The following is a 71,589-nucleotide window of genomic DNA, read 5'->3' as shown; positions in this document are numbered from 1 at the left end:
CCTCCCTTCAGCTCCCCTCTCCCTGACCCCCTCCCCTCAGCTCCCCTCTCCGTGACCCCCCTCCCCACAGCTCCCCTCTCCCTGACCCCCCCTCCCCACAGCTCCCCTCTCCCTGACCTGCCGCTCCCTCGCAGCTCCTCTCCCCCTGACCTCCCCCCCCCAGCTCCCCTCTCCCTGACCCCTCCCAGCTCCTCTCTCCCTGACCCCCCTCACTCGCAGCTCCTCTCCCCCTGACCTCCCCCTTCCTCCCACCTCCCCTCGCCTCGACCCCCCTCCCCTCAGCTCCCCTCTCCCTGACCCTTTCCCCTCAGCTCCCTCTCCCTGACCCCCCTCCCCTCAGCTCCCCTCTCCGAGACCCCCTCCCCCAGCTCCTCTCTCCCTGACCCGTTCCCATCAGCTCCCCTCTCCCTGACCCCCCTCCCCTCAGCTCCCCTCTCCGAGACCCCCCTTCCCCAGCCCCTCTCTCACTGACCTCCCTCCCTACCAGCTCTCCTCTCCATGACCCCCTCCCACCCCCAGCTCCCCTCTCCCTGACCCCCCTCTCCCCTCTCCCTCCCAGCTCCTCTCTCCCTGACCCCCCTCCCCCCAGCTTCTCTCTCCCTGACCCCCCCCCTTCCTCCCAGCTCCCCTCTCCCTGACCCCCCCTCATCCCAGCTCTCCTCTCCCTGACCCCCCCTCCCTCCCAGCTCCCCTCCCCCTGAACCCCCTCCCTCCCAGCTCCCCTCTCCCTGACTCCCCCTCATCCCACCTCCCCTCTCACTCATCCCCCCTCCCTCCCAGCTCTCCTCTCCCTGACCCCCCTCCCTCCCAGCTCCCCTCTCCCTGACCCCCTCTCCCTCCCAGCTCCCCTCTCCCTGACCTCCCTCCCAGCTCCCCTCTCCCTGACCCCCCTCCCAGCTCCCCTCTCCCTGACACCCCTCCCTCCCAGCTCTCTTCTCCGAGCCCCCTCCCTCCCAGCTCCCCTCTCCCTGACCCCCCTCCCTCCCAGCTCTCCTCTCCCTGACCCCCTCCCTCCCAGCTCCCCTCTCCCTGACCCCCCTCCCTCCCAGCTCCCCTCTCCCTGACCCCCCCCTCCCTCCCAGCTCTCCTCTCCCTGACCCCCTCCCTCCCAGCTCCCCTCTCCCTGACCCCCCTCCCTCCTAGCTCCCCTCTCCCTGACCTCCCTCCCTCCCAGCTCCCCTCTCCCTGACCCCCCTCCCCCAGCTCTCCTCTCCGACTCCCCTCCCTCCCAGCTCCCCTCTCCCTGACCCCCCTCCCTCCCAGCTTCCCCTCTCCCTGACCCCCCTCCCTCCAGCTCTCCTCTCCCTGACCCCCTCCCTCCCAGCTCCCCTCTCCCTGACCCCCCTCCCTCCTCGCTCCCCTCTCCCAGACCTGCCTCCTTCCCAGCTACTCTCTCCCTGACCCCCCTCCCTCCCAGCTCCCCTCTCCCTGAACCACCCTCCCTCCCAGCTCTCCTCTCCCTGACCCCCCTCCTCTCCCCAGCTCCCCTCTCCCTGCCCCCTCCCTCCCAGCTCCCCTCTCCCTGACACCCCTCCCTCCCAGCTCCCCCTATCCCTGACTCCCCTCCCTCCCAGCTCCCCTCTCCCTGACCACCTCCCTCCCAGCTCTCCCCTCCCTGAACCTCCTCCTTCCCAGCTCCCCTCTCCCTGAACTCCCTCCCTCCCAGCTCCCCTCTCCCTGAACCACCCTCCCTCCCAGCTCTCCTCTCCCTGACCCCCCTCCTCTCCCCAGCTCCCCTCTCCCTGCCCCTCCCTCCCAGCTCCCCTCTCCCTGACCCCCCTCCTCTCCCCAGCTCCCCTCTCCCTGCCCCCCTCCCTCCCAGCTCCCCTCTCCCTGACCCCCCTCCCTCCCAGCTCCCCTCTCCCTGACCCCCCTCCCTCCCAGCTCCCCTCTCCCTGACCCCCCCTCCCAGCTCTCCTCTCCGACCCCCCTCCCTCCCAGCTCCTCTCTCCCTGACCCCACTCCCTCCCAGCTCCCCTCTCCCTGACCCCCCTCCCTCCCAGCTCCCCTCTCCCTGACCCCCCTCCCTCCCAGCTCCCCTCTCACTGACCCCCCCTCCCTCCCAGCTCCCCTCTCCCTGACCCCCCTCCCTCCCAGCTCCCCTCTCCCTGACCCCCCTCCCTCCCAGCTCTCCCTCTCCCTGACCCCCCTCTCTCCCAGCTCCCCTCTCCCTGACCCCCCTCCCCCAGCTCTCCTCTCCGACCCCCCTCCCTCCCAGCTCCCCTCTCCCTGACCCCCCTCCCTCCCAGCTCCCCTCTCCCTGACCCCCCTCCCTCCAGCTCTCCTCTCCCTGACCCCCTCCCTCCCAGCTCCCCTCTCCCTGACCCCCCTCCCTCCTCGCTCCCCTCTCCCAGACCTGCCTCCTTCCCAGCTACTCTCTCCCTGACCCCCCTCCCTCCCAGCTCCCCTCTCCCTGACCCCCCTCCCTCCCAGCTCCCCCTATCCCTGACCCCCCTCCCTCCCAGCTCCCCTCTCCCTGACCACCTCCCTCCCAGCTCTCCCCTCCCTGACCCTCCTCCTTCCCAGCTCCCCTCTCCCTGAACTCCCTCCCTCCCAGCTCTCCTCTCCCTGAACCACCCTCCCTCCAGCTCTCCTCTCCCTGACCCCCCTCCCTCTCCCCAGCTCCCCTCTCCCTGCCCCCTCCCACCCAGCTCCCCTCTCCCTGACCCCCCTCCTCTCCCCAGCTCCCCTCTCCCTGCCCCCCCTCCCTCCCAGCTCCCCTCTCCCTGACCCCCCTCCCTCCCAGCTCCCCTCTCCCTGACCCCCCCTCCCAGCTCTCCTCTCCGACCCCCTCCCTCCCCAGCTCCTCTCCCTGACCCCACTCCCTCCCAGCTCCCCTCTCCCTGACCCCCCTCCCTCCCAGCTCCCCTCTCCCTGACCCCCCTCCTCCCAGCTCCCCTCTCACTGACCCCCCCTCCCTCCTAGCTCCCCTCTCCCTGACCTCCCTCCTCCCAGCTCCCCCCTCCCTGACCCCCCCCCCCTCCCTCCCCCTCTCCCTGACCCCCCTCCCTCCCAGCTCTCCCTCTCCCTGACCCCCCTCTCTCCCAGCTCCCCTCTCCCTGACCCCCCTCCCTCCCAGCTCCCCTCTCCCTGACCCCCCTCCCTCCCAGCTCTCCTCTCCCTGACCCCACCTCCTTCCCAGCTCCCCTCTCCCTGAACTCCCTCCCTCCCAGCTCCTCTCTCCCTTACCCCACTCCCCCCAGCTCTCCTCTCCCTGACCCCCCTCCTCCTCTCCCCAGCTCCCCTCTCCCTGCCCCCTCCCTCCCAGCTCCCCTCTCCCTGACCCCTCCTCCTCTCCCCAGCTCCCCTCTCCCTGCCCCCCTCCCTCCCAGCTCCCCTCTCCCTGAACCCCCTCCCTTCCAGCTCCTCGCTCCCTGACCCCCCTCCCTCCCAGATCCCCTCTCCCTGACCCCCCCCTCCCTCCCAGCTCTCCTCTCCCTGACCCCCCTCCCTCCAGCTCCTCTCTCCCTGACCCCCCCTCACTCCCAGCTCCCCTCTCCCTCACCCCCCCTCCCTCCCAGCTCCCCTCTCCCTCACCCCCCTCCCTCCCAGCTCCCCCTCTGCCTGACCCCCCTCCCCTCCCAGCTCCCCTCTCCCTCACCCCCCCCTCCCTCCCAGCTCCCCTCTCCCTCACCCCCCTCCCTCCCAGCTCCCCTCTCCCTGACCCTCTCCCTCCCAGCTCCCCTCTCCCTCACCCCCCTCCCTCCCAGCTCCCCTCTCCCTCACCCCCCTAGCTAGCTGTGTAATTCCCCCCATTGTACTCCCGTGAGTCAGCTGACACCTGCTGACCCCAACCAGTCCCGCGGCACCATTGACACCCCCCCCCCCCCCACCCCCCCCAGTGTAACACTGCCCCTCCCCTCCCTGCCCACAAGCAGGCTCACCTCCTTCCCTTTCCGGTCCCAGTGCGGGAAAAAGCCCGCGCTTCCAACTCCAGCCCCGCCCCCTTCAACCCTTAGCGCGGGAAAAAGCCGGCGCTTTCCACTCGCCCGGCCCCGCCTCCTCTAGCGCAGCTCCCCTTTCAGGCCCAGTCTCACTAGCCCCACCCCGGGCCACCCCCTCCCCCCCCCCCCCAACCCCCCGTGAGGCTCCATCAACCCCTACCGACCATCAACCCCCCAAGCTATTTGCCTAACCCCCTTCACGAGCCCATCTGGCGGGCCTGAACAATGCCCCATCAACCACCTAAAGAACAACAAAAAAGAACCCCCCCACAGAACATAACACAACAATCCCCAACCATCCCCTAACCCTCAGTCAGAGTCCAGTTTCTCGGCCTGAACAAAAGCCCAGGCCTCCTCCGGGGACTCAAAATAATGATGTTGGTCCTTGTGGGTGACGCACAGATGTGCCGGCTGTAGCCAAACTTCACCCCTCTCCTGTACAGCACCGCCTTCGCCCGGTTGTACCCGGCCCTCTTCTTCACCACCTCCGCACTCCAATCCTGGTAGATCCGGACCTCCGCATTCTCCCACCTGCTGCTCCGCTCCTTCTTGGCCCACCTTAGCACACACTCTCCATCAGGAAACCGGTGGAACCGCACCAGCACCGCCCATGGGCCCCCTCCTGCTCCAAGGGCCCCTGGAAGGACCCCGCTCCCATCAGCTAATTCAACATGGTGACCACGTAGGCCCCCATGTCCAATCCCTCCAGCCCCTCCAGGAGGCCCAGGATCCGCAGATTCTTCCAGCTCGACCAGTTCTCCATCTCCTCGAACCTCGCCTGCCATTTCATGTGGAGCGCCTCGTGCGCCTCCACCTTCACCGCCAGGTCTAGGTTCTCCGAGGCCTTTTGCCGGACCTCCCGGATCGTCGCCCCTTGGGCCGTTTGGGTCTCCAGGAGCTTGTCGAATGAGGCCTTCAGCGGTTCCAGCAGCTCTGCCATGAGCTCCCTAAAGCAGTGCTGGAGCAGCTCCTGCTGCTCCTGCGGCCATTGCGTCCACGCTGCCTGGTCATCGCCTACCGCCATCTTGGTCTTCCTCCCTCGCACCTTTCTCTGCACCAATGCCACTTTTTAAATCGTCCCCGCTCCTGGTCCAATCCATACACCAGCAGGGAAATGTTACTGTTCCCTTTCCACACCGGGAAAAGTTGAACAAGCGCCGTAGCGGGCCCTGAAAAGAACCCAAAAGTCCTGTGCTAGCCGGAGCTGCCGAACGTGCGACTTAGCTCTACATAGCTGCAACCGGAAGTCCTCTATTCACTCCCTCTACAATCGACATACAGTGGGAGCAGTGTGTACCATAAACAAGATGCACTGCAGCAACTCGGCCAGGTTCCTTCAACAGCACCTTCCAAACCCCCAAACTCTGCCACTTGGAAGGAAAAGGGCAGTAAATGCATGGGGGCACCACTGCCTGCAAGTTCCCCTCCAAGCCACACACCATCCTGACTTGGAACTATATCGCAAGACATCCCTCATCACAATGCAGAGAACCTTATTGTCTGATGTTGCATTCCAGGTGTTTTTCACATCCAACAAACTCTTTCTTCCTCAGCAACCATATACTGCTTTGTCCATTACCTCTTGTGGGAGGGTTTTTACAGTCCCAAAATAGGGAACCCTCCTTGACGATCTTTTTATAGAAACACCTCTAATTCATCATCATCAATGAAGGTGCTCTGCATTGTGATGAGGTATGTCTAGTTCTATGCCCGCCAAGAGTTAGGAAATCCCCTTCAATACTAACTACAGTCTTTAAAAGCTGTAACAGTCAATTATTTCCTGTACCAGTGATCTCGACTAACAGTAAGCTGTACATAATTAACATTGGAAGGGATTGGAAGGCCAATGGTGGGCTGCCTCTGCCACCGCAAAACACCCGCGGGGGGAGCAGAAAATCCCACCCACTGTGTCCATAGCTGGAAAATATAGATAGACACTGACCACTCGGTCCGGAGTTACTGACCATGATCCGATCATGGCCTCAGCCACCTCCGCCCAGGCCCGGTTGACATCTGTGGGTGAAAACCTCCTTCCCACCTCGGGGAACAGCGTGCCCCACCTCTCCTCCATGGCATCCAGTAAAAGCTCGAGCTCTGTATCCGTGAATCTCGGGGCCTGCTTTGGAATTGCACTAGTGCCACGTGGTGTGAGTGCTGCCACATTAGCATGTCCTAAATGGCTCCGGCAGTCACGCCCCCATCAGGACAGGGGAACCCCTCCCATTCAGTCCTGGTGTCTACACTTAGCCTCTCAAACAGAGAATTTTGCCCCTTGTTCTTTGCTTCCTGACTTGATTCTCTAAATTGGGGAATTGTGGTCCCTGTGACATCACACTGTCGGGTATGATGCTATTGTGACAGAGTTCCGTGTTGTCATGGTACCCACCATGTTTGTTTACGTCATCCCGCATCACCCGTTTCCATAGTTACCCAGTTTAACTCGCTGTTGACAGAAACTTTACCATTGATTTGGTGTTCTACCTGCCAATTGCTCAGACAGTAAACGATTGCTAAGAGTGAACATTATATCCAGGCGCTCAGAACAATGATCGTGACTACGTGGATTATATATTGTTGGGCAAATGGTAAAATACACGGAGCAGTTCGTTCTGTTTCTGTCGCAAAGATTGATGAAGTGACTACTGGGGAAATTGTCAACGGTCAAAATACCTCAGCTGCTGTTGTGTCTGCAGAGGAGATCGAAGTTGGAACCGAACGAGGAGCTTTCAATACCTGGGGATCCAGGTAGCTAGGAGTTGGGGGGTCCTGCATAAGCTCAATTTGACACGGTTGGTGGAACAGATGGAGGAGGATTTCAAGAGATGGGATTTGTTGCCACTCTCCCTGGCGGGTAGGGTGGAGTCGGTCAAGATGATGGTCCTCCCAAGGTTCCTGTTTGTGTTCCAGTGCCTGCCCATCCTAATCCCCAAGGCTTTTTCTAAATGGGTAAGCAGGAGCATCATGGGATTCGTATGGGCGAATAAGACTCCGAGGGTGAAGACGGCGTTTTTGGAGCCTAGCAGGGACAGAGGGGTGCTTGCACTGCCGAATTTATGTGGCTATTATTGGGTAGCTGATTTGGGGATGATCCGTAAGTGGGTGATGGAGGGGGATAGGGCGGCGTGGAAGAGGCTAGAGGTGGTGTCTTGTGTGGGTACAAGTCTGGGGGCACTGGTGACTGCACCGTTGCCGCTCCAGTTGGCAAGGTACACCACGAATCCGGTGGTGGCGGCATCTCTGAAGATCAGGGAGCAGTGGAGGCAACATAGGGGCAAGGTGAGGGCCTCGGTCTGGTCCCCGATATGAGGGAACCACAGGTTTGTCCCGGGTAGGATGGATGGGGGATTTCTGAGCTGGCATCGGGCAGGGATTTAAAAAGTGGGGGACCTATTCATCGATGGGCCTTTGTGCAGCCTAGGGGCGCTAGAGGAAAAATTTGGGTTATTTCCCGGGAATGCTTTTAGGTACATGCAAGTGAGGGCGTTTGTGAGCCGGCAGGTGAGGGAATTTCTGCTGCTCCCAGCATGAAGGATTCAGGACAGGGTGATTTCGGGCGTATCGGTTGGAGAAGGCAATGTCTCGGCGATCTATAAGGAACTTCAGGAAGTGGAGGAGGCCTCGGTGGAGGAGTTAAAGGGCAAGTGGGAGGAGGAGCTTGGGGAGGAGCTGGATGAGGATCTGTGGGCTGATGCCCTGAGGAGGGTTAATTCCTCCTCCTTTTGTGCCAGGCTCAGCCTAATACAGTTCAAAGTTGTTCATAGGGTGCATATGACGGGGGCGAGGATGAGTATGTTTGTTGGGGTGGAGGACAGGTGTGTGAGGTGCTCGGGGAGCCCAGCAAATCACACCCATACGTTCTGGACGTGCCCGGCGCTGGAGGGGTTCTGGAGGGGCTTTGCGAGGACTATGTCCAAAGTGGTGAACACCCGGGTCAAGCCGAGCTGGGGAATAGCATTATTCAGAGTAACGGATGAGCCGGAAGTGTAGGAGCCGAAAGAGGCCGGTGTTTTGGCCTTTGTGTCCCTTTTTGCCCGGCGGAGGATCCTACTGATGTGGAGGGATGCGAAGCCCCCAAGCTTGGAAGCTTGGATTAATGATATGGCTGGGTTCATCAAGCTGGAAAGGATAAAGTTTGCCTTGCGACGGTCTGTTCAGGGGTTCTTCAGACGGTGGCAACCGTTCCTAGACTTTCTAGCGGAACGTTTGGTGTAGGTCAACAGCAGCTGCATCCGGGGGGGGGGGCGGGGGGTGGGGGGGGGGGGGGCGGGGGGAGGGGCTTTTGTTTAGGTTAGAGTGGAGCGTTTTCCTTACTGGCATGTTTATTTGTTAAATGGGCGTTATTGTGTTTTGTTGGAAATCCCATGTATAATTTTTGCTTGTTTTGTGCTTTACCTCTTTTTCTGTTTGGAGTGTTTGGTTGAAAATCGTTGAAAATTTGAATAAATATATTTGAAAAAAAAACTCTGGGTACGATCTACCAGCTGTGTTGCGCCCGAACAGGAGCACCGTGCAGCCGGTAGATGTAGCTTCCCCCAGGCTTCCAGGCAGGTGATACACCTCATTAGATCTAACCCGGTCTCGCACGGTGTCACGATCAGGATCTCACCCACAATGGGCGGGATTGAGCCTCAAACACTTAACTGGGTTTAAAACCCAGGATCTATCGGCTCCTGGCATCTACCAGCCTCACCAGGGAAACCCCAGCCAGGTGCCGTTCAGTACTGGTCCACACAGACATGGGAAGCCCTGAGAAAGGGGGGGTCATCAGTGACTCCCTAGCCCATGGGGAGTTGTGGGATAATGCCGTGTGTGGGGAGTGAGATTGCTCGTGGGTGGGGGAGCCTCAAGCTGACTTATAGAAATTGGAGCAACCTTTCCAAATGGTGGGCCGATCTGTGAGAAGCCGGTCTGGCTGGCGGGTTCAGCTCCCCAGTGATGAAGATGATTCTCAGTGTGGGCTTGACCAAGGAGAAATTCCCCAGGGCCCAGAAAAGTGACGAAATGTGGTTAAATAGCTGCGGAGAACAGAGTCAGGGAGAAATTCACAACAAACCTGCCACAAATAACACTTTGAAACTTTTCCATTAGATCGCGCCCTCTCCTTCTCTTTCCACAGATGCTGCTGGACATGCTGCATTTTTCCAGTTCTTCCTGTATTTATATTATATCTGTCTGTGGTGGCGGAACACTATTTACTGTCAAGGATAAAATAAATGTCCATCATCAGCTTTTGTGGATCATTTCAGTGGAAATGTGCTCTCCCAGGCTCAAAGAGCAACAGCCCACTGGAGTTGTGAGACCGGCCAGTCCAGCAGAAAGAAACCCTCCGACCCTCCCACTTCACCAAGTGTCAGAATGAACATGGTTCAGTCCTGGATGTGATTAACAGCAGCAACTGTAGCAGAATCCAACTCCTTCAATGACTTGAGAACTCGTTGGTGTCTCAGCAGGCTGGGTTACTGAGTGACTCCCTTTCCACACTGAGAGCAGGTGAATAGCATCTCTCCGGTTCGAACTCGGTTCAGCACACTGGCTAAATCATTGGCTTTTAAAGCAGACCAAGGCAGGCCAGCAGCACAGTTCAATTCCCGTACCAGCCTCCTGAACAGGCAATTAGGGGCTTTTCACAGTAACTTCAGTAAAGTCTACTTGTGACAATAAGTGATTTTCATTTCAGTGTAGATGATGTTCTAAACGTCTGTGTGTAAACCTCTGAATGGCCTCTCCCCAGTGTGAACTCGCCAATATCTCTGCAGTTGGGATGAATGACTGAATCCCTGACCACACAGAGGGCAGGTCAATGGCTTCTCACCTGTATGAACTCACTGATGTCTCAGCAGGATGGATGGCTGAGTGAATCCCCTCCCACACACACTGCAGGTGAACGGCCTCTTCCCAGAGTGAACTCTCTGGTGTGTCAGCAGGTTGGTTAATTGAGAGAATCTCTTCCCACACACAGAGCAGGTGAACAGCCTCTCCCCAGAGTGAACTCGCTGGTGTGTCAGCAGGTTGGTTAATTGAGAGAATCTATTCCCCCACACACTGCAGGTGAACAGCCTCTCCCCGGAGTGAACTCTCTGGTGTGTCAGCAGGTTTGTTAATTGAGAGAATCCCTTCCCACACAGAGCAGGTGAATGGCCTCTCCCCAGAGTGAACTCGCTGGTATGTCAGCAGTTGGGGTGAATGACTGAAACCCTAACCACACTCAGAACAGATGAACGGTCTCTCCCCAGTGTGAACATGTCGATGTGTTTCCAACACCGATGAGAAGCAGAATCCCTTCCCAGTCCCCACATTTCCACGGTTTCTTCATGGTGGCTCTCCGGGTTCGATGATCAGTTGGGTTATCCACACTGAACTTGAGTACGATTTCTCCCCGCTGTGAATGGTGCGATGTGTTTTCAGGCTGTGTAACTGGTTAAAGCTCTTTCCACAGTCAGTGAACTGGAACACTCTCACTCAGGTGCCTGGGTCTTCTATATTTTTCTGGTCAGACTGATGTTTAAAGCCTTTGAAGAAGACAGAACAGTAAAAACATTTTTCCTTCTAGATTGAAAGGCTGATGATAATCATGTCCTGATGAATCAAGTGACTGTCAGATTGGATTGGATCGGATTGGATTTGTTTGTTGTCACGTGTCCCGAGGTACAGTGAAAAGTATTTTTCTGCAAGCAGCTCAACAGATCATTCAGTACATTGGAAGAAAGGGAATTGAACAGAATTCAAGAAAGTACATGAGAATACATAATAGGGCTACACAATATATACAATGTAACTACATAAGCATTGGCATCGGATGAAGCAGACAGGGTGTAGTATTAATGAGGACAGTCCATAAAAGGGTCGTTTAGGAGTCTGGTGAGGGTGGGGAAGAAGCTGTTTTTGAGTCTGTTCGTCCGTGTTCTCAGACTTCTGAATCTCCTGCCCGATGGAAGAAGTTGGAAAAGTGAGTAAGCCGGGTGGGAGGGATCCTTGATTATGCTGCCTGCTTTCCCCCGGCAGCGGGAGGTGTAGATGGAATCGATGGATGGGAGGCAGGTTCGTGTGATGGACTGGGCGGTATTCACGACTCTCTGAAGTTCCTTGCGGTCCTGGGCCGAGCAGTTGCCATACCAGGCTGTGATGCAGCCCGAGAGGATGCTCTCTATAGTGCATCTGTAAAAGTTGGTAAGGGTTAATGTGGACATGCCAAATTTCCTTAGTTTCCTGAGGAAGTAAAGGCGCTGTTGTGCTTTCTTGGTGATAGCGTCGACATGAGTGGACCAGGATAGATTTTTGGTGATGTGCACCCCTAGGAATTTGAAGCTGCTCACCATCTCTACCTCAGCTCCGTTGATGCTGACAGGGGTGTGTACAGTACTATGCTTCCTGAAGTCGATGACCAGCTCTTTAGTTTTGCTGGCATTAAGGGAGAGATTGTTGTCATTGCACCACTCCGCTAGGTTCTCTATCTCCCTCCTGTATTCAGACTCGTCGTTGTTCGAGATCCGGCCCACTATGGTCGTATCGTCAGCAAACTTGTAGATGGAGTTGGAACCAAGTTTTGCCACGCAGTCGTGTGTGTACAGGGAGTAGAGTAGGGGGCTAAATACGCAGCCTTGCGGGGCACCGGTGTTGAGGACTATTGTGGAGGAGGTGTTGGTGTTCATTCTTACTGACTGTGGTCTGTTGGTCAGAAAGTCAAGGATCCAGTTGCAGAGTTGAGAGCCAAGTCCTAAGTTTTGGAGCTTTGATATGAGCTTGGCTGGGATTATGGTGTTGAAGGCGGAGCTGTAGTCAATAAATAGCAGTCTGATGTAGGAGTCCTTGTTTTCGAGATGCTCTAGGGATGAGTGTAAGGCCAGGGAAATGGCATCTGATGTGGACCGGTTGCGACGGTATGCGAATTGAAGTGGGTCAAGGCATTCCGGGAGTATGGAGGTGATGCGCTTCATGATCAGCCTCTCAAAGCACTTCATTACAACTGACGTCAGGGCCACCGGGCGGTAGTCATTGAGGCACGTTGCCTGGTTCTTCTTTGGTACCGGTATGATGGTGGTCTTCTTGAAGCAGGTGGGGACCTCGGAGTGGAGTAGGGATAGGTTAAAGATGTCTGTGAAAACCTCTGCCAGCTGGTCCGCGCAGGTTCTGAGTGCACGACCAGGGATCCCGTCCGGGCCCATCGCCTTCCGTGGGTTCACTTTCAGGAAGGCCGATCTGACTTCGGAAACTGTGATGGTGGGTATGGGTGAATTATGGGTTGCTGGGGCACTCGATAGCGGGTTGTTGGTTACCTGCTCAAACCGAGCATAGAATGCGTTAAGTTCATCGGGGAGGGGTGCACTGCTGCCAGAGATACTGCTCGGCTTCGCTTTGTAGCCCGTTATGTTGCTTAGTCCTTGCCACAACCGCCGAGAGTCTGTCTGTTTAATTTGATTATTTAATTTGAGATTTCTGTCTGCAACCCCTCACTTTCTGATGTCCTGTAAAATGAGTTTACAAAGGTCATCACTGTCAGCACAGGATAGAAATTCAGAACAGACAATTCTAGTTTCTCTGGAACATTCAGTCCTCTTTCATTCCTCAAAAACTGCAAATCTCCATCCCACACACTCTCCCTCCATTCCCACTCTGCTGAAGGATCTCCATCCCACACACTCTCTCTCCATTCTCACTCTGCTGAAGGATCTCCATCCCACACACTCTCCCTCCATCCCACACACTCTCCCTCCATTCTCACTCTGCTGAAGGATCTCCATCCCACACACTCTCTCTCCATTCTCACTCTGCTGAAGGATCTCCATCCCACACACTCTCCCTCCATTCTCACTCTGCTGAAGGATCTCCATCCCACACACTCTCCCTCCATCCCACACACTCTCTCTCCATTCTCACTCTGCTGAAGGATCTCCATCCCACACACTCTCCCTCCATTCTCACTCTGCTGAAGGATCTCCATCCCACACACTCTCTCTCCATTCTCACTCTGCTGAAGGATCTCCATCCCACACACTCTCCCTCCATCCCACACACTCTCTCTCCATTCTCACTCTGCTGAAGGATCTCCATCCCACACACTCTCCCTCCATCCCACACACTCTCCCTCCATTCTCACTCTGCTGAAGGATCTCCATCCCACACACTCTCTCTCCATTCTCACTCTGCTGAAGGATCTCCATCCCACAAACTCTCTCCATTCTCACTCTGCTGAAGGATCTCCATCCCACACACTCTCCCTCCATCCCACACACTCTCCCTCCATTCTCACTCTGCTGAAGGATCTCCATCCCACACACTCTCTCCATTCTCACTCTGCTGAAGGATCTCCATCCCACACACTCTCTCTCCATTCTCACTCTGCTGAAGGATCTCCATCCCACACACTCTCTCTCCAATCTCACTCTGCTGAAGGATCTCCATCCCACACACTCTGCCTCCATTCTCACTCTGCTGAAGGATCTCCATCCCACACACTCTCTCGCCATTCTCACTCTGCTGAAGGATCTCCATCCCACACACTCTCCCCCCATTCTCACTCTGCTGAAGGATCTCCATCCCACACACTCTCTCTCCATTCTCACTCTGCTGAAGGATCTCCATCCCACACACTCTCCCTCCATTCTCACTCTGCTGAAGGATCTCCATCCCACACACTCTCCCTCCATCCCACACACTCTCTCTCCATTCTCACTCTGCTGAAGGATCTCCATCCCACACACTCTCCCTCCAATCTCACTCTGCTGAAGGATCTCCATCCCACACACTCTCTCTCCATCCCACACACTCTCTCTCCATTCTCACTCTGCTGAAGGATCTCCACCCCACACACTCTCCCTCCAATCTCACTCTGCTGAAGGATCTCCATCCCACACACTCTCCCTCCATCCCACACACTCTCCCTCCATCCCACACACTCTCTCTCCATTCTCACTCTGCTGAAGGATCTCCATCCCACACACTCTCTCTCCATTCTCACTCTGCTGAAGGATCTCCATCCCACACACTCTCCCTCCAATCTCACTCTGCTGAAGGATCTCCATCCCACACACTCTGCCTCCATTCTGTCTCTGCTGAAGGATCTCCATCCCACACACTCTCCTTCCATTCTCACTCTGCTGAAGGATCTCCATCCGACACACTCTCTCTCCATTCTCACTCTGCTGAAGGATCTCCATCCCACACACTCTCCCTCCATTCTCACTCTGCTGAAGGGTCTCCATCCCACACACTCTGCCTCCATTCTGTCTCTGCTGAAGGATCTCCATCCCACACACTCTCTCCATTCTCACTCTTCTGAAGGATCTCCATCCCACACACTCTCTCTCCATTCTCACTCTGCTGCAGGATCTCCATCCCACACACTCTCCCTCCATTCTCACTCTGCTGAAGGATCTCCATCCCACACACTCTCCCTCCATCCCACACACTCTCTCTCCATTCTCACTCTGCTGAAGGATCTCCATCCCACACACTCTCCCTCCAATCTCACTCTGCTGAAGGATCTCCATCCCACACACTCTCTCTCCATCCCACACACTCTCTCTCCATTCTCACTCTGCTGAAGGATCTCCACCCCACACACTCTCCCTCCAATCTCACTCTGCTGAAGGATCTCCATCCCACACACTCTCCCTCCATCCCACACACTCTCCCTCCATCCCACACACTCTCTCTCCATTCTGTCTCTGCTGAAGGATCTCCATCCCACACACTCTCCCCCCATTCTCACTCTGCTGAAGGATCTCCATCCGACACACTCTCTCTCCATTCTCACTCTGCTGAAGGATCTCCATCCCACACACTCTCCCTCCATTCTCACTCTGCTGAAGGGTCTCCATCCCACACACTCTGCCTCCATTCTGTCTCTGCTGAAGGATCTCCATCCCACACACTCTCTCCATTCTCACTCTTCTGAAGGATCTCCATCCCACACACTCTCTCTCCATTCTCACTCTGCTGCAGGATCTCCATCCCACACACTCTCCCTCCATCCCACACACTCTCTCTCCATTCTCACTCTGCTGAAGGATGCTGATTCAGGTTGAAAGGCAAATCGATGTTCACTGCCTCCTGTCCTGAAAACAGGGACCTGAAATTATTTCTGCAGCTACGGTAGCATAGTGGTTAGCACAGTTACTTCACAGCTCCAGGGTCCCAGGTTTGATTCTTGGCTTAGGTCACTGTCTGTGTGGAATCTGCAAGTTCTTTCCGTGTCTGCCAGTTTCTTCCAGGTGCTCTGGTTTCCTCCTACAGTCTAAAGAAGTGCAGGTTAGGTGGATTGGCCATGCTAAATTGCCCTTAGTGTTCAAAAAGTTTGGGTGGGGTTACTGGGTTACAAGAAGGGTGAGGTGTAGGCTTGGGTAGGGTGCTCTTTCCAATGGCAGGTGCAGACTCGATGGGCCGAATGGCCTGTTTATGCACTGTAAATTCTATGATTCTATGATATGTCTGTATTACTGGACTAACATTTTGGGTAATGTACAGAATTGTTTTATTTGATTAGACATTTAGAGATGTTTGTGTGGGTGGTGGTGGGGGGAGGGGAGGGGGGGGGGGGTTGAAGACTGCATGGGGTTGCTTCAAGGAAGAACTTTATTTTGGAGGAAGAGCTCTCGAACCTCCTGCCTCTGAAGTTGGTGGTAGCAGAAATGATTAAGAATTTCAAAATGAAATTGAATGGGTATATGAAGGAAATAAACTTCCAGGGGAACAGGGATATCGAGGAGAAATGGGACTGATTGTTTAGCTCTGCAGAGAGTCGGAATGGACAAACTATTAAATTGATTCGTTCTGTGCCGTAATGACTCTATGTCTGGAAATATATAACGTGGCTGTAGTATTATATTACAAGACTAGAAATATTAGTTAATATACCTTATTACAAAACCAAAAATAATACATCTAATCTGTACCAGATAACAACACTGGACATATCTAGCCCATATTAACTTACTGTCCCCTTAAATGTCAGCCATCTCCAGGGGAATCCAGCCCCTTATCTGTGAACATTAGGCTGTGAACATTAGGAAAGAGACCATCCTTTTAGCCAGACAAATAAATGTGGGGTTGGTTTAGTACAGGGCTAAATCACTGGCTTTGAAAGCAGACCAAGGCAGGCCAGCAGCATGGTTCAATTCCTGTACCAGCATCCCTGAACTCATGCTGGAATCTGGCGACTAGGGGCTTTTCACAGTAACTTCATTTGAAGCCTACTTATGAAATGAAAATCGCTTATTGTCACATTCCGAATTGGCCACATTCCGGCGCCTGTTCGGAGAGGCTGTTACAGGAATTGTACCGTGCTGCTGGCTTGCCTTGGTCTGCTTGCAAAGCCAGCGATTTAGCCCTGTGCTAAACAGCCCCTGACAATAAGCGATTTTCATTTCATTTCATGTGTCAAACTGAGGGAGCAAAGGGTGTCAATATTTTTAAGAGAGAGACCTGGGCCAACCGTTCCAGAGTCTGCACCCTCCCCGGATTCACTTCCTTTCCCTTCAGTTCCTGTAAGTCACCAATTGAAGGTGAGAATGAGAAAAGAAATGGAAAGGGGGAGAAAATAAAGTGTTTTACACACAGATGTTGGAGACAGGAGGAAGTTTCCGTCGGTGTGAAGCTCAATTATCACTCACACAAAGCCCGCGCTCTGATTGGCTGGAGAACCAGAGTCCCTCCGGTCCTCAATCTTTTTTCATTGGTCTCAGCAGGCAGATCAGGGGGCGGGCCCTTTCCCTGCATGTGATCAGCTCCCCCTCCCTTGGACATGCGCAGTCCCCGGCCGCCCGCCCGAGCGGCGGATAGAGCGGTTTCCCCACCGCGGGGGAGCCTGGGAGCTACAGACGCCATTACTCATCCGGAGAAATGTCACCAAACTCTTGGACTGGGATGAAATATCGGAAAATCGCGACGGCCGTCGTGAAATAGGCCGACTTTCACGACGGACCCGCTCACGGGCTATTCACGCCCCGGAAATGGGCGAGGAGCGGGACCGCGGGACTCACGCGCTAAATGACGCGAAAAGCCTGCGACGCCCGAATGACGGCAAGAATGACGCCGCTCCGCGTCATAAAAAGGCGCGAGCGGCCAGAAGGACGGAAGAAGAGGCGAGTATGGTTGAGCCATGGAGGGCCGCCCCGAGGTTCGGAGAGCCAGACCGCGAGACCCTCTTAGATGAGTTTCAGCGGAGGAGGAGCATCATCCGCCCTAGAAGAGGGTATCGCCACTCTGCGAGTGTTGTGCGACGGGCCTGGCATGAGGGCGGCACTGCAGTGAGTGCTGTGGGGCAGACCCCTCGGTCTGGGAAGCAATGCCGTAAAAAGTTGCACGACCTCATCAGGGCTGCTAGGGTAAGTGCCTAGAGGGTGCCCCCGGGTCACAACAATTCCCCCCCCCCCCCCCCCATGTACTTAATCACCCACCTTCCCCCCAGCACGAGGGGGAGGGGGGCAGAGTGAGTGGAGGGTGGTTAACCAAGTAGTTACAGACCCACATGAGCGCTGTGACCCCCCTGGAGAGATGCAATGGTTTGTTACAATTCCCCCCCCCCCAATCTTTGCCAATATGTGAATGCCGTGATGATACCTGCCGAATTGATGCTGTATCTATGCCCCGCTCAACAGGACAAGACTGCTCACAATAATCGGGAGCGCAACAGGACTGGAGGGGCTTCACCCATTTTCCACCCCCTGACCACGCTTGAGCAGAGGGCACTTGACCTTGCTAGGGGACCTGGCACCCGGGAGGTCACGCAATGCGAAGTTGGAGGTGCTGAACCAAGTGAGATAACCCCCCCCCCCCATCCTCTGTCCCTTCATACTCTGGACATATTCCCCCCCCCCCCCCCCCCCCCCCCCATCCTCTGTCCCTTCACACTCTGGACCTCCCCCACCCTCTTCCTTCACACTCTGCCCACTGGACACCCCCCTCCCCTGATCCTCTGTCCCTTCACACTCTGCCCACTGGACACCCCCCCCCCCCCCATCCCCTGTGCCTTCACACTCTGCCCACTGGAACCCCACCCCATCCTCTGTCCCTTCACACTCTGGACCCCCCCCCCCCATCCCCTGTCCCTTCACACTCTGGACCCCCCCATCCCCTGTCCCTTCACACTCTGCCCACTGGACACCCACCCCCCCCCATCCTCTGTCCCTTCACACTCTGCCCACTAGACATCCCCCAACCCATCCCCTGTCCCTTCACACTCTGCCCATTGGACCCCCCCCATTCTCTGTCCCTTCACACTCTGCCCACTGGACACCCACCCCCATCCTCTGTCCCTTCACACTCTGCCCACTGGACCCCCCCCTCCCCCAATCCTCTGTCCCTTCACACTGCCCACTGGACCCCCCCCCCTTCCTCTGTCCCTTCACACTCTGCCCACTGGACAACCCCCCCCCCCATTCTCTGTCCCTTCATGCTGCCCACTAGACACCCCCATCCTCTGTCACGTCACACTCTGCCCACAGAACCGTCCTACACCCGGCCAAGCCTCTCTAAATAACCCCGTTACATTCTGTTCCCTAGGACGTGCTGCCGAACAACCATGGCCGTCTGCGTCCAGGGGAAGACGAGCATCTGCCGCCACCACCACGGCACCCAGGGCCGCACGCCAGAGGGTGCCAGGAGGACAGTCAGGAGTGCCATCCTCCCAAACCGAAACTGTGGAGCAGGAGGTGCAGAGGACGGGGAGAGAGGGAGAAATGGGCCGCGAACGCCCTGCGGCCACTCATCAGTGGGCCGATGACCTTGAGGACATTTGTACGGACGAGGACCGTGAGCTTGCGGCACTGCTGTCTCCCACACCATCCACCATCCCAGAGACATTCACCTCGGTTGGGCAATTCAGTGATGAGGCTCCCGGTTCACGGTCTGGTTCGCACAAAACCGCTGAGCAGGTACAGCAGGTGGAGGTCGGAGCAGCTGAAGGCCTGGACTGTCAGAGGGCAGGCCGGGCCCAGCATTCAGCTGGCTCCCAGACGTTTCCTGGGTTCCTGGATTTACTTGACCCACCCGCACAGCCGATGCATCTCGAAACCCAGGGACACAATGACGGGATGAGGGCCGTCTTCCAGCAGCTGCAGACGCAGTTAGAGGTGTCGAACCGCGTCCAGGAGCAGGAAGTGGTGCCGCTCATGGCAGCCATCCAGGCCGACACCGCACGAGTGGCATCCGCGGTCGAGGCAATGGATGAAACGGTTTCGGCCATGGGTCAGGTTCTGCAAGGCGTTGGGCTTCATTTGCATGCGTCATCCTCGGCCCTGGACAGGGCTGCCCTCTCCCAGGCAGCAATGTGCCAGAGCCAACATGACATTGCCGGAGCGCTGCGGGCCTTGGCCGAGTCTCACCAGGCCATGGCTCAGTCGCAGCACGCCATGGCACAGTCCCACCAGTCAGTTGCGGAGAGCATCAACCGCCTGACACACGTGCTGGATGGCGTCGCGCACTCGCAGGTTGAGGTCGCACAGTCCCTGGCGGGAATGTCTCACTCCCTGGACTCCGTCTGTGCTAACCTTCAGACCCTGGTCGATACCGTTGCAGGCCTCCAGGACTGGCAGCGCCAGGTGTCGGTGGGGCGACGGGGCACCTCCCCGCTCGCACCTCCGTCCAAAAGTGAGGCCCGGGGGCCACCGGGCTCCCCGAGGGGGGAGGAGGAGGTTCTGGGGCCCGTCCCATTAGCTCCATCACGGGACGTCCCGGAACGCTCGGCCTCCCCCCGTCCCATCCCTGGTGCATCGGGTGGGCAGCAGGCAGAGCAGGGTGGCACCACGTCATCCGAGACGCAGGCAGAGCAGCCTGGCCAATCAAGGCCGGGTCGCCCCAGGAAACGAGTGCCGACGGGGAGACATGTTGAAGGGGGCGATTCGCAGCAGTCCTCCTCCACTCCTGCTGTATCATCTGGGGAATCACTTAGACGTAGTGGTAGGGCCCGTAAGGCAACGAAGAGGGACACAAAGTAAGTTGGCACGGGTGAAGGGCACAGATTAGTTGTAGGGGCTAGGGCATCTGTAAATTATGTTAACCATTAAACTCACTGTTGCACTTAACTTGTAAGACCGTGTGATTTTTTTTCCATTGCCACAGGGATCGTGATGGTGACTGAGTATCGCTGGGTTGACGAGCGGTCAAACTTCGGTGCCGGGTGTGCAGTCTCATTGAAACAGACATGATTCTTAAGGAGCTTCACAGGGTAAATGCTGAGAGGATGTAACCCCTCATGCGAGAATAAAGTTCTCCTCTGCGTTAAAAGGGCAACTTATTACTTTTAAAGTGACTCCAATTTCTAGATTCTCCCACAAGAGAAAACATCCTTCCCACATCCACCCTGTCAAGGCCCCTCAGGATCTTATACGGTTCAATCAAGTCACCTAAACTCCATCGGACACAAGCCCAGCCTGTCCAATCATTCCTCATAAGACCAGCCTCCAATTCCAGGTATGAGTCCAGTAAACCTTCTCTGAACTGCTTCCAACACATTGACATCATTCCTTAAATGAGAGCAATACTGTACACAGTGCTCCAGATGTGGTCTCACCAAAGTCCTGTATAACTGAAGCATAACCTCCCTACTTTTGTATTCAATTCCCCTCACAATAAACAATAACATTCTATTAGCTTTCCTAATTACTTGCTGTACCTGTATACTCGCCTTTTGTGATTCATGCTGTTGGACACCCAGATCCCTCTGAATCTCTCACCATTTAGATAATGAGCTTTTTTATTCTTCTGACCAACATGGACAATCGCACATTTTCCCACATTCTCCATTTGACAGATCTTATTCAACTCATTTAAAATATACCTTTTTAACCTCCTTATGTCCCCTTCACAATTTACATTCCTACCTATCTTTGTATCATTGGAACATAGGAGCAGGAGTTGGCCATTCAGCCCGTCAAGCCTGCTCCACCATTCAATACGATCATGGCTGATCATCCATTTCAATGCCCCCCCCCCCCCCCCCCACCCCCCACTATCCCCATATCCCTTTGTGTTATTGGGATTTAGAAATCTGTCAGTCTCTGCTTTAAACACGCACAATGTCTGAGCTCCCACAGCCCTCTGGGGTTGAGAATTCCAAAGATTCACAGCTTGTAGATCTCTGCAGATCAAACGATTGCCCTGTCCTAGCCCCGTATCCCTGTCAGTTTATTTTCCTCAAAAGCCCATGCAATTTCCCTTTGGAAACATTCCAACATCTCTGCTTTAACCCCTCTCTTAGGAAGTGGCTTCCAGGTATTTCCCATTTTCTTCAAATGCAAATGAGTCTCAGAGAGCACAGAAAGAGGCCATCCCACCTATCATTCCCATGCTAGCTCTTTGAATGAACTATCTAATTAGTCCCATTGCCCGGCAAGTTTCTTTATCTACAGAATTGGTCCCGTTTCCTTTTGAAAGTTACAGTTGAATTTACTTTCTGCAGCTTTGTCAGACAGTGAATCCCAACAACGTGTTCTGTTTTAAATCTAATAATTTCACAATACGCTGTGTTTGGATTTTCACAGGAGATTTGAAATGGAGAGAAAGACATGGTGTGGTGTTGTGCGAAGCAAATAATGGCATGATGGGAAAACTAGTCAAGTTTCTTGGTACAATAAAATTTAAACTGACTTCACATAACCTAAGGCCTGAATCTGAGCAGAAAAGGTCAACGTGACCTGAAAACAGGCTGACTCTGTAAACCAAGTTAAACTCCGTCGTCATAACCCAGAGCTGTCTCAATACACTAGATAAGTTAGAAATTGTCTCCTTCGATACTTAAACAAGTTTGCTCCGTTTCTTAAACATGCGATCAAAAGACAAGATAATGTTATGAGACCCCAAGTCCTCTAGAGGTCAGCAAAGCGACGCCAGTTTTATGATATTACTTCTGGTCGAATACCTGAATCCATGTAATCATGATCCTATAATGTATAAATACTGTCCTATTTCTTTGTAATAGCGAAAACTTTGGAAAGGAAACAGCAGTCTCACTGACGGCCCTCCGACTCCAAGTTTCAGCCAGTTTTGCATGCAATTATAGTTTGAAAATAAAGCTTGGTTTTGCTTGTCTAACAATTATTGTTGAATCTTTCTATCACAGTCCAGAAGCGGGGGAAAATTAATTACAACAATGGTTGTTGCACAAAATCAAGACTCAGTCTTTATGATTGATCTTCATGAACGGGCAGAGTGTGAAATACCCAGGTTTACGGTGGCAGTGTCAAGGTGCACACGTTCCAGGGGCTGGGCTGAGGGACCACCCTGCCCTAACCACTCGGGGGGCCTCCAATCGTGCGGTAACCCCTCGGGTACCGTGACGCCTGGCCCATGTCTGTGTGGGCCAATACTAATCGGCTTCCATGTGACCGACTGGGGAGTCGCTTCAATCAAGGGAGGCCGATTTCGGACTCTCCTATGATCTAACTGCCGCACTTGGATTCACGCCTTGCGCATCGTGGCCATTAGATTGTGCCCTGATTCTCATTTGCTGTAAAAATGTAAAAGCTTATTTGCTGTGTATGTAAAGAATGTGCAATGAGGATAAATTACTGGCAAGAGAGACCTTCAAGCTCTGATTAGCCTCAACATTTGAAACTGTATGAATAAGGGATTGTATAGAATCAGATAAAGGGATAGTATGAAACAGTTCTATTGTATTCCTGTCTGAGATAATGAGAGAAGGTGGTGTCAGTAATTGGGGATCCAATTAAATTAATCCAGTGACCAAATTGACCAATGGTCATGTTACAACAGACCCAACTCTGACGTGAGGTAATGGTCACTTTGGGAATAAAAGTAGAGGTTCTGAAGGTCTTCCTTGCTGGCCAAGTACTGAAGATTCCCGAGGCCGAGTTCCAAGGAAATTACTGTCAAAGAAGGAGCCAGACTCCCGAGGCTGAATTCCACAAGAATTACTGTCAAAGAAGGAGCCAGAGAGGGTTACGCTGCTACAGACTGGTCACCCACATGAAGTTGGAAAAGTCAATGTATTTTGTTCAGTAAACCTTATTTATTTCATAAACATATTTTAAATTTACTATCCAGAGAATTCAGCCTTTGTCTTAATTGGTTAATTTATTAAATGATAAGTTGGGGGTGGCTGAAATCAATTAAGTTTCAGATAACAGAATCTTCAATTTAAAAACTTGCATTTCTATAGCACCTTTCACAACCATAGGACGTCCCAAAGTGCTTTACAGCCAATTAAATATTTTTGAAGTGTAGTCACTATCATAATGTAGGAAAAGCAGCAGCCAATTTACACACAGCAAGATCCCACACACAGCAATGTGATAATGAGCAGATGATCTGTTTTTAGTGATGTTGACTGAGGGATAAATATTGACCAGGACACCGGGGATAACTCCTCTGCTCTTCTTCAAAATAGTGGCTGTGGGAACTTTTACACCCACCTGAGAGGGGCAGACAGGGGCGGCATGGTAGCACAGTTGCTTCACAGCTCCATTATCCCAGGTTCGATCCCCGGCTTGGGTCACTGTCTAAGCGGAGTCTGCACGTTTTCCCTGTGTCTGCATGGCTTTCCTCCGGTTTCCTCCCACAGTCCAAAGATGTGCAGGTTAGGTGGATTGGCCTAAGTGTCCAAAAAAGGTTGGGTGGGGTTATGTTAGGGTGCTCTTTGCAAGTGCTGGTGCAGACTTGATGGGCCAAATGGCCTCCTTCTGCACTGTAAATTCTATGATGACATGGCCTCAGTTTAACATTTTATTTGAAAGAAGGTTGTTCTGACAGTGCAGCATTCCCTCAGTGCTGGGGCAAGAAGTGTTGCATGTGATTTTTGTCCTTGGATCTCAACTGGGATTTGAACCCACAACCTTGTGACTCAGAGGTGAGAGAGCTTCCCACTGAGCCACGGCTGACACTAGAGACAATGCAAAGTTAGAAAGTGAAAGTTACCCTTTAAAACCCGCACCCTTTGTCTCCAGTGCCTAAATCTAACAATAAAACCCCCCAGTATAAATAACATGGATTTGACTGACAAATGTTGAAGTGTTTGTTTCGAGCCACAAGTTTGAACTTCCCACTTGCTCCTCGGGCACCTTTCTGTCTCTATTGCTCATATCAATGACAGCCAAGAGACCGAGCTGAGGCTGAATTTAGCTGAGAATAACAGGGCCTGGGCCCCAGTTGGGAAACTGCCATGGGCGTCGCACTAATAGAGAGACAGGAAGGTGCTGGAGGACTGACTGGGAAATGGGCGCCAACCAATTGTTATATCGGAGCTGAGGAGAAATCCATCTCTTTCAATACATATACAGGAAAGAGGCTGCAATGACATCTGTCCCTTTTAACCTGCAGAAAAGCTCTGCCCTTTGCCCACACCCCTGCAAATTCTTCTCTTTACAACTCATTGCTTCACAAAATAAAATAAGATCTCATAGATTCAGAGGCCTACAGCACAGAAATGGACCTTCGGTCAATTGCGTCAGCACTGTGTAGCCAATTTGCAGCGGAGACGTCATTAAGGTTGTCCTTTTTAATATTGAGTGATATTGCTTTTCAGAGTCGCCAGGAATCAGATGATACCACCACAAGGTTCAATCGGATATTGATCAAAGACCCAACAACCAGTCAATTAGTTCACATTTAATAATGGTTTATTTACACAAAGGATTAACTCACACATGAAACATAAACACGACGAGCTAAATTACACCTATCACTATGACAACCTGTACTTAACTTCAGGCACCCGGCTTAGGTCAGATGAACAATGGACTTTGTTCGAATCTGGATCTGCTGGGTCTGGAGAAGTAACTGTGGTTCAGCTAGGCTCATCCATCTGGTAGCGAGCGTTGAACTTGCTTCTGGTCAAGGTGCTGCAGTTGGCTTCAGGTATAGGCCGGGCTGAAAAGTGTGGGTGTGCACTGGTCCAAAAGAGACCGAATACATGGCAGTGTCTCTCTTTACTCTTGGAGGTCTTGCGCTCTTTTGGGTGATCCTTTGCTTTGGACCCAATAATTGGCCAGTCCTCGATCACTGCCTTCGATCTGAGCCAATAAAGGGGCAGGTGCCTTGATGGCTGGGCGTGTCCTAAGCGGTCATTGACCTTGGCTGTTTATGCTTCCTGAGTAAAGGGAGTGGCGCCGATGTGTCTGGAATTGTATCGGATACCTGAGTACCAGTTCCTTTGTCCTGGGGAAATGGGTCATTAGAATGTAAATCGATCAGGGGTTTCACTGCTGTTTGGTTCTCTGTTAGCAAATATACATTCAGGCTCTGAGTTTGCCTGAATCCTGTATTGGTCATATTTCCCTTGAGTCTTTGTAAGTATCCATGATTCCTTTTTAAGTGGACATTCCAGGTGGCTAAAATGTATACAACTCTTTATAAATATGAGAAATGCCAATAAAAAGATTTTTTTAGAAAAGAATGTATTCAGACAGGGTTGTTTCCAGGCTTACCTTTTTCCACCCTGCAATGCATCATCTTTTGTGGAATCTGAGTCAAAATGCTGAGGTATTGGCTATTTGAAAAGCACAGAAGAATGAGATGCAAAATATCCACCCTACACATCAGCCCAGAGTGCGATGGAATACTCTCCACTTGCCTGGATGAGTGCTGCTCCAACAACACTCAAAAACCTTGACACCATCTAGGACAAAGTAGTCCACTTGATTGGAACCTCATTCACCACCTTGAATATTCGCTCCCTCTACAATTGACATACAGTGGGAGCAGTGTGTACCAAATACAAGATGCACTGCAGCAACTCGGCCAGGTTTCTTCAACAGCACCTTCCAAACCCCCAACCTCTGCCACTTGGAAGGAAAAGGGCAGTAAATGCATGGGGGCACCACTGCCTGCAAGTTCCCCTCCAAGCCACACACCATCCTGACTTGGAACTATATCGCAAGACATCCCTCATCACAATGCAGAGAATCTTATTGTCTGATGTTGCATTCCAGGTGTTTTTCACATCCAACAAACTCTTTCTTCCTCAGCAACCATATACTGCTTTGTCCATTACCTCTTGTGGGAGGGTTTTTACAGTCCCAAAATAGGGAACCCTCCTTGACGATCTTTTTACAGAAACACCTCTAATTCATCATCAGACAATGAAGGTGCTCTGCATTGTGATGAGGCATGTCTAGTTCTATGCCCACCAAGAGTTAGGAAATCCCCTTAAATACTAACTACAGTCTTTAAAAGCTGGAACAGTCAATTATTTCCTGTACCAGTGATCTCGACCAACAGTAAGCTGGACATAATTAACATTGGAAGGGATTGGAAGGCCAATGGTGGGCTGCCTCTGCCACCGCAAAACACCCGCGGGGGGAGCAGAAGATCCCATCCAGTGTGTCCATAGCTGGAAAGTATAGATAGACACTGACCACTCGGTCCCGAGTTACTGACCATGATCCGATCATGGCCTCTGCCACCTCCGCCCAGGCCCGGTTGACATCTGTGGGTGACAACCTCCTTCCCACCTTGGGGAACAGCATGCCCCACCTCTCCTCCATGGCATCCAGTAAAAGCTCGAGCTCTGTATCCTTGAATCTCGGGGCCTGCTTTGGAATTGCACTAGTGCCACGTGGTGTGAGTGCTGCCACATTAGCATGTCCCCATGTTTGTTTACCCACCATGTTTGTTTACGTCATCCCACATCACCCGTTTCCATAGTTACCCAGTTTAACTCGCTGTTGACAGAATCTTTCCCATTGATTTGGTGTTCTACCGGCCAATTGCTCAGACAGTAAACGATTGCTAAGAATGAACATTATATCCAGGCACTCAGAACAATGATCGTGACTACGTGGATTATAATTGTTGGGCAAATGGTAAAATACACGGAGCAGTTCGTTCTGTTTCTGTCGCAAAGATTGATGAAGTGAATACTGTAGAAATTAAAGAAATTATCCCCAGTGGAGATCAGTCACAACGTGTTAACAGTCAAAATACCTCAGCTGCTGTTGTGTCTGCAGAGGAGATCGAAGTTGGAACCGAACGAGGAGCTTTCGATAGCTGGGGATCCAGGTAGCTAGGAGCTGAGGGGTCCTGCATGAGCTCAATTTGACACGGATGGTGGAACAGATGGAGGAGGATTTCAAGAGATGGGATTTGTTGCCACTCTCCCTGGCGGGTAGGGTGCAGTCGGTCGAGATGACGGTCTTCCCGAGGTTCCTGTTTGTGTTCCAGTGCCTGCCCATCCTAATCCCCAAGGTTTTTTAAAAAATGGGTAAGCAGGAGCATCATGGGATTCGTATGGGCGAATAAGACTCCGAGGATGAAGAGGGCGTTTTTGGAGCGTAGCAGGGACAGAGGGGGGCTGGCGCTGCCGAATCTATGTGGCTATTATTGGGCAGCTAATGTGGCGATGATCCGTAAGTGGGTAATGGAGGGGGAGAGGGCGGTGTGGAAGAGGCTAGAGGTGGCGTCTTGTGTGGGTATGAGTCTGGGGGCGTTGGTGACTGCACCGTTGCCCATCCTGCCGACAAGGTATACCATGAGTCCGGTGATGGCGGCGTCTCTGAATATCTGGGGGCAGTGGAGGAAACATAGGGGTGAGGTGGGGGCCTCGGTCTGGTGCCCGATATGAGAGAACCACAGGTTTGTCCCGGATAGGATGGATGGGGGGTTTCTGAGCTGGCATCGGGCAGGGATTTTAAAAATGGGGGACCTATTCATCGATGGGCCTTTGTGCAGCCTAGGGGCGCTAGAGGAGAAATTTGGGTTACTTCCCGGGAATGCTTTTAGGTACATGCAAGTGAGGGCGTTTGTGAGACGGCAGGTGAGGGAATTTCCGCTGCTCCCAACATGAAGGATTCAGGACAGGGTGATTTTGGGCGTATGGGTTGGAGAAGGCAAGGTCTCAGCGATCTATAAGGAACTTCAGGAAGTGGAGGAGGCCTCGGTGGAGGAGTTAAAGGGCAAGTGGGAGGAGGAGCTCGGGGAGGAGCTGGATGAGGATCTGTGGGCTGATGCCCTGAGGAGGGTTAATTCCTCCTCCTCTTGTGCCAAGCTCAGGCTAATACAGTTCAAAGTTGTTCATAGGGCACATATGACGGGGGTGAGAATGAGTAGGTTTTTTGGGGTGGAGGACAGGTGTGTGAGGTGCTCGGGGAGCCCAGCAAATCACACCCAAATGTTCTGGACGTGCCCGGCGCTGGAGGGGTTCTGGAGGGGCTTTGCGAGGACTATGTCAAAAGTGGTGAACACCCGGGTCAAGCCGAGCTGGGGGATAGCATTATTCAGAGTATCGGATGAGCCGGGAGTGCAGGAGCCGAAAGAGGCCGGTGTTCTGGCCTTTGTGTCCCTGGTAGCCCGGCGGAGGATCCTACTGATGTGGAGGGATGCGAAGCCCCCAAGCTTGGAAGCTTGGATTAATGATATGGCTGGGTTCATCAAGCTGGAAAGGATAAAGTTTGCCTTGCGACGGTCTGTTCAGGGGTTCTTCAGACGGTGGCAACCGTTCCTAGACTTTCTAGCGGAACGTTTGGTGTAGGTCAACAGCAGCTGCATCGGGGGGGGGGGGGGGGGGTTTGTTTAGGTTAGAGTGGAGCGTTTTCCTTGCTGGTGTCTTTATTTGTTAACTGGTGGTTATTGTATTTTGTTGGAAATACCATGTATAATTTTTGCTTGTTTTGTGCTTTACCTCTTTTTCTGTTTGGAGTGTTTGGTTGAAAATCGTTGAAAATTTGAATAAATATATTTGAAAAAAAAAACTCTGGGTACGATCTACCAGCTGTGTTGCGCCCGAACAGGAGCACCGTGCAGCCGGTAGATGTAGCTTCCCCCAGGCTTCCAGGCAGGTGATACACCTCATTAGATCTAACCCGGTCTCGCACGGCGTCACGATCAGGATCTCACCCACAATGGGTGGGATTGAGCCTCGAACACTTAACTGGGTTTAAAACCCAGGATCTATCGGCTCCTGGCATCTACCGGCCTCACCAGGGAAACCCCAGCCAGGCGCCGTTCAGTACTGGTCCACACAGACATGGGAAGCCCTGAGAAAGGGGGGGTCATCAGTGACCCCATAGCCCATGGGGAGTTGTGGGATAACGCCATGTGTGTGGGGAGTGAGATTGCTCGTGGGTGGGGGAGCCTCAAGCTGACTTATAGAAATTGGGGCACCCTTTCCAAACGGTGGGCCGATCTGTGAGAAGCCGGTCTGGCCGGCGACTTCAGCTCCCCAGTGATGAAGATGATTCTCAGTGTGGGCTTGACCGGGGAGAATTCCCCAGGGCCCAGAAAAGTGACAAAATGTGGTTAAATTGCGGCGGAGAACTTGCCGACAGAGTCAGGGAGAAATTCACAACAAACCTGCCACAAATAACACTTTGAAACAGGGGCTGTTTAGCACAGGGCTAAATCGCTGGCTTTGAAAACAGACCAAGCAGGCCAGCAGCACGGTTCGATTCCTGTAACAGCCTCCCCCAACAGGCGCCGGAATGTGGCGACTAGGGGCTTTTCAGAGTAACTTCATTTTGAAGCCTACTCGTGACAATAAGCGATTTTCATTTCATTCATTTCATTTCATGCCCTCTCCTTCTCTTTCTACAGATGCTGCCGGACCTGCTCAATTTTTCCAGTTCTTTCTGTATCTATGTGTAATTTGTCTGTGGTGGCGGAACACTATTTACTGTCAAGGATAAAATAAATGTCCTTCCTCAGCCTTTGTGGATCATTTCAGTGGAAATGTGCTCTCCCAGGCTCAAAGAGCAACAGCCCACTGGAAGCAAAGTCTTGAGACCGGCCAGTCCAGCAGAAAGAAACCCTCCGACCCTCCAACATCACCAAGTGTCAGATTGAACATGGTTCAGTCCTGGATGTGATTAACAGCAGCAACTGTAGCAGAATCCAACTGCTTCAATGACTTGAGAACTCGTTGGTGTCTCAGCAGGCTGGATAACTGAGTGAATCCCTTTCCACACTGAGAGCAGGTGAATGGCATCTCTCCGGTGTGAACTCGGTTCAGCACACTGGCTAAATCACTGGCTTTTAAAGCAGACCAAGGCAGGCCAGCAGCACAGTTCAATTCCCGTACCAGCCTCCTGAACAGGCGCCGGAATATGGTGACTAGGGGCTTTTCACAGTAACTGCAGTGACAATAAGTGATTTTCATTTCAGTGTAGATCATGTTCTAAACCTCTGTGTGCAGAGAGCAGCTGAATGGTCACTCCCCAGTGTGAACTCACTGGTGTCTCAGCAGTTGGGATGAATGACTGAATCCCTTACCACACAGAGGGCAGGTCAATGGCTTCTCACCTGTGTGAACCCACTGATGTCTCAGCAGGATGGATGGCTGAGTGAATCCCCTCCCACACACACTGCAGGTGAACGGCCTCTCCCCAGAGTGAACTCTCTGGTGTGTCAGCAGGTTGGTTAATTGAGAGAATCTCTTCCCTCACAGAGCAGGTGAACGGTCTCTCCCCAGAGTGAACTCGCTGGTGTGTCAGCAGTTGGGGTGAATGACTGAATCCCTAACCACACTCAGAACAGATAGAACATAGAACAGGCCCTTCGGCCATCGATGTTGTGCTGAGCAATGATCACCCTACTCAAACCCATGTATCCACCCTACACCCGTAACCCAACAACCCCCCCCCCCCCCTTAACCTTATTTTTTAGGACACTACGGGCAATTTAGCATGGCCAATCCACCTAACCCGCACATCTTTGGACTGTGGGACGAAACTGGAGCACCCGTAGGAAACCTACGCACACACGGGGAGGACGTGCAGACTCCGCACAGACAGTAACCCAGCCGGGAACTGAATCTGTGACCCTGGAGCTGTGAAGCATTTATGCTAGCCACCATGCTACCGTGCTGCCCAAATGAATGTTCTCTCCCCAGTGTGAACACGTCGATGTGTTTCCAGCACCGATGGGGAGCAGAATCCCTTCCCACAGTCCCCACATTTCCACGGTTTCTTCATGGTGGCTCTCCAGGTTCGATGATCAGCTGAGTTATCCACACTGAACGTGAGTACGGTTTCTCCCTGCTGTGAATGGTGCGATGTGTTTTCAGGCTGTGTAACTGGTTAAAGCTCTTTCCACAGTCAGTGAATTGGAACACTCTCACTCAGATGCCTGGGTCTTGGTAGATTTTTCAGCTCAGACTGATGTTTAAAGCCTTTTGAAGAAGACAGAACAGTAAAATTATTTTTCCTTCTTGATTGAAAGGCCGATGATAATCATGTCCTGATGAATCAAGTGACTGTCAGATCTTCATCTGAGATTTAATTTGAGATTTCTGTCTGCAAATCCTCACTTTCTGATGTCCTGTAAAATGAGTTTACAAAAGTCATCACTGTCAGCACAGTATAGAAATTAAGAACAGACAATTCTAGTTTCTCTGGAATATTCAGTCCTCTTTCATTCCTCAAAAACTGCAAATCTCCATCCCACACACTCACCCTCCATTCTCACACTGCTGTATCTAATATTCACCCTCACAATTCTCCTGAAAGTCTTTCTGCAGCTATGATAGCATAGTGGTTAGCACAGTTGCTTCACAGCTCCAGGGTCCCAGGTTCGATTCCTGGCTTGGGTCACTGTCTATGCGGAGTCTGCACGTTCTTCCCGTGTCTGCGTAGGTTTCCTCCAGGTGCTCCGGTTTCCTACCACAGTCCAAAGAAGTGCAGGTTAGGTGGATTGGCCATGTTAAATTGGCCTTAGTGTTCAAAAAGGTTGGGTGGGGTTACTGGGTTACAGGGAGGGTGGAGGTGCGGGCTTGGGTAGGGTGCTCTTTCCAAGGACTGGTGCAGACTCGATGGGCTGAATGGCCTCCTTCTGCACTGTAAATTCTATGATTCTATGATATGTCTATATTACTGGACTAAAATTTTGGGTCATGTACAGAACTGTATGATTTGATTAGATATTTAGAGATGTTTGTGCGGTGGTGGTGGGGGGGGGGGGGGGGGGGGGGGGGGGGGGGGGGGGGGGGGGGGGGGGGGGGGAGGGGGGGTTTAAGACTGCATGGGGTTGCTTCAAGGAAGAACTTTATTTTGGAGGAAGAGCTCTCGAACCTCCTGCCTCTGAAGTTGGTGGTAGCAGAGATGATTAAGAATTTTAAAATGAAATTAAATGGGTACATGAAGGAAATAAACTTTCAGGGGAACAGGGACTGGTTGTTTAGCTGTACAGAGTCGGAATGGACAAGCTACTAAATTGATTTGTTCTGTGCCATAATGGCTCTATGTCTGGAAATATGTACGTAGCTTTAGTATTATATTACAAGACTAGAAATATTAGTTAATATACCTTATTACAGAACCAAAAATAATACATCTAATCTGTACCATATAACAACACTGGGCATATCTCGCCCATATTAACTTACTGTCCCCTTAAATGTCAGCCATCTCCAGGGGAATCCAGCCCCTTATCTGTGAACATTAGGAAAGAGACCATCCTTTTAGCCAGACAAATAAATGTGGGGCTGATTTAGCACAGGGCTAAATCGCTGGCTTTGAAAGCAGACTGAGGCAGGCCAGCTGCACGGTTCAATTCCTGTACCAGCCTCCCCAACAGGTGCTGGAATGTGGCGACATTACAGTAACTTCATTTGAAGCCTACTTGTGACAATAAGCGATTTCCATTTCATTTTTTCATGTGTCAAGCTGAGGGACCAAAGGATGTCAATGTCTTTAAGAGAGAGAGAGAGACCTGGGCCAAGCTTTCCAGAGTCTGCACCCTCCCTGGATTCACTTCCATTCCCTTCAGTTGAGGTCAGAATGAGACAATAAATGGAAAGGGAAGAAAAGAAAGTGTTTTACTCACAGAGGTTGAAAACAGGAGGAAGGTTTAGTCTGTGTGAAGCTCAATTATCACTCACACAAAGCCCGCGCTCTGATTGGCTGGAGAACCAGAGTACCTCCCGTTCTCAAACTTTTTTTATTGGTCAACATCTCAGCAGGGAGGTCAGGGGGCGGGCTCTTTCCCGCATGTTCTCATCTCCCCCCCCCCCCCCCCCTCAACCCCCACCGATGGACTTGCGCAGTCCCGGGCCGCCCGCCCGCGCGGCGGATAGAGCGGTTTCACCAGCGCGGGGGAGCCTGGGAGCTACGGACGCCATTACTCATCCGGGGACCAGTCACCAAACCATGGGATTGGGATGAAAAGTTGGGTGGGGAGCGCACTCACCCCACCCTGACACAAAGTACATGTCGGCAGTCACTGGATTTGATTGTGACGCCCCCCCCCCCCAGCAAAAATTTTTTTAACTTCAGGTGGAAACATTTAGGCACTGGGTGACATTGGGGAGAGCAATAGGTGAGAGTGAAACTGTACCCCAGAGTCAGCACCTTCAGGGAAGGAGAATTGGGGGAAAAGCAGGAGGAATGCAAGAGGGAGGATAGCGAGTGCGAGTGCACACCAATGCGAAGGCAAATGTACACCGAACGTGAGGGCACACTGAGCACGAAGCCATACCGGGCACGAACGCACATCGAGCGCAAAGCCATACTGAGGGCGAGTACACACTGATTGTGGCAGACCAACATCATGCCGAGTGCGAGGGACACCGAATGTGAGGGCCCTGTTCACTATGTATTTGTTTATTCTGTAATTGGTTTCCTCATGTCACTGTGATGCTCCAGTTATCCATTTGTACAACTACACTGTCGTGTATTGTAGTGTATTGAAGCCTGTAGAATGGCACGGTGCTGTCTCTTGGTGATTTACGGTTATTGTGGTATGCGGACTGTTCATGGACCAGGTTTCGTCTGTTTCTTTGCAATGGTGAAATGACAGTGATTTTGCGGTATTTTACCTATTTACTGTTTTTTGTTGGTGTTTTGTATTTTGTTTTTATGTATACGGAAGAATTATTGAACAGTTCAAGACGTAAAACTTGTCTGCAGGTTGTGTTTCTCTGAGTTTCTGTTGTTTTGGCTGTTGTGGCTGTTTTGGCTGTTGTCCAGACCTGGTGTTTTGTATGGTGACTGCCTTTTTCTAACTTTGCAGCCAGAACTTATCCAAGGTTGTACATTCCTGCTACCGGTTTGATGAAGGGCAGCAGTAGCCTGCTGGAAGGGGTGGATTTTGGTTGGCATGCTGCCGGGCTGAAGGTGGAGGAGAGCTCAATCTTGCAGTCTTTGAACTAGACGGGGTCGGGAGACCAGGTTTTGGTACTGTGGGAGAGGCCAGGCAGGGGCCCAATTGACTGTGTAATTCAGAGGTCTTATCAGGGTATCTCATAACCTACTGGTGACTCCTGTGTTTGTTTGTTTTTAATATATTTTATTACAAACATGGATCAACGCAGGTTACAGCAAATAAACACCCCGGGAAACATACTTCCCAGCAATCAACTATACAATGTGTACAGATTTTCCCCCATTTTCACCCCCCCCCCCCCCCCCCCCCCCACGACAAACAGCCCCTCACTCATGGTCACAAACATCCCCCACCTTTCCTCAAAGCCCGCTGAAGAGCCCCTTAACTCATACTTTATATTTTCTAACCACAGGAAGTCATACGGGTCACACAACCAAGCCGCCATCCCCAATGGCCATGTCGACCACCACTTCAGCAAGATTTGCTGCCGTGCAATCAGAGAGGCGAATGCCACAACATCGACTTTCCACCTCTGCATGAAACCCAAAATATTGCCACCAAAGGGTCCCGGTCCACCTCCTCCTCCACAATCTTGGCTAAGACCGCGAACTCTCCTGCCCAGAATCTTCCCAATTTTTGCAACCCCAAAACATGTACACGTAATTCGCTGGCCCCCACCCACACCTCTCACACTGATCTGCTACCCCCTGGAAGAAGCCACTCATTCTCGCCTGAGTCATATGCACCCTGTGCACCACCTTAAACTGTTCAGGTTCACCCTTGCACAAGAGGGGGTCCCGTTTATCCTACGCAGTGCCTCATTCCATTCTCCCCAATTGATCTCCCCTCCCAACTCTGCTTCCCATTTCTCCTTGATCTTCACCACCCACTCGCCTCTCTGCTCCCCCAGCCACTTGTATATATATCCCAAATTCTTCCCTCCCCTTCCGCATCCTGAAGCAACAGCCACTCCAGCAGGGTGACCTGTGTTTGTGGCTGCTCCTTGTTTGGGGGCAATGCAGGGTGCTGATGTTTTTCTTTTGAACTGATGTTAGTCTCTGTGTAACTGGTGAGGAATTGTATGTTTGCTATCATCTTATTGTTTTTTCCCCAGCAGCTGTGTGCTTACCAAATGTGGCCCCTCATGCTTGTTGCCTGGGGGTGTGGTCAGCTCGCAGTGCTGGGGAGGGGGAGGGGTGTCCCCTCTCACTCCTCAGCCATGCTCCATGGAGCCGTGCAAGAAATAATCTCATTCAAAACTTATAGAAGTGTAAATGTCACAAGGCTGTGAGATGACGTATTGTGCTAATGTTTAACAGCAAATCGGAATGAGGAAGCTTTGCCTCATAGTTACAGATGAGTACGTTTTAATGTTCTGCACAGTATGAAACAGGGGAGTTTGTGTATGTTCAGCAAACGTGATAGTTTCACTTCCGAAACAGATCAACAAAAATTGGAAACTATTGAAATTTTGATCAAAACGTAATTGCGAAAACCAATGTATTTAACAATTGAAATGAGTTATTACTAATTACTGATCAGTGTCCGCCGGATGTTGCGTTGCACGTTTCACAGGAGCCACAACGAGAAGGTTGGTGGGTTTTGTAAATTGCAAGTGACACATGAGCAGCTTGTTGGGCAGTTTCGTCTCACTGTCGATTTCATGTTCCAGGTAACAGCAATCGGTGTTGTGACTGGCTGACGATGTCACTTGTATTCATTCTGAACATGTAATTTTGTATATTTCGAATGAAAACATGGACATGAAAATTAAAGGTGAATGATATACTGTCAGGTGGTTTAACTTTTGCTTGTCAGTTTCCCTGGTGGTCTAGTGGTTAGGATTTGGTGTTTTCACTGCTGCGGCCCAGGTTCGATTCCCGGTCAGGGAACGATGAATTACTGTTTTCCACCAAACTGTTCAACGAAGCTGAATCACAGTTTCACAGAAAAGAGCTCTGCCAGAATCAGTTAAGTGACATTTGTCATTTCACATCAGAGCTGGAATAGTTACAAGTGCAGCAGGTCAACAATAAACACAGAGGGAGGAAGAAATAGACAGTGATTGGCTGCAAAGTGAGAGAGATTATGAAGCAGTGAAAATCTGGCTGGTGTTGGGCCAGCTTTTGTTGCTCACACAAACAAAATTATCTCCCAGATCTGGTTCCAAATCTTGGGTGTGATGACAAGAAAATTTCACACTGAAATTATTCAGTCCATTGAGGTCACGGGAGCTGAATACAACAGAAGAAGCGCAAAGGTAGTGCCACTCACTAAGGGATTGTGGAAATGTTGCTCGGAGGTTAAGTGAGCTGGATATAATCTACCTGCATGTTTCTGAGCCTGTGCTCAGTGTATTGTGAGGTTTGCCCCTGGTTGGAGTGTCCCCGGAATGGGCAGTAACCCGCTGATTGAAGCTGCAGTCTCCGCGTTCTGCTGGCAGCGGGTGAATGGAGAGTTTAGGTAAAATCCTGCTGCTTGCCCCTCTCTCACCCACTGTGGAGCCGGGCAAGAAATAATCTCATTCAAAACTTGTGGAAGTGTAAATGTCACAAGGCTGTGAGATGTCGTATTGTGCTAATGTTTAACGACAAATCGTAACGAGAAAGCTTTGCCTTATATTTAACGATGAGTACGTTTTAATGTTCTGCCCAGTATGAAACAGAGGAGTTTGTGTATGTTCAGCAAACGTGATAGTTTCACTTCGGAAAAAGATCAACAAAAATTGGAAACTATTCAAATTTTGATCAAAACGTAATTGCGAAAAACAATGTTTTTAACAATTGAAATGAGTTATTACTAATTACTGAAGAATGTCCGCCGGATGTTGCGTTGTAAGTTTCACAGCAGCCGCTGTCCTGATTCATAATTGGGTTAGGAAGGGACTGGGGAAAAATGCCTGGATCCACATCCATCATTGTAAGGCCTTGAAGTAAAATGAAAAGTAACCTTTTTTGTTTCCAAGCCCTAGGTTACAGTTCCACCCAGCCTGTAGGATGAAGTACCTACTTATCACCATAGTCCTGCTGGGACTCTTGGAGACAAATGGGGAGGCCAAGCAAAGAACCTGTGAGGCAGCGGAAAATGAGTCCATCACATGTGTCGGGAGGACACTTTACGCTGCATCAACAACGACCCTGAGGGAGGAGGATCCTGGAATGTGACCCCGGTGGACGGATGTTCGGCCCACGTGCGACGACCGCACCAAACCCTGCTCCTTGATGGAAGAACTGAAGGAGGATTGCCCTGCCATCGGATTGGATGTAGTTGGAACTATAATTGCAAAAACAGACATAAAACTTTACCGCCAGGACAAAAGTATAAGGGAGAGATGTGTTAGTGAAGAACAACCCTTATAGGCAGGAAAGTGCATGGGATCAAACATCAACCCTTCAAAGGACAAGGCGTAATGTAAACGAAAGCAGAAAAGGGAATTACATGTAAACACGTATCTGGGCGGATCATGGGGGTCTTACCTGGTGCATGGATTAATGATCCTGGGAATGGTAATACTTATAATAATCATACTTAGCCTCCTAATGAAATGCTTGTGTAAAAGTGTCAGTGCAGCAGTAATTCCCCAACAGTTAATACAGCAACATGAAGTGAGCCTAATGGATGAGAAAGAAGATGCAGAGGAACGTAGGAAAATGGTAGAAGTGCAGATAGAATGGGAAAGACTGAGGCAAGTGGCTATGGATTAGAAGTTATCATGAAATGATAAAAGGGGGGAATGAGAGTTTGACATGTCAAGTTAAAAACAGAGCTTAATGGGAAATGGCATGTCAAGTTAAAATCAGAGCTTGATGGGAAATGGAATGTCAAGTTTGTGTAATATGTGTACGTGCATTGTGAGATGAATTACTTCTGTGTTCGGCCTTATCACGATTGTGGCTCTCTGTCGGAATCTGTGATCAGTGTGTGGAAACCTGTAAACTGTCTGTGGGAACAAAATGCAACTGTGGGATGGGATACTCCTTCCTTGATAAAGAATTGCTATGAGATGCAACTAATGAGCTAACTGTGTCGCTAATGATTGAAAGAAATAATTATATGAAGGAGGGGTTTGAGGGGTTGTACAAGTATATAGTTAACTGTAACTAAAAGAAACCTGCCTTCACTTGCTCTAACTCTGAAGTTATACTTGGGTAGCCCCGCGGTAAATAGAAGATTCGGAACGAGGAAGCTTTGCCTCATAGTTACAGATGAGTACGTTTTAACGTTCTCCCAGTCTGTGTATGTTCAGCAAGCGTGGTAGTTTCACGTCGGAGAAAGATCAACAAAAATTGGGAACTATTCAAATTTTGATCAAAACGTAATTGCGAAAAACAATGTTTTTAACAATTGAAATGAGTTATTACTAATTACTGATAATGTCCGCCGGATGTTGCGTTGTAAGTTTCACAGGAGCCACAGTGAGAAGGTTGGTGGGTTTTGTAAATTGGAAGTGACACATGAGCAGCTTGTTGGGCTGTTTCGTCTCACTGTTGATTCCATGTTCCTGCAAACAGCAATCGATGTTGTGATTGGCTGAAGATGTCACTTGTGTTCATTCTAAACATGTAATTTCGTATATTTCTAATGAAACTCGGACATGAACATAATAGGTGAATGATATAGTGTCAGGCGGTTTAACTTTTGCTCGTCAGTTTCCCTGGTGGTCTAGTGGTTAGGATTTGGCGGTTTCACCGCCACGGCCTGGGTTCGATTCCCAGTCAGGGAATGATGAATTATTGTTGACCACCAAACTGTTCAACGAAGCTATATCGCAGTTTCACAGGAAAGAGCTCTGCTAGAATCAGTTCAGTGACATTTGTAGTTTCACGTGAGAGCTGGAAAAATTACAAGTGCAGCAGGTCAACAATAAACACAGAGGTAGGAACAAATGGACAGTGATTGGCTGCAAAGGAAGAGAGATGGTGAAGCAGCGGAAAACTGGGTGGTGTTGAGTCAGCTTTTATTGCCCACACAGACAAAATTATCTCCCAGATCTGGTTCCAAGTCTTGGGTGTGATGACAAGAAAACTTCTAACTGAAATTATTCATTGAGGTCACAGGAGCTGAATAAAAGAGAGGAAGCTCAAAAGGTAGTGCCACTCATTGAGGAATTGTGGAAATGTTGCTGGGAGGTTTAGTGAGCTGGATATAATCTACCTGCATGTTTCTGAGCCTGTGCTTGGTGTATTGGGAGGTTTGCCCCTGGTTAGAGTGTTCCCGGAATGTGCAGTAACCCGCTGATTGAAGCTGCAGTCTCCGCATTCTGCTGGCAGCGGGTGAATGTAGAGTTTGGGTAAAATCCTGCTGCTTGCCCCTCTCTCACCCACTGTGGAGCCTGGCAAGAAATAATCTCATTCAAACTTGTGGAAGTGTAAATGTCACAAGGCTGTGAGATGACATATTGTGCTAATGTTTAACAACAAATCGGAACGATAAAGCTTTGCCTCATATTTAACGATGAGTATGTTTAATGTTCTGCCCAGTATGAAACAGGGGAGTTTGTGTATGTTCAGCAAACGTGATAGTTTCACTTCGGGAAAAGATCAACAAAAATTGGGAACTATTCAAATTTTGATCAAAACGTAATTGCGAAAAACAATGTATTTAACAATTGAAATGAGTTCTTACTAATTACTGATGAATGTCCGCCGGATGTTGCGTTGTAAGTTTCACAGGAGCCACAGTGAGAAGGTTGGTGGGTTTTGTAAGTTGGAAGTGACACATGAGCAGCTTGTTGGGCTGTTTCGTCTCACTGTCGATTTCATGTTCCTGCAAACAGCAATCGATGTTGTGATTGGCTGAAGATGTCACTTGTGTTCATTCTAAACATGTAATTTTGTATATCTCTAATGAAAAATCGGACATGAAAATAAAAGGTGTATGATATACTGTCAGGCGGTTTAAATATTCTTCATCAGTTTCCCTGGTGGTCTAGTGGTTAGGATTCGGCACTCTCACTGCCGCGGCCTGGGTTCGATTCCCAGTCAGGGAATGATGAATTATTGTTGCCCACCAAACTGTTCAACGAAGCTGTATCGCAGTTTCACAGAAAAGAGCTCTGCCAGAATCAGTTAAGTGACATTTGTAGTTTCACGTGAGAGCTGGAAAAATTACAAGTGCAGCAGGTCAACAATAAACACAGAGGCAGGAAGAAATGGACAGTGATTGGCTGCAAAGGAAGAGAGATTGTGAAGCAGCTGAAATCTGGCTGGTGTTGAGTCAGCTTTTATTGCCCACACAGACAAAATTATCTCCCAGATCTGGTTCCAAATCTTGGGCGTGATGACAAGAAAACTTCTAACTGAAATTATTCAGTCCATTGAGGTCACAGGAGCTGAATAAAACAGAAGAAGCTCAAAGGCAGTGCCACTCACTGAGGAATTGTGGAAATGTTACTGGGAGGTTTAGTGAGCTGGATATAATCTACCTGCATGTTTCTGAGCCTGAGCTCGGTGTATTAGGAGGTTTGACCCTGGTTAGAGTGTCCCCGGAATGTGCAGTAACCCGACGATTGAAGCTGCAGTCTCCGCGTTCTGCTGGCAGCGGGTGAATGGAGAGTTTGGGTAAAATCCTGCTGCTTGCCCCTCTCTCACCCACTGTGGAGCCTGGCAAGAAATAATCTCATTCAAAACTTGTGGAAGTGTAAATGTCACAAGGCTGTGAGATGACGTATTGTGCTAATGTTTAACAACAAATCGGAACGAGAAATCTTTGCCTCATAGTTACAGATGAGTATGTTTTAATGTTCTGCCCCGTATGAAACAGGGGAGTTTGTGTATGTTCAGCAAACGTGATAGTTTCACTTCGGAGAAAAGATCAACAAAAATTGGGAACTATTCAAATTTTGATCAAAACGTAATTGCGAAAAACAATGTTTTTAACAATTGAAATGAGTTCTTACTAATTACTGATAATGTCCGCCGGATGTTGCGTTGTAAGTTTCACAGGAGCCACAGTGAGAAGGTTGGTGGGTTTTGTAAGTTGGAAGTGACACATGAGCAGCTTGTTGGGCTGTTTCGTCTCACTGTTGATTCCATGTTCCTGCAAACAGCAATCGATGTTGTGATTGGCTGAAGATGTCACTCGTGTTCATTCTAAACATGTAATTTCGTATATTTCTAATGAAACTCGGACATGAACATAATAGGTGAATGATATAGTGTCAGGCGGTTTAACTTTTGCTCGTCAGTTTCCCTGGTGGTCTAGTGGTTAGGATTTGGCACTTTCACTGCCACGGCCCTGGGTTCGATTCCCGGTCAGGGAATGATGAATTATTGTTGACCTACCAAACTGTTCAACGAAGCTGTATTGCAGTTTCACAGAAAAGAGCTCTGCTAGAATCAGTTAAGTGACATTTGTAGTTTCACGTGAGAGCTGGAAAAATTACAAGTGCAGCAGGTCAACAATAAACACAGAGGTAGGAACAAATGGACAGTGATTGGCTGCAAAGGAAGAGAGATGGTGAAGCAGCGGAAAACTGGGTGGTGTTGAGTCAGCTTTTATTGCCCACACAGACAAAATTATCTCCCAGATCTGGTTCCAAGTCTTGGGTGTGATGACAAGAAAACTTCTAACTGAAATTATTCAGTCCATTGAGGTCACAGGAGCTGAATAAAACAGAAGAAGCTCAAAAGGTAGTGCCACTCATTGAGGAATTGTGGAAATGTTGCTGGGAGGTTAAGTGAGCTGGATATAATCTACCTGCATGTTTCTGAGCCTGAGCTCAGTGTATTAGGAGGTTTGCCCCTGGTTAGAGTGTCCCCGGGATGGGCAGTAACCCGACGATTGAAGCTGCAGTCTCTGTGTTCTGCTGGAAGCGGGTGAATGGAGAGTTTGGGTAAAATCCTGCTGCTTGCCCCTCTCTCACCACTGTGGAGCCTGGCAAGAAATAATCTCAATCAAAACTTATGGAAGTGTAAATGTCACAAGGCTGTGAGATGACATATTGTGCTAATGTTTAACAACAAATCGGAACGATAAAGCTTTGCCTCATATTTAACGATGAGTATGTTTTAATGTTCTGCCCAGTATGAAACAGGAGAGCTTGTGTATGTTCAGCAAACGTGATAGTTTCACTTCGGGAAAAGATCAACAAAAATTGGGAACTATTCAAATTTTGATCAAAACGTAATTGCGAAAAACAATGTATTTAACAATTGAAATGAGTTCTTACTAATTACTGATGAATGTCCGCCGGATGTTGCGTTGTAAGTTTCACAGGAGCCACAGTGAGAAGGTTGGTGGGTTTTGTAAGTTGGAAGTGACACATGAGCAGCTTGTTGGGCTGTTTCGTCTCACTGTCGATTTCATGTTCCTGCAAACAGCAATCGATGTTGTGATTGGCTGAAGATGTCACTTGTGTTCATTCTAAACATGTAATTTTGTATATCTCTAATGAAAAATCGGACATGAAAATAAAAGGTGAATGATATACTGTCAGGCGGTTTAAATATTCTTCATCAGTTTCCCTGGTGGTCTAGTGGTTAGGATTCGGCACTCTCACTGCCACGGCCTGGGTTCGATTCCCGGTCAGGGAATGATGAATTATTGTTGACCACCAAACTGTTCAACGAAGCTGTATCGCAGTTTCACAGAAAAGAGCTCTGCTAGAATCAGTTAAGTGACATTTGTAGTTTCACGTGAGAGCTGGAAAAATTACAAGTGCAGCAGGTCAACAATAAACACAGAGGTAGGAACAAATGGACAGTGATTGGCTGCAAAGGAAGAGAGATGGTGAAGCAGTGGAAAACTGGGTGGTGTTGAGTCAGCTTTTATTGCCCACACAGACAAAATTATCTCCCAGATCTGGTTCCAAGTCTTGGGCGTGATGACAAGAAAACTTCTAACTGAAATTATTCAGTCCATTGAGGTCACAGGAGCTGAATAAAACAGAAGAAGCTCAAAAGGTAGTGCCACTGGCTGAGGAAATGTGGAAATGTTGCTGGGAGGTTAAGTGAGCTGGATATAATCTACCTGCATGTTTCTGAGCCTGAGCTCGGTGTATTAGGAGGTTTGCCCCTGGTTAGAGTGTCCCCGGAATGTGCAGTAACCCGACGATTGAAGCTGCAGTCTCTGCGTTCTGCTGGAAGCGGGTGAATGGAGAGTTTGGGTAAAATCCTGCTGCTTGCCCCTCTCTCACCACTGTGGAGCCTGGCAAGAAATAATCTCATTCAAAACTTGTGGAAGTGTAAATGTCACAAGGCTGCGAGATGACCTATTGTGCTAATGTTTAACAACAAATCGGAACGAGAAATCTTTGCCTCATAGTTACAGATGAGTACGTTTTAATGTTCTGCCCAGTATGAAACAGGGGAGTTTGTGTATGTTCAGCAAACGTGATAGTTTCACTTCAGAAAAAGATCAACAAAAATTGGGAACTATTCAAATTTTGATCAAAACGTAATTGCGAAAAACAATGTTTTTAACAATTGAAATGAGTTCTTACTAATTACTGATAATGTCCGCCGGATGTTGCGTTGTAAGTTTCACAGGAGCCACAGTGAGAAGGTTGGTGGGTTTTGTAAGTTGGAAGTGACACATGAGCAGCTTGTTGGGCTGTTTCGTCTCACTGTTGATTCCATGTTCCTGCAAACAGCAATCGATGTTGTGATTGGCTGAAGATGTCACTCGTGTTCATTCTAAACATGTAATTTCGTATATTTCTAATGAAACTCGGACATGAACATAATAGGTGAATGATATAGTGTCAGGCGGTTTAACTTTTGCTCGTCAGTTTCCCTGGTGGTCTAGTGGTTAGGATTTGGCACTTTCACTGCCACGGCCTGGGTTCGATTCCCGGTCAGGGAATGATGAATTATTGTTGACCACCAAACTGTTCAACGAAGCTGTATCGCAGTTTCACAGAAAAGAGCTCTGCTAGAATCAGTTAAGTGACATTTGTAGTTTCACGTGAGAGCTGGAAAAATTACAAGTGCAGCAGGTCAACAATAAACACAGAGGTAGGAACAAATGGACAGTGATTGGCTGCAAAGGAAGAGAGATGGTGAAGCAGCGGAAAACTGGGTGGTGTTGAGTCAGCTTTTATTGCCCACACAGACAAAATTATCTCCCAGATCTGGTTCCAAGTCTTGGGTGTGATGACAAGAAAACTTCTAACTGAAATTATTCAGTCCATTGAGGTCACAGGAGCTGAATAAAACAGAAGAAGCTCAAAAGGTAGTGCCACTCACTGAGGAATTGTGGAAATGTTGCTGGGAGGTTAAGTGAGCTGGATATAATCTACCTGCATGTTTCTGAGCCTGAGCTCGGTGTATTAGGATGTTTGCCCCTGGTTAGAGTGTCCCCGGAATGTGCAGTAACCCGACTGATTGAAGCTGCAGTCTCCTGCGTTCTGCTGGAAGCGGGTGAATGGAGAGTTTGGGTAAAATCCTGCTGCTTGCCCCTCTCTCACCCACTGTGGAGCCTGGCAAGAAATAATCTCATTCAAAACTTGTGGAAGTGTAAATGTCACAAGGCTGTGAGATGACATATTGTGCTAATGTTTAACAACAAATCGGAACGAGAAAGCTTTGCCTCATAGTTACAGATGAGTACGTTTTAATGTTCTGCCCTGTATGAAACAGGGGAGTTTGTGTATGTTCAGCAAACGTGATAGTATCACTTCGGAGAAAGATCAACAAAAATTGGGAACTATTCAAATTTTGATCAAAACGTAATTGCGAAAAACAATGTTTTTAACAATTGAAATGAGTTATTACTAATTACTGATAATGTCCGCCGGATGTTGCGTTGTAAGTTTCACAGGAGCCACAGTGAGAAGGTTGGTGGGTTTTGTAAGTTGGAAGTGACACATGAGCAGCTTGTTGGGCTGTTTCGTCTCACTGTTGTTTCCATGTTCCTGCAAACAGCAATCGATGTTGTGATTGGCTGAAGATGTCACTCGTGTTCATTCTAAACATGTAATTTCGTATATTTCTAATGAAACTCGGACATGAACATAATAGGTGAATGATATAGTGTCAGGCGGTTTAACTTTTGCTTGTCAGTTTCCCTGGTGGTCTAGTGGTTAGGATTTGGCACTTTCACTGCCACGGCCCGGGTTCGATTCCCGGTCAGGGAATGATGAATTATTGTTGACCACCAAACTGTTCAACGAAGCTGTATCGCAGTTTCACAGAAAAGAGCTCTGCTAGAATCAGTTAAGTGACATTTGTAGTTTCACGTGAGAGCTGGAAAAATTACAAGTGCAGCAGGTCAACAATAAACACAGAGGTAGGAACAAATGGACAGTGATTGGCTGCAAAGGAAGAGAGATGGTGAAGCAGCGGAAAATCTGGCTGGTGTTGAGTCAGCTTTTATTGCCCACACAGACAAAATTATCTCCCAGATCTGGTTCCAAATCTTGGGTGTGATGACAAGAAAACTTCTAACTGAAATTATTCAGTCCATTGAGGTCACAGGAGCTGAATAAAACAGAAGAAGCTCAAAAGGTAGTGCCACTCATTGAGGAATTGTGGAAATGTTGCTGGGAGGTTAAGTGAGCTGGATATAATCTACCTGCATGTTTCTGAGCCTGAGCTCGGTGTATTAGGAGGTTTGCCCCTGGTTAGAGTGTCCCCGGAATGTGCAGTAACCCGACGATTGAAGCTGCAGTCTCTGTGTTCTGCTGGAAGCGGGTGAATGGAGAGTTTGGGTAAAATCCTGCTGCTTGCCCCTCTCTCACCACTGTGGAGCCTGGCAAGAAATAATCTCATTCAAAACTTATGGAAGTGTAAATGTCACAAGGCTCTGAGATGACATATTGTGCTAATGTTTAACAACAAATCGGAACGATAAAGCTTTGCCTCATAGTTACAGATGAGTATGTTTTAATGTTCTGCCCAGTATGAAACAGGAGAGCTTGTGTATGTTCAGCAAACGTGATAGTTTCACTTCAGGAAAAGATCAACAAAAATTGGGAACTATTCAAATTTTGATCAAAACGTAATTGCGAAAAACAATGTATTTAACAATTGAAATGAGTTCTTACTAATTACTGATAATGTCCGCCGGATGTTGCGTTGTAAGTTTCACAGGAGCCACAGTGAGAAGGTTGGTGGGTTTTGTAAGTTGGAAGTGACACATGAGCAGCTTGTTGGGCTGTTTCGTCTCACTGTCGATTTCATGTTCCTGCAAACAGCAATCGATGTTGTGATTGGCTGAAGATGTCACTTGTGTTCATTCTAAACATGTAATTTTGTATATCTCTAATGAAAAATCGGACATGAAAATAAAAGGTGTATGATATACCGTCAGGCGGTTTAAATATTCGTTATCGGTTTCCCTGGTGGTCTAGTGGTTAGGATTTGGCACTCTCACTGCCGCGGCCTGGGTTCGATTCCCAGTCAGGGAATGATGAATTATTGTTGCCCTCCAAGCCGTTCAACGAAGCTGAATCACAGTTTTACAGAAAAGTGCTCTGCCGGAAAGAGTTAAGTGACATTTGTCATTTCACGTCAGAGCTGGAAACGTTCCAAGTGCAGCAGGTCAACAATAAACACAGAGGCAGGAAGAAATGGACAGTGATTGGCTGCAAACGAAGAGAGATTATGAAGCAGCAGAATACTGGCTGGTGTTGAGTCAGCTTTTATTGCCCACCCAGACAAAATTATCTCCCAGATCTGGTTCCTAATCTTGGGTGTGATGACAAGAAAACTTCTAACTGAAATTATTCAGTCCATTGAGGTCACAGGAGCTGAATAAAACAGAAGAAGCTCAAAGGTAGTGCCACTCACTGAGGAATTGTGGAAATGTTGCTGGGAGGTTAGTGAGCTGGATATAATCTACCTGCATGTTTCTGAGCCTGAGCTCGGTGTATTGGGAGGTTTGCCCCTGGTTAGAGTGTCCCCGGGATGTGCAGTAACCCGCTGATTGAAGCTGCAGTCTCCGCGTTCTGCTGGCAGCGGGTGAATGGAGAGTTTGGGTAAAATCCTGCTGCTTGCCCCTCTCTCACCCACTGTGGAGCCTGGCAAGAAATAATCTCATTCAAAACTTGTGGAAGTGTAAATGTCACAAGGCTGTGAGATGACGTATTGTGCTAATGTTTAACAACAAATCGGAACGAAAAATCTTTGCCTCATAGTTCCAGATGAGTACGTTTTAATGTTCTGCCCAGTATGAAACAGGGGAGCTTGTGTATGTTCAGCAAACGTGATAGTTTCATTTCGGAAAAAGATCAACAAAAATTGGGAACTATTCAAATTTTGATCAAAACGTAATTGCAAAAAACAATGTATTTAACAATTGAAATGAGTTCTTACTAATTACTGATAATGTCCGCCGGATGTTGCGTTGTAAGTTTCACAGGAGCCACAGTGAGAAGGTTGGTGGGTTTTGTAAGTTGGAAGTGACACATGAGCAGCTTGTTGGGCTGTTTCATCTCACTGTCGATTTCATGTTCCTAGCAAACAGCAATCGATGTTGTGATTGCCTGAAAATGTCACTTGTGTTCATTCTAAACATGTAATTTCGTATATTTCTAATGAAACTCGGACATGAACATAATAGGTGAATGATATAGTGTCAGGTGGTTTAACTTTTGCTTGCCAGTTTCCCTGGTGGTCTAGTGGTTAGGATTTGGCGCTTTCACCGCTACGGCATGGGTTCGATTCCTGGTCAGGGAATGATGAATTATTGTTGCCCACCAAACCGTTCAACGAAGCTGAATCACAGTTTTACAGAAAAGTGCTCTGCCGGAAAGAGTTAAGCAACATTTGTCATTTCACGTCAGAGCTGGAAACGTTCCAAGTGCAGCAGGTCAACAATAAACACAGAGGCAGGAAGAAATGGACAGTGATTGGCTGCAAACGAAGAGAGATTATGAAGCAGCAGAATTATGGCTGGTTTTGAGCCAGCTTTTATTGCTCACCCAGACAAAATTATCTCCCAGATCTTGTTCCTAATCTTGCGTGTGATAACAAGAAAACTTCTAACTGAAATTATTCATTGTGGTCACAGGAGCTGAATAAAACAGAAGAAGCTCAAAGGTAGTGCCACTCACTGAGGTTTTGTGGAAATGTTGCTGGGAGGTTTAGTGAGCTGGATATAATCTACCTGCATGTTTCTGAGCCTGAGCTCGGTGTATTAGGAGGTTTGACCCTGGTTAGAGTGTTCCCGGAATGTGCAGTAACCCGATGATTGAAGCTGCAGTCTCTGTGTTCTGCTGGAAGCGGGTGAATGGAGAGTTTGGGTAAAATCCTGCTGCTTGCCCCTCTCTCACCACTGTGGAGCCTGGCAAGAAATAATCTCAATCAAAACTTGTGGAAGTGTAAATGTCACAAGGCTCTGAGATGACATATTGTGCTAATGTTTAACAACAAATCGGAACGATAAAGCTTTGCCTCATATTAAACAATGAGTATGTTTTAATGTTCTGCCCAGTATGAAACAGGGGAGTTTGTGTATGTTCAGCAAACGTGATAGTTTCACTTCGGGAAAAGATCAACAAAAATTGGGAACTATTCAAATTTTGATCAAAACGTAATTGCGAAAAACAATGTATTTAACAATTGAAATGAGTTCTTACTAATTACTGATGAATGTCCGCCGGATGTTGCGTTGTAAGTTTCACAGGAGCCACAGTGAGAAGGTTGGTGGGTTTTGTAAGTTGGAAGTGACACATGAGCAGCTTGTTGGGCTGTTTCGTCTCACTGTCGATTTCATGTTCCTGCAAACAGCAATCGATGTTGTGATTGGCTGAAGATGTCACTTGTGTTCATTCTAAACATGTAATTTTGTATATCTCTAATGAAAAATCGGACATGAAATAAAAGGTGTATGATATACTGTCAGGCGGTTTAAATATTCTTCATCGGTTTCCCTGGTGGTCTAGTGGTTAGGATTTGGCACTCTCACTGCCGCGGCCTGGGTTCGATTCCCAGTCAGGGAATGATGAATTATTGTTGCCCACCAAACCGTTCAACGAAGCTGAATCACAGTTTTACAGAAAAGTGCTCTGCCGGAAAGAGTTAAGTGACATTTGTCATTTCACGTCAGAGCTGGAAACGTTACAAGTGCAGCAGGTCAACAATAAACACAGAGGCAGGAAGAAATGGACAGTGATTGGCTGCAAACGAAGAGAGATTATGAAGCAGCAGAATTATGGCTGGTGTTGAGCCAGCTTTTATTGCTCACCCAGACAAAATTATCTCCCAGATCTGGTTCCTAATCTTGCGTGTGATGACAAGAAAACTTCTAACTGAAATTATTCATTGTGGTCACAGGAGCTGAATAAAACAGAAGAAGCTCAAAGGTAGTGCCACTCACTGAGGAATTTGTGGAAATGTTGCTGGGAGGTTTAGTGAGCTGGATATAATCTACCTGCATGTTTCTGAGCCTGAGCTCGGTGTATTGGGAGGTTTACCCCTGTTTAGAGTGTTCCCCGGAATGTGCAGTAACCAGCTGATTGAAGCTGCAGTCTCCGCGTTCTGCTGGCAGCGAGTGAATGGAGAGTTTAGGTAAAATCCTGCTGCTTGCCCCTCTCTCACCCACTGTGGAGCCTGGCAAGAAATAATCTCATTCAAAACTTGTGGAAGTGTAAATGTCACAAGGCTGTGAGATGACGTATTGTGCTAATGTTTAACAACAAATCGGAACGAAAAATCTTTGCCTCATAGTTCCAGATGAGTATGTTTTAATGTTCTGCCCAGTATGAAACAGGGGAGTTTGTGTATGTTCAGCAAACGTGATAGTTTCATTTCGGAAAAAGATCAACAAAAATTGGGAACTATTCAAATTTTGATCAAAACGTAATTGCGAAAAACAATGTTTTTAACAATTGAAATGAGTTATTACTAATTACTGATAATGTCCGCCGGATGTTGCGTTGTAAGTTTCACAGGAGCCACAGTGAGAAGGTTGGTGGGTTTTGTAAGTTGGAAGTGACACATGAGCAGCTTGTTGGGCTGTTTCGTCTCACTGTCGATTTCATGTTCGAGCAAACGACAATCGGTGTTGTGATTTCCTGAAAATGTCACTTGTGTTCATTCTAAACATGTAATTTCGTATATTTCTAATGAAACTCGGACATGAACATAATAGGTGAATGATATAGTGTCAGGCGGTTTAACTTTTGCTCGTCAGTTTCCCTGGTGGTCTAGTGGTTAGGATTTGGTGCTTTCACCGCCACGGCCTGGGTTCGATTCCCGGTCAGGGAATGATGAATTATTGTTGACCACCAAACTGTTCAGCGAAGCTGTATCGCAGTTTCACAGAAAAGAGCTCTGCCAGAATCAGTTAAGTGACATTTGTAGTTTCACGTGAGAGCTGGAAAAATTACAAGTGCAGCAGGTCAACAATAAACACAGAGGCAGGAAGAAATGGACAGTGATTGGCTGCAAAGGAAGAGAGATTGTGAAGCAGTGAAAATCTGGCTGGTGTTGAGTCAGCTTTTATTGCCCACACAGACAAAATTATCTCCCAGATCTGGTTCCAAATCTTGGGCGTGATGACAAGAAAACTTCTAACTGAAATTATTCAGTCCATTGAGGTCACAGGAGCTGAATAAAAGAGAGGAAGCTCAAAAGGTAGTGCCACTCATTGAGGAATTGTGGAAATGTTGCTGGGAGGTTTAGTGAGCTGGATATAATCTACCTGCATGTTTCTGAGCCTGTGCTTGGTGTATTGGGAGGTTTACCCCTGTTTAGAGTGTTCCCGGAATGTGCAGTAACCCGCTGATTGAAGCTGCAGTCTCCGCATTCTGCTGGCAGCGGGTGAATGGAGAGTTTGGGTAAAATCCTGCTGCTTGCCCCTCTCTCACCCACTGTGGAGCCTGGCAAGAAATAATCTCATTCAAAACTTGTGGAAGTGTAAATGTCACAAGGCTGTGAGATGACGTATTGTGCTAATGTTTAACAACAAATCGGAACAAGAAAGATTTGCCTCATAGTTACAGATGAGGACGTTTAAATGTTCTGCCCTGTATGAAACAGGGGAGCTTGTGTATGTTCAGCAAACGTGATAGTTTCACTTCGGAGAAAGATCAACAAAAATTGGGAACTATTCAAATTTTGATCAAAACGTAATTGCGAAAAACAATGTTTTTAACAATTGAAATGAGTTCTTACTAATTTCTGATGAATGTCCGCCGGATGTTGCGTTGTAAGTTTCACAGGAGCCACAGTGAGAAGGTTGGTGGGTTTTGTAAGTTGGAAGTGACACATGAGCAGCTTGTTGGGCTGTTTCGTCTCACTGTCGATTTCATGTTCCTGCAAACAGCAATCGATGTTGTGATTGGCTGAAGATGTCACTCGTGTTCATTCTAAACATGTAATTTCGTATATTTCTAATGAAACTCGGACATGAACATAATAGGTGAATGATATAGTGTCAGGCGGTTTAAGTTTTGCTCGTCAGTTTCCCTGGTGGTCTAGTGGTTAGGATTTGGTACTTTCACTGCCACGGCCCAGGGTTCGATTCCCGGTCAGGGAATGATGAATTATTGTTGACCACCAAACTGTTCAACGAAGCTGTATCGCAGTTTCACAGAAAAGAGCTCTGCTAGAATCAGTTAAGTGACATTTGTAGTTTCACGTGAGAGCTGGAAAAATTACAAGTGCAGCAGGTCAACAATAAACACAGAGGTAGGAACAAATGGACAGTGATTGGCTGCAAAGGAAGAGAGATGGTGAAGCAGCGGAAAACTGGGTGGTGTTGAGTCAGCTTTTATTGCCCACACAGACAAAATTATCTCCCAGAACTGGTTCCAAGTCTTGGGTGTGATGACAAGAAAACTTCTAACTGAAATTATTCAGTCCATTGAGGTCACAGGAGCTGAATAAAACAGAAGAAGCTCAAAGGCAGTGCCACTCACTGAGGAATTGTGGAAATGTTGCTGGGAGGTTAAGTGAGCTGGATATAATCTATCTGCATGTTTCTGAGCCTGAGCTCGGTGTATTAGGAGGTTTGACCCTGGTTAGAGTGTCCCCGGAATGTGCGGTAACCCGACGATTGAAGCTGCAGTCTCTGCGTTCTGCTGGAAGCGGGTGAATGGAGAGTTTGGGTAAAATCCTGCTGCTTGCCCCTCTCTCACCACTGTGGAGCCTGGCAAGAAATAATCTCATTCAAAACTTGTGGAAGTGTAAATGTCACAAGGCTGCGAGATCACCTATTGTGCTAATGTTTAACAACAAATCGGAACGAGAAATCTTTGCCTCATAGTTCCAGATGAGTATGTTTTAATGTTCTGCCCTGTATGAAACAGGGGAGTTTGTGTTGTTCAGCAAACATGATAGTTTCACTTCGGAAAAAGATCAACAAAAATTGGGAACTATTCAAATTTTGATCAAAACGTAATTGCGAAAAACAATGTTTTTAACAATTGAAATGAGTTATTACTAATTACTGATAATGTCCGCCGGATGTTGGGTTGTAATTTTCACAGGAGGCACTGTGAGAAGGTTGGTGGGTTTTGTAAGTTGGAAGTGACACATGAGCAGCTTGTTGGGCTGTTTCGTCTCACTGTCGATTTCATGTTCGAGCAAACAGCAATCGATGTTGTGATTGGCTGAAGATGTCACTTGTGTTCATTCTAAACATGTAATTTTGTATATTTCTAATGAAAACTCGGACATGAACATAATAGGTGAATGATATAGTGTCAGGCGGTTTAACTTTTGCTTGTCAGTTTCCCTGGTGGTCTAGTGGTTAGGGTTTGGTGGTTTCACTACCATGGCCCGGGTTCGATTCCTGGTCAAGGAATGATGAATTATTGTTGACCACCAAACTTTTCAACGAAGCTGTATCGCAGTTTCACAGAAAAGAGCTCAGCAAGAATCAGTTAAGTGACATTTGTAGTTTCACGTGAGAGCTGGAAAAGTTACAAGTGCAGCAGGTCAACAATAAACACAGAGGTCGGAACAAATGGACAGTGATTGGCTGCAAAGGAAAAGAGATGGTGAAGCAGCGAAAATCTGGCTGGTGTTGAGCCAGCTTTTATTGCCCACACAGACAAAATTATCTCCCAGATCTGGTTCCAAATCTTGGGCGTGATGACAAGAAAACTTCTAACTGAAATTATTCAGTCCATTGAGTTCACAGGAGCTGAATAAAACAGAAGAAGCTCAAAAGGTAGTGCCACTGGCTGAGGAAATGTGGAAATGTTGCTGGGAGGTTAAGTGAGCTGGATATAATCTACCAGCATGTTTCTGAGCCTGAGCTCAGTGTATTAGGAGGTTTGCCCCTGGTTAGAGTGTCCCCGGGATGGGCAGTAACCCGACGATTGAAGCTGCAGTCTCCGCATTCTGCTGGCTGCGGGTGAATGGAGAGTTTGGGTAAAATCCTGCTGCTTGCCCCTCTCTCACCCACTGTGGAGCCGGGCAAGAAATAATCTCAATCAAAACTTGTGGAAGTGTAAATGTCACAAGATGTGAGATGACGTATTGTGCTAATGTTTAACAACAAATCGGAACGAGAAAGATTTGCCTCATAGTTACAGATGAGTACGTTTTAATGTTCTGCCCAGTATGAAACAGGGGAGCTTGTGTGTGTTCAGCAAACGTGATAGTTTCACTTCGGAAAAAGATCAACAAAAATTGGGAACTATTCAAATTTTGATCAAAACGTAATTGCGAAAAACAATGTTTTTAACAATTGAAATGAGTTCTTACTAATTACTGATAATGTCCGCCGGATGTTGCGTTGTAAGTTTCACAGGAGCCACAGTGAGAAGGTCGGTGGGTTTTGTAAGTTGGAAGTGACACATGAGCAGCTTGTTGGGCTGTTTCGTCTCACTGTCGATTTCATGTTCCAGCAAACGGCAATCGGTGTTGTGATTGGCTGAAGATGTCACTTATGTTCATTCTAAACATGGAAGTTTGTATATTTCTAATGAAAACTCGGATATGAAAATAAAAGGTGTATGATATACTGTCAGGCGGTTTAAATATTCTTCATCAGTTTCCTTGGTGGTCTAGTGGTTAGGATTTGGCACTCTCACTGCCGCGGCCTGGGTTCGATTCCCAGTCAGTTAATGATGAATTATTGTTGCCCACCAAACCGTTCAACGAAGCTGATTCACAGGTTTACAGAAAAGTGCTCTGCCGGAAAGAGTTAAGTGACATTTGTCATTTCACGTCAGAGCTGGAAAAGTTACAAGTGCAGCAGGTCAACAATAAACACAGAGGCAGGAAGAAATGGACGGTGATTTGCTGCAAACGAAGAGAGATTGTGAAGCAGCAGAATTATGGGTGGTGTTGAGCCAGCTTTTATTGCTCACCCAGACAAAATTATCTCCCAGATCTGGTTCCTAACCTCTGGTGTGATGACAAGAAAACTTCTAACTGAAATTATTCATTGAGGTCACAGGAGCTGAATAAAACAGAAGAAGCTCAAAGGCAGTGCCAGTCACTGAGGGATTGTGGAAATGTTGCTGGGAGGTTAAGTGAGCTGAATATAAGCTACCTGCATGTTTCTGAGCCTGTGCTCGGTGTATTGGGAGGTTTGCTCCTGGTTAGAGTGTCCCCGGAATGTGCAGTAGCCCGACGATTGAAGCTGCAGTCTCTGCGTTCTGCTGGAAGTGGGTGAATGGAGAGTTTGGGTAAAATCCTGCTGCTTGCCCTTCTCTCACCACTGTGGAGCCGGGCAAGAAATAATCTTTCAAAACTTGCGGAAGTGTAAATGTCACAAGGCTGTGAGATGACGTATTGTGTTAATGTTTAACAACAAATCGGAACGAGAAAGCTTTGCCTCATAGTTACAGATGAGTACGTTTTGATGTTCCTGCCCAGTATGAAACAGGGGAGTTTGTGTATGTTCAGCAAACATGATAGTTTCAATTCAGAAAAAGATCAACAAAAATTGGAAACTATTCAAATTTTGATCAAAGCTTAATTCCGAAAAAGATTAACTATCAATGTTTTTACAAATTGAAGTGTGTCATTTCCAATGACTGATGAATGTGATCCTTGTGTTGTACATTTCACAGGAGGCACAGTGATCAGGTTGGTGGGTTTTGAAAATGTTAAATTACACATGAGCAGCTTTTGGGACTATTTCACCTCACTGTCCATTTCATGTTCCAGCGGACAGCAATCAATGTTGTGATTGGCTGAAGATGTCCCTTGTGTTCCATCTGAACATGTCATCTTGTGCATCGGTAATTAAAGTTCTGAAATGACAATTAAAGAAGAATGATGTACTGTCAGCCGGGATAAAACAATGGCAGTCAGTAAATGTTGTACTTTTGAAACCTCTGATGCTTTCGACCAGTTTACTTACTCAAAAGTTTTACTCAGGTGCCTTTATTTGGGAGATGAACAAAGGACAAAACAGCTTCACAGTTAAACACAATTTTACTCACAATTCTATTGCACAAGAAAATCCGACACAGTCTCAGCTGAGCTTTGGGTTTTACCCGCCCTTTGTAAAGGAGGCTGGCGGGCTTCGCTCACTCACTGTGGATGTCTTCTCTGGGTTCGAAACCCAGGCTGCTCTTTGGTTTCAGATTCCAGCATCCGTAGTAATTTGATTTTTTCCTTTCTTCTTGCGATGGTTGTGCCTGGGGATCTCCCAGGATATCGCTGAAGGGAGCACGGTAGCATTGTGGTTAGCACAGTTGCTCACAGCTCCAGGATCCCAGGTTCGATTCCCGTCTTGGTTCACTGTCTGTGCGGAATCTGCACATTAACCCCGTCTCTGCGTGGGGTTACTCCCACAGTCCAAAGATGTGCAGGCTGGATGGATTGGCCCTGTTAAATTGCCCTACGTGTCCAAAAAGGTTCAGTGGGGTTACTGGGTTGCAGTTATAGGGTGGAGATGTGGGCGTAAGTAGGGTGCTCTTTCCAAGGACCGGTGCAGAATTGATGGGCCGAATGGCATCCTTCTGCACTGTAAATTCTATGATTCTAATATCTGTTTGATGCTGATTTTTTTTACTGAGAAGCATGGATTGAATCATATGTATATGCTGGCCACAAGCCACTCTCCCAGCCAGACCCCAACTTGTTAATGGGAAAGGCAGGATATTCCTGTATATCCACGGTGATTCAATCAAGACCCATTGACAGGGCAGCACGATGGCGCAATGGGTTAGTATTGCAGCCCCGAGGTGCCAGGTTCGATCCCGGCTCTGGGTCACTGTCTGTGTGGAGTTTGGACATTTTCCCCGTGTTTGCGTGAGTTTCGCCCCCACAACCCAAAGGATGTGCAGGGTAGGTGGATTGGCCACGCTAAATTGCCCCTCAATTAGAAAAAATGAATTGGGTACTCTAAATTTACAAAAAAAAAATCTGAATCTCCCCTTGTGTGACTCTCTCATTAAGGAGTCTGATGGCTTATTTAGTCTGTTCTTCCTCCTGCTGCAAAGTTGATCACCTGAGTCTGGACATTTGTTACATATTCATCGTCTTTGGAGTGGGTAATCACAAAGTCCATGTAACAGTAACAGGTCTTTGCCTTGACTTGGGTGCTTTTGCAGATGGTCAGTATCAATTCCAGCCAGAGTCTCATGAGACAGTTTCTGTTCCTGGCCTATGTGTATCTTCTCAGCCTGTTTTCAGTCCCATAGCAAAATAACCCCAGAATCTAGAGTACGCAGGCGAGGTGAAAGGAGCACTTTAGGGGACATCGGAGGATTATTTGGTTGTGCAAACTCGGTCCTGAACTCGGTGCAGCTGGCAGATACAAACAGTTATGCCTCCTGGGTAGCCGCGGAAGTCGTAAAAGGGCTACAATATGGGGTATATGGGGCGCACTGGCTTCCATAAATTTAAAGGGAGAAGAGCTTCTGTGAGTCCTGGACGAGGTATCTATGGGTATAATTAACACCATTCAAGCACAAGCAAAGGGAAGGGCCTGTGACACTCTTGCAGGAGATTCAATTGACTGTATCCGGGGCAACATAGAGGATTTTAGGTTCGGGCCAATCCCACGGCACTTATTCACCCCCCTATACAAAATAAACCTCCTTCACAACCACAGGGACAGGAACAAACTGGTGGTTACCAGGCCAGGGAGTGGACCCACTGAGGGAGGGATAAAGTTTAATCTAGCAGTCCCCCAGGAAAACCCATCCAAGGGAACCTTTAAGGACAGCTCTAGGTTTGAGTCATTGGGAACCCTGCAGGAGGGTTGGGTTTACCGGACCGGATCTAGAAGATACCGAGCACATCATAATGACCTGGCACATATGAGCACCGCAGAATGCTGTTCCGATTCAGCACATTACAAAGTGTGTACCTGTCAGACTCTCGAACCCTTGTCAATCCACAGCAACGTTATGGTCAATGTTATGCCACTGAAAGAAGCTTTTAAGCCCATACAGGTCGGTCCCACACAGCCGTGTTTCATCACACCAGAGGTGGGGATAATCGCAGGAGGCCTCCTATGTGGTAGCAGCCACAGATTCTGCCTGCAGGTAACGGACTCTTTAACATCAGGCTACCTATTTGGGGCCTGGTGGGATGACTCACTTTACATGGACAAGACACCAGGCAGCACAGTCCAATAGGCTATGCACGGAGCAACAGAGCTCGCTCAGAAGAATGTCAGGGCAGTCGACAAATCAGATAAGGAAAGGAAAGATCCAGGTGGGCTCAGCTATCCAGACCGTTATTCAGGTGGGACTCTCCGGAACACAACATTGGTGGGACATATGTGTTCCCGGGGCTGCAGGCAACTGACTTACAGATGGGTGGGAGGTAATCCGAATAGGAATGACTATCGGTACAGGCATAATGCTGGTATGGGCAACGGTTATGTGCTGCCTACAGCGTAAGTGGAGAAAACCTTAGACTGTCCTCCAGCAAATCCCACTAGTTGCCCACAGGGAGCGGTGTTATGGACCAGCGTTTAGAGAACCCCAAAGTGTATCATGGAGTTCACTTGACCCACAACTTGTAACAGAGTGTGGTTATGGGGAGCACTAGGGCCCACTTTACAGGTGTGGTGCAACAGAGAACTAAGAGTATTTTAAAACAATAACAATGTTTATTCTATGAATCCCATTAACATTTTTAAACACAGACAATAAACATCTTAGCAACCATCAACTAAAATACTCCCCCCCAAAGAATACAGTACTCTATACGTAATCCTTAATATTTCCTTACAACACCCAGAAGACAAAAGGCGCTTTTTAAAACAGAGATCAGATTTAAATTCACTGCTGAGAGCAGTTATCACTTTGAAATCCTCAAATGATCTGGAGACAATCTTTGAATTGCAGAGAGAAATCCTTATCCAGCTGTTTGCTTTTCCCGCGGCTATCCAGCTCTCAAAGCAAAACTAAAATACACTAGCTGCCTGCTCAAAAACAAAAGTGTAAGACAGACAGCCCAGCTCCACCCACACTCTGACATCACTGCAGCTATCTGACAAACACCCATTTCATAAAGGTACACCTACTACAGCTATTCGATAAACAGCCATTTTTTACTCGCACATGACATATGTAAAGGTCTCCATTTTCTCATCAAGACTTCATTTTTACAGTAATAACACTCCAGTATGCACTCAGATTCCTCTTCTGTGTAAGCTTTCTGATGCATCTGTTTTATTTCTATATCTTTCTGTTGTAACTCCGCCAATTTTCCTGAACTAAAAATATCCGCCTCATCCTCCACCTTTCTTGTTCTTTTCCAATAATCTGATCAAAAACGTGTCTGATAATTTAACTTCAACTTCATCTTCACTCTGATTTCTCTTCTTGTCTTAACCTGTGACTTTATGACCTTGTTGCTACACAATCTGGAAAAATCCCAGGATATTCTTCCTTCAACACTTCAGTTGTCTGATTTTCCACTGGCTTATCAACCACAGTAGACATCACTCTGACATGTGATCCAGCTGTATCATTACCCAAGATAAACTGTATTCCTGGACAAAATAGTTTCTCTATTACTCCTACTACCACTTCACTACTCTTCACTGGACTTTCCAACCTTACCTTATATAATGGAACACTACTCTTCTCACCCTGAATTCCACATATTACCATCTCTACTGGCAATATTTTTCCTAAACTACATAATTCCTCATCCCTTACCATTAAAGATTGACTAGCCCTCGTAACTCTTAAAATTCTTTATCTGCTCCTTCTGATACATACAAGTAAACTTTACCCACACAAGTAAATTATTTAAAGAGATCTGGCACCTTCTTATCAATCACCTCTTGATCAGGCTGTACAATCTTTTGTACCTCCTTCACTTCACTTGGGCTTTCTTTCACCACTTTAACAAACCCCACTGTCTTCTCCTGTTTTACCACATCAGCCTTCCCAGTGCTTTTCTTCAACCACCAGCACTGTGACTTTACATGGCCTAGTTTATTACAGTGAAAACATTTGAAACTTTTCATTTCTCTTCCACCCTCCTGGATTTCTTTTTTAATCTGAGGTGCACTCTCCTTATTATCTCCCATCAGGTCTCCTTTACCTCTAACACTCGAGTATTTCTCTTTTCCCCAGTTTCTATCCCTCACCGGCTGAAACTGATGTCGGAAACCAAGCTTTGATTTATGAACTGATCCATAATCATCTGCCATTTCTGCTGCTAACCTCGCAGTTTTAACCCTCTGCTCTTCCACATGAGTTCTCACTACATCAGGAATTGAATTTTTAAACTTCTCCAAAAGTCTAATTTCTCTGAGCTTCATACGTTTGGTCTATTTTCAAAGCCCTTAGCCAACTATCAAAGTTACTCTGTTTGAGCCTTTCAAACTCCATGTGTGTTTGACCAGGTTCTTTCCTTAAATTTCTAAACATTTGTCTGTTGGCTTCAGGCACTAGTTCATACGTACCTAAGATGGATTTTTTCACCTCCTCATTCCTCCCAGATACCGCCTCCGGTAGTGATGCAAACACTTCACTAGCTCTACCTACCACACTAGCCCTACCTGCCAGCTTTGTTCGAATCAGTAATACCCACATGATCGGTAGCCATTGAATTTGTTCAGCAACCTTCTCACATGAAATGAAAAAGGCTTCGACCTCCTTCTCATCAAACCGTGGCAATGCTTGGACGTATTTAAATAGATCCCCACCAAGCCTTCGACTATGATGCTCTTTCTCTTTATCCTCATCACTATCCTCCAACTACATTTCCCTTTACATCCGCCAGATTTAACTGACTGTCATGTTTCATGGCCTTTTTCTAAGTTCAAACTCTCTCTCTTTTTCCATTTCCTCTCTCTCTTTGTTTTTCCATGATCTGTATCTCCTTTTCACTTTCTTTTTCTCTCATTGCGTATTCAAGCGGCTTTAATTCTTTTTCATGCTCAAGTTGCCTGATTTGCACTGAATTTTTGTCATTTCTAATGAGTCAGACTGTATCTCAGGCAATTTCAGTACATTTTCTTTTTGTATTCTGTCAGGTAATGTTAACTGCAATGTTTTTGGCAAATCTAAAAGCCTGTTTTTAGTCTCTGTTCGTAAGATACTGCGTGTGACCGTCTCCACCCCCAAAAATTTCAGAACCTCTGAAAGAGCCATTGTGCACAACACACTCCTACTTAAACTGGTATACCACACCTGAAAAGCAACCACAATATTCTCACCCCTCACTGTCTTTAAGTTCACAAAGTCAACCCAATAGATAGACTTTTATCACCCTCGAGCTCCCAATTTGTTATGGGCCAGGGTTTAGAGAACCCCAAAGTGTATCATGGAGTTCACCTGACCCACAACTTTTAATAGAGTGTGGTTATGGGGCGTACTAGGGCCCACTTTACAGGTGTGGTGCAACAGAGAACTAAGAGTATTTTAAAACAAAAACAATGTTTATTCTATGAATCCCATTAACATTTTTAAACACACACAATAAACATCTTAGCAACCATCAACTAAAATACTCACCCCACAGAATACTGTACTCTATAAGTAACCCTTAATCTTTCCTTACAACATCCATAAGACAAAAGACCCTTTTTAACACAGAGATCAGATTTATATTCACTACTGAGAGCAGTTATCACTTTGAAATCCACAAATGATCTGGAGACAGTCTTTAGGTTGCAGAGATCGGCCTTATACAGATGTTTGCTTTTCCTGCGGCTATCCGGCTCTCAAAATGAAACTAAAATATACTGTAGCTGCCTGCTCAAAAATGAAAGTGTAAGACAGACAGCCCAGCTCCACCCACACTCTGACATCACTGCAGCTATCTGACAAACACCCATTTCATAAAGGTACATCTACTACAGCTAATTAATAAACACCTATTTCTTAAAGGTACTCGCATATGACAGCGGGAAGGGAAAAGGTTAATGGCTGTTACTCACAGCGGGTGGTTGAGGACACTTTCCGTGATCTGGAGGCCAGGCCACCCGAAGGATCCAGCACCGTGTCTTCAATTATGATCGAGGAAGGAGAGCTTCCATGAGGATAGGCAACAATGTCCACAAGGTATAGTTTATTACACAAGCGGGGTGCACCACAACAGATATCGGTTCATGGCGATCTTGGGTCTATTTTTTATCCAGGGTGGCTTGTGGGAAAATATCGGGGCCCATGTACAAACGCACAAAGGCAAGTCATACCTCACTAGAAAATAGGGACGGGTTAATTCAGACATCCAGACAGGCAGCAATCAACACAGGCCATCTACACCCACAATGGCAAAAGTCTGAAAAACCCATTTGAATTAGCAAAACAATCAGGGAAACTGCACTGAGACGGACAGACTGCTCAGAAATCCAGAAAGTTGGTTATCTCCGGATGAACATGGAGGGGAGGCTGTTAACACCACATCACATTTAGAACAACCATTTGAAATGCTAAATGGGGGCCAGAAATCATCCGGAGATGCAATTATCAGGTCTGTTTCAAAGTATTTCTGTAGTTAATGTGATTATACGAACCATCCAGTATTCAATAAAACAAATCAATGTTAATATTAAGTTTTACATTTATCCAACTATCTGTTCTCTGTAAAAACAATTAACATATCAATACGACATCGGACAGTACAACTGGTCATTGCAATGTACAATGGGAGAGAGACACGGACTCGTTGGGACCTGCAGCATTCAGGCCCGAGCCTCTGTATGTCCACATACATGTGAAACAAAGACTTTTCCTTAAAGTTCACCACAATCTCCAGGACTCAACTTTAATTCCCTCCAACACCAACTGTCAGAAAACTGAAGCAGAAACAGTAACAGCAGAATTCAACCCCATTATCACTTGTGAAGTTGTTTGTGTCTGAGTAAGTGCCAGGAAACAGAGAATTCCTTCCCACACACAGAGCAGGTGAACGGCCTCTTCCAAAAGTGAACTTGCTGTTGTCTCTGCAGGTTGGATGAGTATCTGAATCCTTTCCCACACTGAGAGCAGGTGAACGGCCTCTCCCCAGTGTGAATTCGCTGGTGTTTCCGCAGGTTGGATAACTCAGTGAATCTCTTCTCACACTGAGAGCAGGTGAACGGCTTCTCCCCAGTGTGAACTCGCTGGTGTGTCCGCAGTTTGAATGATTCACTGAATCCCTTCCCACACTGAGAGCAGCTGAACGGACTCGGATTCCCAGTGTGAACTCGCTGGTGTGTCCGCAGTTTGTTTGAATCACTGAATCCTTTCCCACACTGAGAGCAGGTGAACGGCCTTTCCCCAGTGTGAACTCGCTGGTGTGTCTGCAGGTTGGATAACTGAGTGAATCTCTTTTCACACTGAGAGCAGGTGAATGGCCTCTCCCCAGTGTGAACTCGCTGGTGTTTCTGCAGGTTGGAGGAATCACCGAATCTCTTCCCACACTGGGAGCAGGTGAACGGTTTCTCCCCAGTGTGAACTTGCTTATGTCTCTGCAGATTGGATAACTCAGTGAATCCTTTCCCACACTGAGAGCAGGTGAACGGCCTCTCCCCAGTGTGAATTCGCTGGTGAGTCTTCAGGCCGGATAACCGAACGAATCCCTTCTCACACACAGAGCAGCTGAACGGCCTCTCCCCAGTGTGAATGCGTCGATGAATCTCCAGCTGAGATGGGGCACTGAATCCCTTCCCACAGTTACCGCATTTCCACGGTTTCTCCATGTTTTGGGTCTCCTTGTGTTTCTCCAGGGTGGACAATTGAAACCTTACCCACACACAGAACACGTGTACAGTCCCTCCCCGCTGTGAATGGTGCAATGTTTTTTCCAGGCTGTGTAACTGGTTGAAGCTCTTTCCACGGTCAGTGCTCTGGAACACTCTCACCTGCTTGTGTGTCCCAAGGAATCAAGTGATTCTGTCACATCAAGACGTAACATTTGAGATTTCTGTGTGTAATTCCTCCTCTTCTAATATCCTGGAAAAACAATTTACAAAAGTCATCACTGTCAGTGCAGGACAGAAATTAAACAGACAATTCTGCTTCCGATGGAACATTCTTCCCTCTCTCATTCCCCAAACGCTGTAAATCTCCATCCCACACACTCTCCCTCCATTCTCACTCTGCTGTATCGAATATTCACCCTCCCAATTCTCCTGAAGGTGCTGATTCAGGCTGATCAACAGATCCCTGCTCACTGGTTCCTGTCCTGGACACAGAGACCATAACAAATAGGAGCTGCAGTCAGCCATTAGGCCCATTAAACTTGCTGAACCCTTTATTGAGCTCAATTGCCAATCTCCTCAACACCATTTTCCCCACACTATCTCCCATATCCCTTGATATCTTCACTATCTCAAAACCTGTCAATCTCAAAATGGAAAATACTTGCTGACAGACGTCTGGAGTAGAGAATTCCAAAGCTTCACCGCATCCTTGAATGAAGAAATCACTCCTCATCTTCACTTTCACTTAATTTTCCGACCTGTTCCCCATGACACTCAACTCCCTCATCAATCGGAAATTTGTCTAACTTCACGGCGCCGAGGACCCAGGTTTGATTCCGGCTCCGGCTCACGAATCTGCACATTCACCTCGTGTCTCCGTGGGTCTCATATCCACAACCCAAAGATGTGCCGTGTAGGTGGATCGGCCAAACTAAATTGCCGTTTAATTGGATAAAAAATGAATTGGGTACTTTTAAGTTCAAAAATGTTTTGGTCAGGGTGGGCAAGAGTCAAAATTCAATCCAGTGACTATCCACATGTGCTTCGTGTAAGGTTGTGGTCAATGCCCACCCCTCCACTTTTCATCCCAGTCCAGGAGGTGGAGACTGGGCTCCGGATGAGTAATGGCGGCCGCAGCTCCCAATATCCCCCATGCTGGAGAATTTGCTCCATCTGCCATGCGGGCAGATGGCCCGGAACTGCACATGTCCAAGGGGGGAAAAAAGACTGGGTACTTCAAATTAAAAAAAGAAATCTGTCTAACTCATCCTTGAATATATTCAATGACCTCCAGACTCCACTGGCCCCTGAGGAAGAGAAATCCAGAGATTAACGACCCTCTGAGGTAACAGATTACTGAAAATATATGACGTAGTTATAGTTCAATATTACAATACAAGAAATAAAAATTATATGTACTGTACAGAACCATAAATAATATATCTAATCTGTACCATATAACAACACTCGACATATCTCTGGCCGATATTAATTTATTGACCCTTAAATGTTCACTGATGCTCACTGAATCAAAAGGAGGGACTGTGGTGACCTTGCCGGCCTAGTTTTAAGCTCCATTAAAATTGGAAATCCGAAATTAAAGAAAGGGACACTTTAAATTAAACTAGTCAGCACCAGCAAATGGCCTGCTGGGAATTCGAACTTGGTCAAGTTCGAATATACAGACTCCGACATGTCTGGAACTGCCCTACCAACTCGCCATCAACAGATCATTGCACTCTATTCATTGCACAAGCCCATTGTCAGTGTCCCAGATCGAGCCAGACTCTTGTGCGCCCAGAACAACACGTTATGTGCCAGCAGACACCACAGAGGTGGACACCTGGGGGCGGGGCCCAGTCTCCTGTCAAGCAGACATCAAGAAACCCATTGGGTGTTGGGACCCTCTCCCGAGATCTCATTGGCCAGAAGCCAGAGTAGTTTCTGGAAAAGGCGGGGAGGAAGGAGGATAAAAATAGATGTCCAAAGCACACCAGCAGCGAAAACCTGATGTGGGAGATGACCCTGACCAACCCCAGACTGACCAGAGAAGGAAGGAGGGAGGAAGCTGCCAGCGAGACTAACTTAGTGATGCTGGACCAGAGAGGCTTGAGGATTGGATCTACAGTTCAATCCAATCACCTTTGGGGGTAGTAGAGCTGAATCCTGGATATTTCTTGTATACAAACTTGGGTTAATTTACGGATTAACTTTGTTCAATAAAGATTGTTGAACTTGTATCTTGTCCTTTGTTCTCCTCACTATTAAAAGACACCTGGGTAGAACTTTGATTAAAATACTGGTTGACATATCTGAGATTTTCCAGATACAAAAGGATGCCCTATTGTTATTGCTCTTCCTCTCTTTCCCCTCTCCTGTACAGACAGGCTGCTGTGGTGCCAGAAACTTGCCTCTGTTCATACTCCCTGGAGGAACCAGCCTCATCAGCCTCCAAAATGGAATACCGATTAGCGAGGGGGACCCCAGGAGACTCCTGAACTGTTTCATAGAATTTACAGTGCAGAAGGAGGCCACTCGGCCCATCGAGTCTGCACCGGCTCTTGGAAAGAGCACCCTACCCAAGGTCAACACCTCCACCCTATCCCCATAACCCAGTAACCCCACCCAACACTAAGGGCAATTTATCATGGCCAATCCACCTAACCTGCACATCTTTGGACTGTAGGAGGAAACCGGAGCACCCGGAGGAAACCCACGCACACACGGGGAGGATGTGCAGACTCCGCACAGGCAGTGACCCAAGCCGGAATCAAACCTGGGACCCTGGAGCTGTGAAGCAATTGTGCTATGCACAATGCTACCGTGCTGCCCAAACTACCTGCCTCTTTCTCTTGGACTGCCTGGCAGTCACCCATTCCCTTCCTTCCTCAGGTTCCTTCAGCTGCGGTGTGACCACCTCGCTAAACATGCTATCCACGATGCTCTCAGACTCGGGGATGCTCCACAGCCGCCGTTCGAGCTCTGAAACCCGAGCTTCCAGGAGCTGCAGCTGGACACACTTCCTGCACACAATGCTGGTCCCGGGAACTGGAAATGCACCTGGATTCCCACATGGAGCAAGAGGACCAAACCACGGCGTTGTGCTCTCCTGCCATGAGTAAACCCTTTAAATTTAAAAATTTAAAAGAATACTATATATTTAAACAATAAATCAACAAAGTCCGTCCCCTTATTATGTGGAGACAGTGACGTAGTGGTATTGTTGCTGTATTAGTAATCCAGAGACCCAGGGTGATGCTCTGGGGACCTGGATTCGAATCCCACCAGGGCAGATGGTGGAATGGTGGATGATCCCTGGAATGGCGTGTCTAACATATGATGAACGGCTGAGGATCCTGGGATTGTATTCATTGGAGTTTAGAAGGTTAAGGGGAGATCTAATAGAAACTTACAAGATAATACATGGCTTAGAAAGGGTGGACGCAAAGAAACTGTTTCCGTTAGGCAAGGAGACGAGGACCCGTGGGCACAGCCTTAGAATTAGAGGGGGTAAATTCAGAACAGAAATGCGGAGACATTTCTTCAGCCAGAGAGTGGTGGGCCTGTGGAATTCATTGCCGCGGAGTGCAGTGGAGGCCGGGACGCTAAATGGCTTCAAGGCAGAGATAGATAAATTCTTGATGTCGCGAGGAATTAAGGGCTACGGGGAGAATGCTGGTAGGTGGAGTTGAAATGCCCATCAGCCATGTTTGAATGGCGGAGTGGACTCGATGGGCCGAATGGCCTTACTTCCACTCCTATGTCTTATGGTCTTATGGAATTTGAATTAAATAAAAATCTGGAGTTAAAAGTCCAATGATGACCATGAAGCCATTGTCAATTGTTGTAAAAACCCATCTGGTTCACTCATGTCCTTTAGGGAAGGAAATCTGTCATTCTTACCTAGTCTGGCGATCATGTGACTCCAGCCCCACAGTAATGTGGCTGTCTCTTACATGTCCTCAGGGATGGGCAATAAATGCTGGCCTAGCCAGCGATGCCCAGAACGAATAAAGTAAATATAAAACAATGACTTACAATTTAATATAGGATGAAAAATACCCACCAGGAATGGTGAATTTCCAGCTTCAGTTGGGGATATGAATCCTTTCCCACATTCCCTATATTTCCATTGTTTCTCCTTGCGGGTGTCTTTCTGCCTCTCTACATTCAATTCATTTGTTGAAGCCTTGTCCACACACAACTCGTGTTGGGTACTTCCCTGCACCAATTCTTTATGTTTCCTTCAAGCTATATAACTGATTCAAGCTCTTTCCCATTCTGTGCTCTGGAACACTATCAGTCGGATGTGTGTGTATCTCAGTGCTTTTCCAGTCAAATGATTTATAAAATTTTCTGCAGCAGACAGAATAGACAAACGTTTATCCAACAATGAAAGGCTAATGAATAGAGCAGATCTGCAGCTGATGTTTGGTGTGAGGTTTCTGTCTGCAAATCCTCTCCTTCTGATATCCTGGAAAAGGAGTTTCAAAAATGTATCACTGTCAGTACAGGATAGAAATTCAGAACAGACAATTGTAGTTTCTCAGGAACATTATTTCCTCTCTCATTCCCCAAATGGTGTAAATCTCCATCCAACACACTCTCCCTCCATTCTCACTCTACTGTATCTAATATTCACCCTCCCAATTCTCCTGAAGGTGCTGATTCAGGCTGATTGACAGATCCCTGCTCACTGCTTCCTGACCGGTATTAATTTACTGTCTCCTTCAACGTCAGCTACCTGCTGGGGAAACCAGAACCTTTAATTGTGTGAGAGCCTGAATCAGCCAATAGGAATCAGTCTGCTCGGCGGTGACATCACTGCATTGCAATGCGCAGGCTCGGCGCAGGAGCCCCGCTGGGTCCCCATTCATTGTTGTGCCGCCTCAAGACAACGTTTCCAGGCAACCGGCTGACGTCTCCGGCCTGAGCGAGAAGCCGCTCTCCGGCCTCCCCTCCCCCGCCCGGCCAGCGACTCCGCATGTTCAAGGGAGAGGGGGAACTGAGCATGTGCGAGGGAGTCCCCACCACCTGACCGTCCAGCATTGGCGTTGACCAATGGAAAGAGTTGGACGACCAGAAGGACTCTGGTCCTGTAACCAATGGGAGTGATTGAAGATTAAGCTTCACACAGAATGAAACATCCTCCTGTCTCTAACATCTGTGAGTAAAACACTTTCTTTTCTCCCCCTTTCCATTTCTTTTCTCATTCTCAGCTTCAATTGGTCACTTGCAGCAACTGAAGGGAAAGGAAGTGAAACCAGGGAGGGTGCAGACTCTGGAAAGGCAGACTCTGGAAAGGTTGGCCCAGGTCTCTCTCTCTTAAAGACATTGACATCCTTTGCTCCCTCAGCTTGACACATTTATTTGTCTGGCAAAAAGGATGGTCTCTTTCCTAATGTTCACAATTAAAGTGCTGATTTCCCCCAAGATGGCTGACATTTAAGGTAACAGTAAATTAATATCGGACAAAGATAATCATAATGTTTATTGTTGTCACAAGTAGGCTTACATTATCACTGCAATGAAGTTACTGTTAAAAGCCCCTAATTGTCACACTCCGTCGCCTGTTCGTGTACACTGAGGGATAATTCAGAATGTCCAAATCACCTAACAAGCATGTCTTTCAGGACTGAGAGGAAACGGAGCACCCGGAGGAAACCCCACAGACATGGGGAGAACGTGCAGACTGCACACAGACAGTGGCCCAAGCCAGAAATCGAACCGGGGACCCTGGAGCTGTGAAGCAACAGAGCTAAACACTGTGTTACTGTGCCACCCCGTATGATATGTATAGTTTTGTTATATGGTATAGATTTGATATATTATTCAGGGTTCTGTAATAACGCACATTTATTATTATTTCTAGCTGTGTAATATAATATAGTAACTACGTTATATATTTCCAATAATCTCTTCCATCGGATGGTTGTTAGTCTCTGGATTTCTCTTCCACAGGGACCAGTGGAGGCTGAGGTCATTGAATAGTTTTACGGATGAGTTGAATAGATTTCTGAGTAATGACGTTTATGGGGAACAGGTGGGAAAATGGAAAGAAGGCTGAGATGAGGAGGGATTTCTTCACTCGATGTGGTGAAGCTTTGGAATTCTCCACCCAAGAGGACTGTGGAGCCTCAGTCATCAAGTATTTTCAACACAGATATTGATAGGTTTCTAGATATTGAACATATCAAGGGATATGGGGGATAGTGTGGGAAAATGATGCTGAGGTAGACCGGCCAATGATTTCATTGAATGGTTGAGCAGGCTCGATGGGCCAAATGGCCGACTGCAACTCCGATTTGTTATGGTTTCCATGTCCAGGACAGGAAGCAGTGAGCATGGATCTGTTAATCAGCCTGAATCAGAACCTTCAGGAGAATTGGGAGGGTGAATATTAGATACAGCAGAGTGAGAATGGAGGGAGATTGTGTGGGGTGGAGATTTACAACTTTTGGGGAATGAGAGAGGAAAGAATGTTCCAGAGAAACTACAGAGGGTAAGATTCTATAAAAACAAAGGATAACAGTTCAGTTTGTAAAATATTACAAACAGACTAACTGCATATACAAATTAAAATGAATAACACAACATAGATGACATAGAACTCCTATAGTGCAGAAGGCCATTCACCCCTCAAGTCTGCACTGAGCCTCAGAAATAACACTTCACTGAGGCCCACTCGCCATCCTATCCTTGAAACCCGGTGCATTGATCATGGTCAACCCACCTAACCTACACATCTTGGACATTAAGGGGCAATTTAGTGTGATCAATCCACTTTAGCTGCACATCTTTGGACAATGGGAGGAAACTGGAGCACCCGGAGGAAAAACACAAAGATACAAGGAGAATATGCAAACTCCACACAGACAGCCACCTATGGCTGCAATTCAACCTGGGTCCCTGGCGCTGAGGTAGCAGCATTAACCATTGTGCCCTACCCCTGCCCTAAGTTGAATTGAATTCACTCATGGAAAGCCCAGGAGGCGCAAGTCAGTCACATTGGAGCTGATGTATTTGAGATAGGAGTTCCATACTTTACCCAATGCATCAGACTCCGAATGGATTACAGACATGAAAAATTGCATGGAGATGCATTCCATAATCAGCCTCTGCCAGTTTTAGATCGAGGGAGAACTGACTGGTCTGCTTCTGTATTGAGCCAGATGAATGTTGGCTCCATCCTAACCCAATCCCTTATGAACCTAAGACGAGAGGCCGATTGATGAAGCCTGATTTTTGGGAGACCCTGCCCTCCCTTAGCTCCTGGTGATTGGAGCTGAACAAACTTGAGGCGAGGTTTCATTTTGTTCCAGGTAGAGTTATAGATGTTTACAGCATGGAACCAGGCCCTTCGGCCCAGCTTGCCCATGCTGCCCAGTTTCTATCACTAAGCTAGTCCCACTTGCCAGGATTTAGCCCATATCCCTCTATACCCACCCTGCCCATGTAACTGTCTAACTGCTTTTTGAAGGACAAAATTGTACCCGCTTCTACCACTGCCTCTGGCAGCCATTCCAGATGCTCACCACCTTCTGTCTGAAGAAAGTTACCCTCTGGTCTCTTTTGTATCTCTCTCCTCTCTCCTTAAACCTATGCCCTCTAGTTCTAGACTCCTCTATCTCAGGGAAAATGTCGACTGTATACCTTATCTATGCTCCTCATTATTTTATAGACCTCTATAAGATCACCGCTAAGCCTCCTACGCTCCAGGGGGAAAAGTCCCAGCCCACCCAGCCTCTCCTTATAACTCAGACCATCAAGTCCTGGCAGCATCCTGGTAAATCTCTTCTGCACTCTTTCTCGTTTAACAATATCTTTCCCATTATAGGCTGAGTTTTCTGCACTAAGGTTATGTCGACTTTCTCCCTAAGAAAGGAGAGGATCTTTTTCCTTCTGATAGGGTGATTGATGCCCCGTACGTTCCCTGAGAAAATTTGCAGATTAACTGCCGCTATTAGTTAGGTGGCAGAGAGAATAGGTAGAAAGGACTGGGAAATCCATTTAATTTTATCAATCCATCACTTTTCCACCATATTCACGGATATGAGTAACAAGGTCAAGGAAGTCATTTTAAACTCTAACATCTAGCTTCCTTATTGCACAGATTATATAACATTTCTTTGTTAATCACATTGATTTCATATTAGAAGCCAGTCACAGAACAGTTGATTATTCAATAATGAACTTTGATTAAGTTATAATTCGCAAAACAATGTAATAGATAATATTGTAATGGCTGAATTGTTCTTTTATAAATTAAGATTGTACAAACCCAAATGTTTCTAAACTGCAGAACTAGCAGAAATCGTTGATACAAATAAAGTATTTTGATAAATGGCAGGCTTTTATATTCTACCCAAGTCTGGCTCAAGAATAAGCTTATCATTCAACCTGATCAAGATTAGTAAAAAAGAAAGCTATTGCCTTCCACAAACTGTCTTTTTAAACCAGTGTATCTTGTATTAACCAAGTGTATGAATTAGATAACTGTATTAATTAGAATTAGCTACCAACAAGTAGCAGTAATACTTACTGAGGCTCAATCGAATTGCAACTAATTATCCATCATGAATCAGTCATCATAGTGAAAGACTGAAAGCCTTTTTACATTTGCTGTAAAAATGTACAAGCTTAATTGCTGTGGATGTAAAGAATGTGCAATGAAGATAATGTACAGGCTAGAGAGACCTTCAAG

At 48.0% G+C, this 71,589-nt stretch overlaps 10 non-coding genes across 10 annotated transcripts; all 10 read left to right on the top strand.

The window, feature by feature from the left end:
* The first annotated feature begins 38,577 nt into the window (after positions 1-38,577).
* Positions 38,578-38,649, top strand: trnae-uuc. The gene has a single exon. It is a non-coding gene; the product is annotated as a tRNA-Glu (tRNA).
* A 1,194-nt stretch (positions 38,650-39,843) lies between these two features.
* On the top strand, positions 39,844-39,915 carry trnae-cuc. The gene has a single exon. It is a non-coding gene; the product is annotated as a tRNA-Glu (tRNA).
* A 1,199-nt stretch (positions 39,916-41,114) lies between these two features.
* Positions 41,115-41,187, top strand: trnae-uuc. The gene has a single exon. It is a non-coding gene; the product is annotated as a tRNA-Glu (tRNA).
* A 1,201-nt stretch (positions 41,188-42,388) lies between these two features.
* Positions 42,389-42,460, top strand: trnae-cuc. Its single transcript has one exon. It is a non-coding gene; the product is annotated as a tRNA-Glu (tRNA).
* Positions 42,461-43,658: 1,198 nt separating this feature from the next.
* Positions 43,659-43,730, top strand: trnae-uuc. The gene has a single exon. It is a non-coding gene; the product is annotated as a tRNA-Glu (tRNA).
* A 1,201-nt stretch (positions 43,731-44,931) lies between these two features.
* On the top strand, positions 44,932-45,003 carry trnae-uuc. Its single transcript has one exon. It is a non-coding gene; the product is annotated as a tRNA-Glu (tRNA).
* Positions 45,004-46,203: 1,200 nt separating this feature from the next.
* Positions 46,204-46,275, top strand: trnae-cuc. Its single transcript has one exon. It is a non-coding gene; the product is annotated as a tRNA-Glu (tRNA).
* Positions 46,276-48,738: 2,463 nt separating this feature from the next.
* trnae-cuc lies at positions 48,739-48,810 on the top strand. The gene has a single exon. It is a non-coding gene; the product is annotated as a tRNA-Glu (tRNA).
* A 1,195-nt stretch (positions 48,811-50,005) lies between these two features.
* Positions 50,006-50,077, top strand: trnae-uuc. The gene has a single exon. It is a non-coding gene; the product is annotated as a tRNA-Glu (tRNA).
* A 1,200-nt stretch (positions 50,078-51,277) lies between these two features.
* On the top strand, positions 51,278-51,350 carry trnae-uuc. The gene has a single exon. It is a non-coding gene; the product is annotated as a tRNA-Glu (tRNA).
* Positions 51,351-71,589: the final 20,239 nt, after the last annotated feature.

Source organism: Scyliorhinus canicula, chromosome 17, assembly GCF_902713615.1.
Source record: "Scyliorhinus canicula chromosome 17, sScyCan1.1, whole genome shotgun sequence".
NCBI classification, from domain to species: Eukaryota; Metazoa; Chordata; class Chondrichthyes; order Carcharhiniformes; family Scyliorhinidae; genus Scyliorhinus; species Scyliorhinus canicula.
The sequence above is the reverse complement of the archived record's forward strand: the minus strand, read 5'-3'. Positions and strand labels throughout refer to the sequence as shown.